We start from the raw sequence: 71,050 nt of genomic DNA on the forward strand, positions 1-71,050 counted from the left end.
TGCCAACTTTTGAACCTTTAAAGTCCCATTAGTTGTCACACACACAGGTGTGTGTGCGAAATTTGTTCTCCGCATTTGACCCATCCCCTGGGGGAGCGGTGAGCTGCAGACCCAGCCGCGCTTGGGAACTATTTGGTGGTTTAACCCCCCAATCCAACCCCTTAATGCTGAGTGTCAAGCAGGGAGGCATTGGGTCCCATTTTTTCAAAGTCTTTGGTATGACCCGACCAGGAATCAAACCCCTGATCTCCCAGTCTCAGGGCGGACACTCTACCACTAGGCCACTGAGAAAGGTCAATTTCCATGCATTGGAGTGTGTGGAGAAGGTCAGATGCATGTGTTTCATGCTCAAAGCAGGAGAGTTGGCAGCCCTTGGTGTGAGAGGTTCTCCGCTCTATAATATTAGAGAAGGAGAAACAGCCAGCTGCCACCAACTTTAGGACAAACTGCCAGAGTACCAAAAAAAAAAAACCCCATTTTAAAGTCATGGACAACAAAACATTTAAACATAGAAAACAGCAACTGGTGTATCAGGTGGGCGTGGTCTCGTAGGGATGATAGCCGTCAGGAGGGGTGGGAGTTCCGTGACTGTGTTTGTGTTTAAAAGCGAGCTTGTTTTGCAGATCTACCATTGCAGCTTTAATGTTGGACCAAAACTTTTAATCCGACCCTCAATTACTTCATTAATCAATGTTCTATAAACATTATCAGATTTAGTGGTGATTTTGCCAACTATGCCCTGTAATAGGGCTTGGGATCACACTTGATAATAATGCGTTGCATTCTGGGATGTGACATGTTGGTAGCGTGACAAGTACAAATTAGGGCTAGGCAAAGGCATGATTTGGTTATTTTTACAAGACGTTATTTGTTTATTTTTTTGTTTGTCCGTAAGTATGTGTGTTAGTGACTCATGCAGGTGCGCAGATATTTTACAAGATATGCACAGAGAATAGCGTAAAGGTAAAAATGAAGATGAGATTAACATCAGTGCATCTGATCATTAGGATGTAGAATATACAGGGATATGTTAAAAAGCAAGTCACCCCCTACCAGACTCTTACTCCACTCCCACCTCCTTTTAGAAAAATGCAACAAATGCTGTTGCGTGGCAGACATGATAGGGAGCCTAAGTCACTTCCGGACCATGAGTCCCCGGAAGAACAAAAAAATGAAGGCAAGTCAATGAGGCTAAAAAGGCCATTTTCTAATTCTGCTTGTTTTGTACCATGGATTTCACATATGATGTCCGTGAATTTTTAAAGACAAATTTTAATACCAAGAAAGTGATTTATTTCTAATGGGGGGAACGATATTTTAGGTTTTGTATGAAAATAAGTCCAGGACTACAAATGCGCTTCACAAAAGTGACGTCATCGAACCAGACATGAAGAAAACTGAGGGAAAAGGGCTGTAAGTTCTGCTAACTTCCCACAGGAGGAAACAACCACCATAAATTTGGTCATTTGGTAAGTAGCAGCTACGCTAGGGGAGAGGAGATTGTGTGGTGATGTCACATATGCGTCATGCTAATTACAAACTTTTACAAGCTAAAAAATCTCAAACTTACATGACTAGCATGGTCGAAACACCTATCATTACTTTTCATTTAAATTGCAGTACAACATATGTGCGATCCAGTGCGTAAGGCAAAGCGGATTAGAAAATAGCGTTTTTAGCACTGTTGACTTGCATTCATTTTATTGTTCTTCCGGGGACCCATGATGCGGAAGTGACTTAGGCTTTCTATACACACAGGCTCACAATGACATTGTGACATCATAATCTACCAACTAACATCATGGTGTACCTCTTGGCCAATAGAAATGGCAGATTTTTATTCAAATGAAGTGCAGAGTTTTTACCTGAAGGGGGCGCAACACTGACAATTTTAGGCAGAATATTAAAATTTTAAGTAAGATGCACTAAAGTGGCAAATTATTGACTACAGGTGTCTTCAGCATGATTAGACACTCATTTATATAATTTATCAGCAATAAAAAAAAAGTTGATTTGGGGTTGACTTGCTTTTTAATTAAGGAAGCCAGTGACCAGTATATAAACAAAATTAGCATTATAAATGGTTCTGATCCATAGGAAAGACCGGAGCCCCAACGAAAACTTGATGCTGCCACAGCTTTGCATAACGGACATTTTAGGCTATGTTGTTTGTGGTGTGAGGGGATGTAAACCTCTGGATGAGGTAGACGTTTCATTTACTTTTTGTTTTCCTAGTAAAACAACCAAAATTGTCACCCCATAGAAATGTTGCAAGAGAAGTTGTGTTGTGTGTCAGTGCGCTCGCATTAGCCTACCTGTGTGTGTGTGTGTGTGTGTGTGTGTGTGTGTGTGTGTGTGTGTGTGTGTGTGTGTGTGTGTGTGTGTGTGTGTGTGTGTGTGTGTGTGTGTGTGTGTGTGTGTGTGTGTGTGAACTAAAGAAACAATGTATAAAAGACGTAATATATATCATCTCTAACTTACCAGAATTAACTAGCAAGGATTGCACTCTCATCAAGACCAGGATGCACTGGAGAGTGATGTTTGGCCGCCTTACAGCTGCGATCCAAACGAGCTGACGAGACTTCATTGTGTCTCCCTGGTTATACCTCCAAGCAAGAAAACGGTGAAAAATGTACCCGTTTTTTTTTATTTCACCTGCTTTTTCCATGTGATAATGTTGCACTGTTGCACCCCACAACACAGCAACAATTTATCATGGTTGAGTAATGATTAATCAAATGAATAATAAATTAAATTAAGCTGCAAAACTGGGCGTGATGTTGTCTGAAGTAACAAGAAGCAAGTAACGAGGCTACCAACGTGGCGGCCGTGCCGGTGATGACGACACCATCACAAGCCCTATTAATGGATTTTCCATTTCGCTAGCCAACTAAGCTACTTTTTCCTCCATTAAAACATAATACAAACATAATTTCTTTATTTAAAAAGCTGACAGAGGTTTAGACATTAATTTTTCTACTTCTATAAGTGAGGACGCAGCTATGCTCAGAGGTTTTGTTGTTTATCTTTTATCTCTACGCTCTGGGGTTGAGTTCTTGTGTTTTCACAGCAAACACTTGACTCAGGTCTCAGTGCTCCAGATTTTCCCTGATTATAATCGGTGTTTGTGTGGTCCGCACCCCTTCATTTCTTCCTTCCCTCCTTGTAATCAGGTTGACGACAGCTGATCAGCACACAGAACGTCTCGCTGTCCGGTATCCCGTCACCATTGCACATAGAAGTAAACATTTATCCCACATCTATGGACCTAAACACCGACCAGTTTCTCCTGGAGGTGCCGAGAACAAAGAGAAATCTCAGGGGTGATAGAGCTTTCTCAGTAGCAGCTCCAAGTTTGTGGAATGCACTCCCAATTCAGATTAGGATGGTTTCGTCACTGTCGGGTTTTAAATCACTTTTAAAGACTCATCTGTTCTCAGTTGCTTTTAATTCAGTTAGAGAATGCATCTGTTTTTAGTAACTTTTATGTCAGTTTGATATGTTTGTTTTTATCATGTTTTTACTTTGTGATAAACTTTTTATCTTATTTTTAGGGAACTTCTGTTCTTTTTGGCTTGTTAAGCACTTTGGTCAGCTTTTATGCTGTTGTAAAGTGCTTTATAAATAAAGTTGACTTGACTAAACGATCTTTTCCCTGAGCTATTTTGAGGTAATTCTCAAAATAAAGTGCTTTTTTTCTCCATCTTTTTTATTACAATGACTCTTGTCCAGCTTCCCTGAGGATCTGCTTGGCTGTAATTGCCCTTGAGTAACAGCCAATTTCTTGCCTATTGAATGGTGTGAGCTGCAATGAGTACATTTCAGCCAAAAGTTATTAACCCCCCCCACCCCCCAATACTCAAACTCGTGTTTCAAATCAATGCCAGGTAATGAGAGCAACTGGCGGCGTTAGTTTTCTTTCTCACGTCAGTGAATCACACCTCCAGGTCCATACAGGTGGACGTGGAAACCTCAATGAAAGGACCATATTTCAGCCTGAAACCATCTAGGGATTCAGCTTATTTATAAACTTTTAGGAGGTATATATATATTTTAAATCCTGATACATTTTTGGTAACTGAAATAAGGTCAGGTAGTTTGCAGCCAGCAGCAATTAACTTCATTTCTTTGTGCATTTATTACAGGTACATTCATTTTAAATATCTATTATTATGCTGTGTTATACATCAATCAAAAGTTGAGCTAAGAAATAATTACATAAACTAAAAGCTGGTATTTCCCCCAATATTCTGAGGTATAGAGTGCAATTTGTGCCAAATAGATTAATTCAGTCCTCGTGCACTTTTGCCATAGAAAATATGATAAAGTATTTGTAAAAAATTACCTTCAACTGGCAGGTCAACCACAGTGTAGAAACATAGTAGTTTATATATCCATCCATCCATTCTCTTCCATTTATCCGGAGTCGGGTCGCGGGGGCAACAGCCTAAGTCGAGAAACCCAGACTTCCCTCTTCCCCAGCCACTTGGGCTAGCTCTTCTGAGGGTAACCCAAAGGAGGCCAGGTCAGAGACATAGTCGCTCCAAAATGTCCTGGGTCTCCCTTTACGGCTCCTTCCGGTTGGACGTGCTCGGAAAACCTCACTAGTGAGACCTAATCAAATGCCCGAGCCACCTCAACTGGCTACTCTTGATGTGGAAGAGCAGCGGGTCTACTCCGACCCCCTCCCAGATGACTGAGCTTCTCATCCTATCTCTAAGGGAGAGCCCAGACACCCTGCGGAAAAAACTAATTTCGGCCATTTGTGTCCACGATCTCACCATGCCTTCACCTAGAAATCCTGTCCACAAAGGTTATGAACAGAATCGGTGACAAAGTGCAGCCTTGGCAGAGTCCAACTCTCACTGGGAACGAGCCCGACTTACTGCTGGCAGTGCAGACCGAGCTCTGACATCGGTCATATAGGGACGTAACAGTCTATATCAGAGGGTCTGGTACCCCATAATACCAGAGTACCCCCCACAGATTGAACATCTTCTCCAAACCCACAAAACACGTGTAGATTGGTTGGACGAACTCCCACGCACCCTCCAGGATCCCCCAAAGCCTAATTTATACTTCTCTGTCTGCGTCAGGATGGACGCACGCAGCGCCATTCTGCATCGATGCAAGAGGCCTTGACAGGCTTGCAAAGGAAGACGGTGACATGCCCCAAATTTGAACTATTCATCGAAAAAGGCTGAGACAATAGCTTGTGATTGGTCAGGACGCTGCTTCCTGTTTTCATTTGTCAACAGCACCGTCTTTGTCGCTTCAAAAAATAAAGAGATATTTAGTGTCAAACACGGAACAGATTGAAGAACGCATCACAGAAAAAGTCTGTAAATAGGAATGTTTATTCACCCGTGACTGAAGGAGTACAAAGATATGCAGCAAGCGTTTTATTCATGGACGGAAAAGACGAGAAACATGGTGTTTAGAGGTGCCGATCGCATGAAGAGGTGGAGGGGAATGTCAAAAAGTCTCTAAAATACATTGACCCTCTCGGGCTCAAAATAAATATTTAAAAAAGGACAAACAACTAAGTCCTTCAGGGGTACTTATGAGTTTAAAAAAAATGTTTACTTCCACAAGTGTCCACTTAAAGTCTTCCTAAAAAAGTCCTACGTCTACAATCCGACGCTACTGAAAATCTTCAAAATTTCCTTCAGATGCATCTTAATCTCACCATAATCTTCATTAGCATCGTCGCGTTAGCTTCAACTTTTTGATCGACGTCTCACTGGTCCAGCGGGTGAAGCAGTTACCCCCTTGAATGTTTGATAAAAGTACCTTCCCCTACTCTCACGTGTGTGGCTAAAACTAAGCGTGGTGCAGTGTAATATTAACCCTCTCAGGCTCAAAATAAGTTCTGATAAAAGGACGAACAACTAAGTCCTTCAGGGGTACTTCTGAGTTAAAAACGCTCATGAGATACATGTGTGGAGTAACCAGGTAGGTAGGTTTTAACATTGCAAATCTGCAACGCCTGCATCCAGAGGGCTAAAACAATGTAAACACAATAGTAAATTCACTATCGTGGACCGGATACTTGAGTGTTATGGTGGCATGATACCTCAGAATAGCGCTATGCCCTCTGTTGTCCTGGCGGGGAATTGTTTTGCAACACTCCCCAGCTGACGGAGAAGCCTGAAAGCAAAACGTCTCTGTCAATGCGTGTGTCTCTCCCTTGCGGAGCTGACGGAGAAGTATAAATCAGGCTTAAGGGTATAGAGCTGGTCCGGTGTTCTGCGGCTTGGACGAAAACCACATTGCTTCTTTCGAATCCGAGGTTGTACAATCCAAGGGACCCTCCTTTCCAGAACCCCTGAACAGACTTTACCAGGGAGGCTCGGGAGTGTGATCCACCTGTAGCTGGAACACACCCTGCAGTCCCCCTTTTTAAACAGGGGGACCACCACCCCGGTCTGCCAGTCCAGTGGAAATGCTCCCGATGTCCACGCGATATTGCAGAGCCTTGTCTGCCAACGCAGCCCTACAACATCCAGAGCCTTAAGGAACTCTGGGCGGATCTCATCCACCCCCAGGGCCTTGCCACTGAGGAGCTTTTTAACAACCTCAGTGACCTCAGTCCCAGAGATTGGAGAGTCCAACCCAAACGACAATGATTCCTCACTGGAAGACGTGCCTTTGATTATATATCTTATTGCATAATAAACAAACAACATGCTAGCATAATTTTACAATATTTTTGATCTTGTACCTCTAATTGCTTCAAATGATAGACACAGGCAAAAAAAACTAAATTTTGCATTGCCTTTTTTTCTTGTCGCTTCTCCTCCAAAATTCTATGATTTCCTAGCCATAAATGGATAGTTTACTTAAAACTTGTAAAAACTTGTAAAAACTTTGGACATTTAATTACGGTTTCACAGTTAAAAATGTTAATTTGTAGTAACATTAATTTATCAAACCCGGAGTTATGGGTAGTATCCCAAATATTTTTTCTTCACCATACTCCCATTATAGATAGATTATTCTTGTTTTGACTATCTAGTTAGTAGAGAGTGACCAAAATTGGTATTTCTATTGCTGATACCGATGCCGATATGTAGTGGCTAAAGGCCAATATGAGCTAATGATTTATTTGGGTCGATGTGCTTTATCTGAATGCTAAATTGTCCCAAATAACAACACTGAATGCACAACATTTAATCTATTTTTGAACGCTGACTTCAACCAACTGTTAAATCTTAATTGCAAACATTTAATCAAAGCTAACCAAAAAGGTAAATGAACTGGCCAAGTATTAAATACACAACACAAGTAAATAAAAAGAAATGTCAGAAGACAAAAGTGTTTTTAATTATTTATTAAGCTGATATTTTTCAGGAATGGAAATTTGCATTTCAACTAGGGATGCACAATATATCAGCATCAATATCGATATCGGCAGATAGTCATTTTTTGACATATCGGTATCAGTCCAATAAATAAATCTGGGCCGATATAAACAACTGATATTATTTCCATCTTGTTTCCACTTGTTTACCTGTTTGAGAGTGTGAGGGGGTAGTGTGTATCTGCTTAGTCATGCGACAGTGATTGTAATCATAGAAGCGTAAATGTGTGGTGTGTGTACATAATAACGTAAATTCAACTTGAATAATTTTCAGTCTATACAAAATCTGCTGATTTTAGAAGCATTAATGTCAGTATATGGGTATCAGCAAATATCGGTTATCAGCCATGACAGTGATCTTAATATCTGATATCTGTATCGGCCCAAAAATCATTAATGATATATATATATATATATATATATATATATATATATATATATATATATATATATATATATATATATATATATATATATATATATAGAGGAACTCACCCCTAAATCAACCAGTTTTGGTTGATAAACTGTATAAATGAGTCTAATAGACATGTGTAGTCATTATTTGGACTTTTTGCTGTCAGTCACTGCCTTGGTGTCACTCCCTCGTTTTCCAGGCTACACCTCCTTTAGGTGCAGTTTTCAAACAGGAAGTGAAGGTGGAGTAAGACTCTGGTAGGGGGGTGACTTGTTCTTTAAAACAATACATTTGTATTTCTACCTTTACTTTGCGTCAAAGCTACAATGGCAAGTCAGCACAACAAGCTAGCTTAAAACATTTCTTCATGCCTCTTTACGTTCTAACATACAGCTATAAATATATTATGGAGATTTTAATAAAACAAAAAAAAGGAAGTGGTTCTTTCACATTTGTCTAAAACCCTCAGCCAATGGCATCGCTCAGACTGAAAAAAAATAAATGAACAATGAAGTTTTAGACAGTGAGAGTTGTTATAGGAATTTACTGCTAAAGTGTTACTGATCAGGATAGCCATAATTATCCTCAAATAAAGCAAGAACGTCTCTATATCGCTTGAAAAAAGAACATTTATGTTTTTTATATTATGCAATAAATTTTTACATTATTATTTTTTTATAATAAAAAGTGCATGTGTACTCAAAGGGGTGGGCTGTAGACACCATCAACATATACATATTAACACGTTTTTGAGGGGAAATGGGAGGTGGCCACCACCGCCATTTTGACCGTGTCACAGGTTCCGTCAAGCCCAGACAATTCCACAAAAAGGAAGAGAGGTGGAGCTGAGGGTGGGGCAGCTGTAAGGCTGGGATCAACTGATGACACCCGGTCGAACTAGCTACAAGCTAACCTGATGCTAACCCAAACCTAACGCGGAGGTGGGAGCTAAGCTAACGAAGGTAGCAACCTAGCTACAACCGGAGTTAACTGTGCACAACAACAGAGCTTCTGAGTCAGAGATACGCCGGGCTGACCGCTGGGTAAAACCGGGTGGAACACAGAGGTCTCCCAAGAGCTCCACAAGCCGGCAGTTGCACAGCAGACAAGCGCTGCTGCGATCTGAGATGCGCAGAGCTGCCGCTGGGGAGAACCGGGTGGAAAGGTTTCCATCCCAGAGCCCCACAAGCCGGCAGCCCGCGCAGCAGACAGAAGCCGCGATCAGACAGAGATGCGCCGAGCTGTGGGGAGGGGAGAAACGGGTGGAAAACATTGGTCTCCCGAGAGCTCCACAAGCCGATAGTCGGAACCCAGCTCCACCAACATGTTATATTTCAACCCATTTTCTAAAGTGCAGCATTATGTTAAATGCACTAGGTTTTACCCTATTACATTTAAATTTCATGGTTAAACAGTACATGTTAAAATCTAAGCTCAGCTCGGCAGTGACCTAAAATGCATAAATATAATTTTATTTACCGAAAAAAATGAAGTGGAGACTCCTTGGACGCTCTATTAGTGCAATTAATGCCACAGCAAGTCATTTTGTCCAACAATTGCACAAAAAATATCCAAAAAAGAATACACAAACACAGAGACTCAAAATCCCGGAACAGTTTCCAAGCCAGACTGAGGCTCTACTGAGGCCTTTCCACAGAGCTAGCTCTGTGGTCACGTGGGTCTGATGCTCATTAATTATACAGAATTTTAGGCTTTTAGTACACTTAAACAGAAGAGTGAGAAAAAAAATTCACCCCCCTCAGAGTTGTCATGAGTGTAAACTAGATCATTTAAACCAAAAACATGTTTTGGTACCAGGCTGTAAACATGTTTATTTCTGCTGTGAAATTGGTATTTTTAACATGGGAGTCAATGAGGATTTGCTCGCTTCTGACACCAGCCCCCAGTGGATGAGGGTGGAACTGCAATTTATTTTATTTCCGCATTGGCCTCAATTTCCGTCCCGCATTGTGGGGGCTTGGTAGCCGCTCATCTGCTGCTTCCTGATCCCAGATGTGACCGTAGGTTACTGGCTGTGCTGGTTTCCAGTCGATGCAAGCTGAATGACATAAAAAAGCAGTGATGGAGTTCTTGTGGTAGCTAAGACACCTCGTGTCAGCCTCAGAGACAAAAATAGAAGACATGGGTGAAGATGAGGACACATACGAGTGAATTACAGGAAAATATTCAGATATCGATTCCTCGTAGCTGAACTATACGCGCTGGAGTTCATGAATGATTCATGCAGGGACTTTAAACACAGAACAAGAGCGGGAGGGAGCTGCAGAAGATTTGCAATGAGGGATTTCTCTTAAATGTGTGGTGCAGCTGGCAGCCATCTGCGAACTGTGCCTCCACACATCCTTGGACACAGAACAAAAAACGAGTTTTTCCTGTTGGTATTTTCTCACCTCACAGTTTTGCTGCACTGCTGTTCTCATTGACCCGGGTTCATTGGGCCAATAACTTTATAAGAGCATAACTGCTTAAAGTACTTGTGTCTTCTTTAAATGCATGCAGAGAAAACGTTGTAGGCGTTAATGCATCAACTAGACTGGCAATCACCCTCTGTGAATTAATCCCAGCCTATGTTTCACGTTAAATCCTTCCGCTCCAGGAAACACTGAGTGGGTCCTCACCAGCAGGACAAGTCGCTGAAATGATTCCCAAATTGATGAGTGGAACATAAAAGTTTTAGAAAGAAGGGCTGTTTGTCTTCTCCAGCGCTCAGAATTCACTTTTTAAAAAATGTGATGAACAAGGATGAAAAGAAATGGAACAGAAATACCAGCCGCCAGCTGTCAGTGGGTGGGATCAGTGGCAGCAGAAATCAGGAGGTAAAGGCTGAGCCTGCAATCACGCGGCTATACTGGCCGTTCCCTAAAGATGACACCACAGCCTTTGAAACCCAGAAGATGCCAGAGGATGCTGCACGGACAACATATATAAAAGCTATTAACCTCTGAGTGAGAGGGGAGGAGCCAAAGGTCATTGGACAAAGCCAGAAACCCCAAAAGCAGGGGTCTGCAACCTGTGGCTCTTAAAAACTTTGGCTAGTAAGAATAATAATAAAAAAACTAATTATAGATATAACTTTTAAAAGTGCAGGTTGAGGTAGCTTTTCAGTTTTGTCATGGAATAATTGCATTTAATTTCTGGAATAGGATACTAGCAGTACCGGTAATACCTTTAGCTCTATTTTTTACATCATTTTACAGAAATACCAATATCCTATAGAAAAAAAATCTGTCCAACTATTTTTGCATTAGTTTCTTTTTTTTCCTAATCTTAAAGGTGCATTATGTAAGAATGAAGTAATGACATCATGTGGTCAAATTTGGTTACTGCAGTCCGTTTTTCTAAACAAAAAGTGACTCTCTCACCCCTGTTCTGTGAGTTTCATGGCTTTTGCCAGTTACAGATCAGCTCCAGAAGAGTCCAGATGATGAGCAAAGATGAATCATACACAGCACTCATGGGTATTTTTAGGTAGGGAGCACTTACTACACTTATTACTGTAGAATATGTCTAGCATTAGACGAAGTGTGGTTGGGTTAATTTAAAAGTAATTTAAAAGTTATGAACGAGTCATTAAAGGAAGTGAAACACCACGACTGACTCGTCATTCACTTCACTCATACATTTCACTGTTGGTGACTGAAAAAGTAGCTTGAGATTATTTTAGAGTAGACTATTTGCTTCTATTTCAGCATTAGCATTGTTAGCTCAGCATTAGCTCAACGTTAGCCTCTAGCTTGCGTCACCCGACATTAGAGTAAAAGAAAAAGATGCCGTGGCTTCTTAATGGGTAAAGAAATCACTTCTCGATTGCTCTTGTTTACTGGCTTAAGTTCTTTAAACAACTCTGGCGCTTTTTGCCTGCTGGTGTCGAATTACAAATACTGTCGTTGTAGTTGGCTCGATGCAGACTTGGCAACCCCCAGGGCCGTGTCCAGGGAGTGGCCTGGGGTAGCACATGCCACCCTTGGAATCTGATTGGCCACCCCAGGTGTCATCACACTGAATTCCCTTTAAATAGGCTTTTCATTGTCCACAAAAGGCTTGAGGTAAAACAAAAAAGCATAACCACTGGTGCCACATACGCTCAAAGTAGTGCCTCACCTGGGTCACCCCATTTTAAAATATCTGGATACGCCACTGGCAACCCCACAAACTCACACTGTGTTCCTGTTTGGTTTATTTGGAAGAAGAAAAACTGACAACCCCCAACCGGCTGAGAATGAAATCTGTTTGAATGTAACCTTCCTTCCGACATGATTGAGACACTCGACTCGTACATGTTGCTTCTTTAAAACTTAAAATAAAACTGTGGCTTTTCAAAAATAACAAATCTCTTATAGTTGCAATTTACAGACTCTGTAATACAGAGGAAGGGAATAATAATTGTTTATTATCGAAGTTATTTAAATATTTATTATATTGTATATTTATGATATATTTATGTAAGAAATTGAAAAAGGACAAAGTCACAGTCCTGATTTTTTGTCCCTCAAAATTCTTACGTTATGTTCAGAGAGCAAAAAAAAGATTTGTTAGTGGCTGAAAGCCATTTCTGTAGATATTTCTCAAAACTGATCAATCGTCTTTTTTCAGTTGGTCCAGGAGCAGTTTGTCTAAAGTTTTATCCTGATGGACTGAGGGGGAAATAGCTCTTTGGATTTTAAAGGCTGCAGAATCCTGATCTAGATGATGCATAAATGGTTTTCAGGCTGAACTGACAGTAAACATGGATAAAAGTGTGTTTCCTAAACAATTGCCCCTCAGGGATGATTAAAGTTTTTTTGAATTTGAATTTGATAATAATAATAATAACTCGACTTTTGCAGCACATACAGCAGCAGCTATTTCCACTCCCCTGCAGAAGTATCAGGACATAACAAAAAATACCATTTTTACAAATGTGCAGCAAAACTCACGACAGCATTAAAAATTTATACAAGTCCACAAGATGTAATGTCTGTTTTTACAGCCAAGATTGAACACGTAGCGACTCCAAGGACTTGTTTGACAAAGTGAACAGAGGTGACAGATGGGTAGTGACAAGGGTGTCCAGAGGGCTCGGTGTAAAGCCGCGGCGTCGCCACACTTCAGCAGCCTTGTGTTAACGTGTGTGTGTGTGTGTGTGTGTGTGTGTTTACTTTGTTTCTACGTTATACGCTCAAAATGAGAAAAGGTGGTCATGTAAACACATTATTCTCATTTCTTCTGGTGTCAAACTGTTGAACTTCTCAAAGGAGCATTGCTGGGGGAGCTGAAAAACAAGAGCTGGAAAAGAGATTATTAGGGGAGGATTCTTTGTTGGTGGGTGAAGAGAAGCTGCGGGACAAGAAAAAAAACACAAACCTATCAGTGTAAACCAACTGAAACGAAGACGGTGGCACAAAATGTGCAAATTTTTACTGTCTGCAACAAGCGTCCATTAATCACCCTCCCACATTGTTAATGGGGTCAGATGGGCACCAGGTGCTTATTTATATACATAATTAAATATATATATACATATATATATATATATATATATATATATATATATATTTTTATTTTTTTTTTTTTGAGTGCGCCACTTCACCCTTACCAAGGGATAAACTATTTACCATGTTTAACCACGCCCTGTCCTGGAGGGATCACCTGATAGGACATTGAAAGCTTTAAAGGAGTTACTCGTCTTCAATATATCTGCATTAGGTCTCAAGTATGAATGTATGCCTTGTGAGGCATTTTGCATGGCAGAAAAGCTCTGGCGCTCCTATTTCTGGGGATTAGTTTGTCAAAGAAGTGGGAGGTGGAAAAACTGCAGGATTTGGAATCTTGCTCATTAATATTCATGATATACAAACGTCTCGCCTCTAACTGGCTGCTAGCAACACGACTCTTCCGCTGCCTTTGTTCGCTCTTTTTTCATAAGCTTGTGTTCATACAAAGCACAAGCTTAAATGTGTTGGAGAGTTGCCATTGCTAATTTGTAGCTTCTATTAGCGCGTTAGCTACTAAAGACACAGGGTGTTTCTCAATGCCAAGGAACCTCGCCTTGATGTCTTGGCCTCTCCCCGGTTGCCTAGGAGATACATCATCAGGAACCGCCAAGACGTGATCCAATGTTCATGTTCTACCGAGGCGTGTGTTCTCCGTTTGTTTGCCGTTTTGCTAGCTGAGCAAGGATACACGGGACGTGTCTTGTGGCCTAGCCTTGGTCAGTTTAATTTAATAAATATATACACAATTTAAAAAGTAAAAGGCTCGTTAAAATTAGAAACTTATACGTATAAAATATCACGTTATCTCTCGTGTCACGTGACGTTACGTGACCACCGTGGAAGCTGCGGTCACGTGATGCAAATCTGTTCCATTTAACCGTTTTCTTTGACCAAGAAAGGACAGCGGCCTCATAAGCGAGGCGCCTGGCCTCGCAAGATATCGCCTCCCAAGGCCAGGCGCTTTGACACTGAGAAACACCCACACTCTGCTCAAGTCTGGTGGAGTTCTGCCATGTTGTGGAGTTGCTAATGCTAACGGTTAGCTAGTAGAATTATGGGCCATTCCTATCTGTACCGGGTCGGCCCGGGCCGGGTAGCGTAGGTTGTTTACATATCTGGGTGGCCTGGTATTTTTCCGGGCCAACCAAGGCTCATTCTCAGCCCTCTTCTCGAGGGGGTCTGCTTCAGGCCGACCAGGGCCAACACACCCACTGCTGACAGCAAATTCACACCTTCCATTAGAGCAAGCCTCTGATTGGTGGGTGGAATCAGCCCACATGGGCTTAAGACAAGGATGTGTGGAATCAACCGGGCCAGGCTGGGGCCGACTGGGGCTACCCGGCCCGGGCCGACCCGGTACAGATGGGAATGGCCCATTAGTCAAGACACTGCGCTCTCCTGGCCACAAAATCAATAAAGCTTTCTGCGGTTGTAAGTCAAGTTAAGGAAGTGCGGAGTTATTAATTTTCCCTGTGATGAAAAGCTGATTTTTCCTGACCCAATAAATTGCACGTCTATTTTCTTTCTGAGGCTAATGCAGGTGATGGCGGTTTAGGATTATTTTCACAATCAAATTTATGAAATGAAATAAATGAAAAATTATCAAATGCTGATCGCATTCCAAAAAGTAAAATTATCTTTTACGTCTCCGACGTGTTGGTAAAATGTGAAGGATGGGGATAACATAAGAACTGGACATATTAAAATGGTTTTATTGTTGAAAAAGGTTCTAAAAACGAGCAAACAGATCTCTCTAAAAGGTTAACATCACAACGACAAATTATCAACTATAAAAACACCTGGTTAAAACTTTGTTAAAAGCTTAAAGGTGCTCTAAAAGCACAACAAAGTTGATAAAAGTCTAAAACAATCTACTAACTAAAACACCTGGTAAAAACTTATATTAAAAGCTTTACCGCAACGAAGGTGTTTAAAACCGAAGTCAGTAAAATTGCACAAAACCAAGTTAACCTTAAAAATAACCTGCACACAAAAGATCCTTATGGATCATCCAAGAGTTTAAACTTTTAAGTAAAAACTCGAACGAACGAACGAACGAACGAACGAACGAACGAACGAACGAACGAACGAACGAACGAACGAACGAACGAACGAACGAACGAACGAACGAACGAACGAACGAACGAACGAACGAACGAACGAACGAACGAACGAACGAACGAACGAACGAACGAACGAACGAAAGAACGAACGAAAGAAAGAAAGAAAGAAAGAAAGAAAGAAAGAAAGAAAAGGGGTTAACCCAAACGAAACCTGGAGGACAGCAGAACCCCTGCACTGCTGCCTCCCAGACTGCTGAAGGTACAGCCTTTTTATACAGGTGTTTGTAATTAGCAGGATTCAGCTCAGCTGTGCTCCTCAGCAGCCTGGGAGAGAGGAGAAGGAGGGGCGGTGACAGGCTGATCACCAGGGCTGGATGATCCTGGCTCCTGCTCTTCACTGGCCAAACTGGCAACCGTAACAGTCTCACACAAGTTCTCAGTGAATGAGACCTTTAAATCATAAGAATAAAAATGTAAACATGCACTTTATTAAACTACAGATGCTGAACTTCACCTCAATGTGGCACGAAGTTACATGAATGCTAACATCTTTGTCAAATAAATCAGATATTTTTCCAGCCGAATGAGTATTTTTATGTGCCGCGGCTACACTTCCAGAACACATCGACCTCAGCGGATCAGATCGAGTCAGACAGGAAGTCAAACACAAAAGCAGTGTAAAATATTGGCAAACTTTCAAAATAAAAAGCCACATGCAGATTTTCTGTTCCTTAAATAGTAAAAAAAAAAAAGTTCGTAATTTCCTGTGAAACCTCCATAGGTAAACAGAACAGTAAACACTCTATAGACCTTTTTGGACGCATGATGTTATCTATTTGCTTGCTTGTTATCGTGAAATGTCTAAACTGCATGGTCCTGGAATTTTATGGTAATTTTGTGACTTTGCAGGACGAGCTGTGTGGAACACTTTTGCTGCCACTTTACATCTGAAACACTTTTGGCTGGAAAAGAGCTCGCAGGTAAAACGCATCTATTACCTGATGCACTGCTTCCATATCCAGAGGAAAGGCTGACACGTCCCTTTGCTGGGGCGCTTCCAAACATCATGCTTCACGCGCACCCATCCACTACAGCAGCTAATTGCCAGAGGTGTGGCCAAGTCACTTGTATGCAAGTCACAAGTCTTTCCAGTCAAGTCTCGAGTCAAGTCCAAGTCAAGTCCAAAATCAATGATCTGGAAGTCCAAGTCCTTAACTTTGAATTTTCTAGTCATAATCAAGTCATCTGTCCAACTTCAATTTAATGACGATGATAATAAAATAAATTCCAGAAATAAAGCTTCTCAAAGCTTCGTTTATTTGCTCAAACAAGCAGAAAGTGCAACTGAAACTGATTCTAAACAAAGCGCTGCTGCACTTAGCCGTACAAGATCAAACCCAGACATCATCAAGTCAACAGATGCAAGTCGATTCAAGTCGCAAGTCATTGGCATTCAAGTCCGAGTCAAGTCGTAAGTCTTTAGATTTTATCAAGTCAAATCAGAAGTCATTAAAATAATGGCTCGAGTCTGACTCGAGTCCAAGTCACGTGACTCGAGCCCACGCCTCTGCTTATCGCTAATTCATGCGTCTACACACGCAAAACGTATATTTCTGGAATATCATTTAAAGGTTTACTGTTTTTTAATAGATCACACACACACACACACACACACACACACACACACACACACACACACACACTGATGCATTTCTACAGCTCTTGCGTAACGAGTCTGTTTCTAAAGAATGCTTCTCTGTTTCCAACAGCTGTACGGAGGTCTCGCTGGCTGGGCCAAAAGGTCCCATGAGAAGGGAAAATGTCAGGTTAGTTGATCTGTGGTTCAGAGGGAAAAACTAAAAAAGTGAGTGGGAGTTGTGCGAGTGCTGCGGTGGGAGTCAGTCTACGTGAAATGGCAAAGAAACAAGCGAGGATATCAGAGCCAGACTGCTGCTAGAATCGATACGGAGAGCTGAAGGCAGAGAAGATTAACTGAGTTTTTGTTTTTGATTAGTTTATTTTGGTCTCACATACATTTTTATTTCTAGTCCTCACCTATGTGATGTACTCAGATGCACCTCATTCGTTATGTGGACAAATACTGCCCCCTTTGCCTTTTTATATGTAATGCTGCCATTTTAAATCGTTTATTCTGTTTATTTTAGTTCGTCTTTCACTTCTACCTTTTTAGTGTGTCGTTTTGGATTTGATGATTAGGTCACAGATTTATACATCCAAAATGATTCCCATTCACAAAGAAATCACGAGAAAATCATCTAAATTTACACTTTCATGGCCAATGAGGCCAAATTCATACTTTGATTTGAAAAATTCAATAGTTTTGTTAAACTTTGGCATGCTCTTATTTCGATGTGCCTTCCAACAAATTGAAGGCTAAACTGTTGCATGTTGTGTTTTGACTGTAGAAATAATAGACAAACCCTCTACGCCGTCACCTGTAGGTTTCTGAAGAGCTGAACTGAAGCCCAGTGGGAGGTTCCCACCACCGCCATCTTGGCCGCATCACACGTCTCGTCATTCCTGGAAAATACAAAAATGGAGCTGACAGCGGGACTAAGGGTGGGGACAGATGACGGACATCTAACAAACTCTGAGACGATGTAGCTATGAGCTAACTGAGCTAACCAAAGCTACCCCAGCTACCCTCTGCCTTCTAGGCTCTAAAGCTGGGCGGACACTGTGCGACTTTTTCACTTGTAGCACTCAGCTTCAGCTCAAACTGTACGACTTCCTCGCAGGGCAGATCTCATGAGTCATGCGCTCACACTGTATGACCCAGTTCTCGGATGTGACCTGACTGCTCACACTGTACGTCTAATAGCAACACGTCGGCCCTAAAAATATGCTAAAAATAGCAGTTTTTACACAACATGTCAGACTTTTTTGTCTTGCCTGCCGCCTCGTTCCTACGACCGAATCACACCAGTGCTGATATTCAGCAACAACACACTCCCTCTTGTGTGATATTGCTTTTATACAACCGTTCTAGCTGCTCATTTTATTTTTATAACAACAATAAGCAACAACAGATTATGATTTGTTCATTCATTTAAAGAGCAACTCACTCCAAATCAACATTTTAATGCTGTTAAACTATATAAATGAGTGTCTGATCGTGCTGCAGACACGTGTAGTCAATAATTCGGCAATTTAGTGCATCTTAGTTAAAATTAAAATATTCTGCCTAAAACTGTCAGGCAAAAACTCAGCACTGCATTCGAATTAAAATCTGCCATCGCTATTGGCTAAGAGGTATGCTATGATGTTAGATGGTACATTATGATGTCACAATGGGTGTGTCCGAATCCAGAGGAAGGATGCTTGTAAGAGCGCATTTTGAGGTTGATGACGTCACAGCGCAGCGACGAGTACTGTCCGAATTCCAAGAATCCTCATTCTCGCGTCCTCAAACGCGTCCTCGCTCCGCCCACATTTCGAGGATGGGTCTGGTGGATCCTCACAGGAGCAAGGGTATCCCAGCATGCTTTGCGCGCCGCCCGCTGGACTCGACACTCACAACAATGGCGGACGGAGCGGGAGAGCAGTACAGCTTAAAATGTAAGTTTAAAAAAAATAGCGGTCAAAAAAATAAAATACGTGTTTGGGCATTTTTGGTTTGTTTTTTTATATAAGATCTAATACCGCAAATTGTTTTTTTCATGTAATTTAAGGCTAAAACATGCCCCACCGAAAACTAGCTTGATCCCAGCATGCTTTGTTAAAAAACAACAGCGGTAGAAAACTAAACTGAAAGCGGTTCTGTTTATAGACATTTTTCGTTTGTATATTTGTTTTTGATTTTTTATTACATTTTAGGCAGAAATCAGCCAAAACGAGTTTGTTTCACGGGTCCCAGTAATTCCCGTTGGGGTGTGTGTGTGTGTGTGTGTGTGTGTGTGTGTGTGTGTGTGTGGCGAATTCAACTTGTCATTTGTTTTAAGGACAACGGAGCAAGGAAGCGTTTTTATTAAGCTTAGAGGTGAAGAGTGAAGCTGTTTACACAAACACAAACACAGAAGTTCTTCTGTGAAAAGTAGTTTTACATTCAGGGATTTACACAGCTGACACGTTATAATGAAGTAAAAAGTTTGTGTGAAGAATATAATTTTTATCTTCTCATGTGGATAAATGTAAAAATGTGTTTATTGCCTTTTTGTCACCTGTGGTCACTGATTTTCTCTGTAGGACTGCAGGTGTCCAGGGTCAGGAGAGGCTTTACCTGTTGGTCATCCTGGGAGAGAGGCCTTCTACTGTCATCATGTTAATGTTATTTAGCTGTTTGATATTTGAACACATTTATTAAAACAAATACTAACTGATAACTCTTTCTGGTCATTGATTTTATCACCAGTTTTATTATTACAGATGTTTTTGAACATGTTACATGAACAGAAAATGAAAAGATGGTAAGGAGACAAGATTATTTACAATAGGTTAAACTTATTTACAGATCAAAACCAGTATGGACCAGTTATGTACGGTTAAAGCAGGATTAACCTGAGTGACTCTTCCTGGATCATTTATTTAAACTGCGTGAGCAGGAAGTCTTTAACAGTGCAGCTGGATCTGCTGCAGGAGGATCCAGACGTGGATGGAGGGCTGGAGCAGACCCGTGGCTGGACGTTTCTGGCCAGAGGAACATCATACAGGACCAGGGCTGTTGCTAGCTATTTTGGTGCCCTAAGCACAAAGGCTTCGTGGTGCCCCCCCCCCCCCCCCCACACACACACACACACACACATACAGAAAAAACAACACAACGACACAGTATGTGCGAGCGCTTCGCCTTCAATTCTCTTAAATTCTCTTGTATGCACAAACTGCTTATTATTTTCCAAAAAGTAGGATTGATATTTAGTGTGCGTGTGTGTGTGTGTGTGGGGGGGGGGGGGTCATTTTGCCTTGGCCCCCAAAATGTCTTGAAACGGCCCTGGGTGTGTGACTGAGTTTTGAAGGTGATCTGAATTGTATCAGATGTATAAATATTGCATGTGTGTAACTAATTGTTTTACAGGTAAAAACGTGTAGTGGAGATAAATCTACCTACATTTTACTTTTCAACACTTTGTTTTGTTTTCTTGTTTTTATTTAACTGTTTTCCTGTCCTCTCTGTCTCTCATCTTCCTGCATCTCCTCTTAATTCTCCAGAAAATCTGCTGCCTGGATTCTTACTTTTTCACCTCATCAGTTACTTTTGAGCAGATCAAAGGGATCTCCTGACCGCAAAGCGGAGTGCGCGTTTCGATGCTGCGTCAGTGAGGTGAAATCACCGCAGCACAGGTGATGAGCTCCGCAGTAGTAGAGCGCTTCAGGCACAAATAAGACAGAAAGTAGAGAACATGAGCGGACATGAACGATCGTGTGTTAATTTTGGTTGTGCCACTTTGAGAATGGACCGTGCGCTGGAAGCAGCTGCCTGGATCGCTGCGCAACAACGCAGCTCTATGTCGCTGTCTGTGCTCTCTGCTCCAAAGAGTCCATAAATGATGTCATATAGTTAGAAAACTTTTTTCCAGCTCCCCTGGATGTGTAGGATATCCAGCTCCCCCATAATTCGATCCCTGCTCCTGGATGAAAAGCCAGACATTTTCATCAATACAAGAACCGGTCCGGACAGAGTGAAAAGTGGACACGGTCCATCTCCTTCCCTTTTTGTATTGTTTTCTCTCTGTAAACATGCTGTTAACTTGCTCTGCACATCTTCTAATTGAAATCTGTCTTTATCATACATATATTATTTTTTTCATAAGCTTGCGTTTGGTGCCCCTTCCCTGGCGTGGTGCCCTACACGCTGTGCGTGGTGTGCGTGTGCGGAGCGCCGGCGCTGTACAGGACGGTCTGCAGAGAGAGCTTTGGGACGCTTCCTCTCACTGTCCACTCCATCGTCCATCTACAGGGACTGCTGGGCTGGCTCAGATGACGGCTGTTACATCTCTGTGAATGACTTGCCTGTTAACAGTAGTGGTGGTCTGCTGGTACCTCCTCCAGGACAGAGCACCACTGACCTCCTCCACACACATCTTCCTCACGCTCATCCTCCAGACCCACAACTTCACCAGCACAGAGGCAGATGTGCAGCACAGTGCATGCTGACCTGTAATAGATTAAAAAAGAGTTTTTTTATTGAAAAATGTAAAACAAAACACAACCTGCAGTACACTGGTTCTGTTCAGTTTAAAGAACAGCAGCAGGGAAAACTACACAGAATTTACATTTTTAAGACAGATCTAATCATTATTAGGCTTAAGTTGAATAAATAAAAGCACATTGAAAACACTTTAATGCTATTTTATTAAAAAGCCTGTTTTTTAAAGCATTTTACCCCCATTTGATGCAAAATAAGTTCTAAGGTCCAATTTACATTAGAAAACATCCTACTGCATTCAACATTTATAATGCATTTGGTTTATATTAATTACCTACATGATAATACTCTGTAGTAATGTGTTGTGTACAGTTAACAAGTTCATTCTGTAGCTTAAAACATACATGAAACCATCTAAAGTTAACATGTAAGTCCTGAAAGCTTCTAGAATAAACAAAGTTACTTTACCTGAAAACGGTTGTGAGCAAACGCTGCTGATGGACGTGAAGCTGCTGCAGCTCCTTAATATTCCTCCTCGATTTTCGCTAGCTTTAGCATTTTTCACTCGGTCGGATCTAACTGTTGTATAATACCCAGTATAAAATGAGCTTCCCCCCCCCCCCCCCCATTCTTAAAATTATGTAATTTTTCTTCAGAACACAAACATGATCTCAGTGCCGATAACTGGGATGTTTGAGAACTTGTGAAAACGTTTGCTGGTGAGGAAAAAGTCACCTGTTTCTAATGCAACCGGGGACCACAAAAAAGAAATCCACAGATGGGTCCAGGGCCGCTCTTCGGTGTACATTCATCTACAAACCCAAGAAGCCTGAGTCACCGGTGGCCATAAATGGTCACATTTTCCTTCTTCACGGTCACGTTGATGATATTTGTGATTCGACCCTTGACCTCACCTTAAAGAGCAAGTCACCCCCTACAAGAAACTTACTTCACTCCCTCTTCATGTTTAAAAAATGCAACAAATGATGTTGCGTAGCAGACCGAGAGGGCGGAGCCACTAACAAATACACACACACAGGCTCACAACGACATTGTGACATCATAATGTACAAGTTTACATCATAGCATACCTGTTAGCCAATAGCGGTGGCAGATTTAAATTTAAATACAGTGCAGAGTTTTTACCTGACAACGGCACAACACTGCCAGTTTTAGGCAGAAAATTTAAATTTTAACTAAAGTGCAAAACTATTGACTACACGTGTCTGCAGCACGATTAGACACGCATCTATGTAGTTTATCAGGAAAAAAAGCTGATTTGGGGGTGACTTGCTCTTTAATGTCTGGGTGTAATTGGTCAAATCATAAAAAATACAGCCTAAGCATTTAAATGCTCACATGTTGAAGACGTTTTACGTATATTTTCAGTTTCAGAAGAGTTTAAATGAATTTGTTTTAGTTGTTTTTTACGCTGATGTCAGCTGGCGTGTTGGTAGGGTGACTCAAGTAACATAAGCATGTTGGTTCCTCCCATGTAAAGATGGAATATTACAATAGCTGGTCAATCACACCTTTACTGGTATTCAGCAGTTTCCCTCCAACACCCGTTTTCCCAGCTCAACCTGCCCGGTGGCTCTGGCCCCACCCACTTCCTTTTTAGGCTTCTCTCACCTGAGACACATCATTTTCCTGCTGTGAATCTCGGCAACACACTGCTCCCCTTCACCTCTGCCTTGCTGTTTGTCATCGAGCTTCTAGACGTTTCTTGAAATCTCCTCCAGCTCTCCTGGATCTCCCTTTCTGCTTCCTGTGTTTGACGACTTCATCATGAGCACGAAGCTGTGGACGGAGGAGCAGTTCAACTGCCCCGTGTGTCTTGACCTACCGAACGATCCGGTCACCATCCCCTGCGGCCACAGCTACTGCATGGACTGCATCAGGGACTTCTGGAGCAAGGATGACCCCAAAGGGATCTACAGCTGCCCCCAGTGCCGGCAGACCTTCTGCCCCAAGCCCTCTCTATCCAGGAACACCATGCTAGCAGAGGCTGTGGAGCAGCTCCGCAAAGGGGCTCTCAAATCCGAGGTACGGGATTCTATTCGGAGCGTCCGTGGGGGGGCCTCGAGATCCAGACCTAGGCTTTCCACTGCTGCGGTGCTGTGTGACATGTGTAAAGGACAGCAGTGTGCTGCCGTGAAGAGCTGTCTGGTGTGTATGAGCTCCTTCTGTGAGGTCCACCTGAAGCCCCACCAGACCAAGAAGTCCCTTAAGGCTCACGAGCTCATCCCACCCATAAGCAATCTGCCTGAGAAGATCTGCACCCAGCACAAGTACCTGCAGGAGTTCTTCTGCCGCCAGTGCAAGATGTTTGTCTGCTGGCTGTGCACCAGCAACCAACATAAAGAGCACGAGTGCGTGTCCACCAAGGCCGAACGACTGGAGAGACAGGTACACGAGTCATCATGGGGACTGTTTGGTGTCAGCGATAAACTGCTTTTGCCAACTGACGCGTCTCTCTTCGTCTGAGGTGCCCATTGTGTCTAACAACTTTCCATTTCTGGTGTGGTTCTCCCCTCCTTTTGTGTGGCGGAGACACTAAATCCAGGCTGAAGACATTCCTAACTACATTCCCGTCCGTGCTTGCAGCTCCGCTGCGTCACGCAGTCGCTTGCCTCTTTCATCTCATGTGTCGCCATGTCTGTCTGCAGAAGCTGCTGTCAGAAATCCAGGCAGAGAACCACCAAAAGCTGAAGGTCAGAGAGCAGGAGCTGAAAGACATGAAGAGGGTGATGGAGGGAGTGAAGGTAGGTCCCAGGGAGGGTTTCATGAACATGCCTGACAGATAACAGTAACCCAAACTAAAGGTTGTGTCGGTCTTGATCCTCTGGTGTGTTTCCCATGCCATTACAGCGGTCTGCAGAGAAGGTTCACGACGACACAGAAAACATGCTCTCCGAGCTGCAGCGCTCCATGGAACGACTGCAGGAGCTCATAGAGGAGGTGATGGATCAGGCCAGCCTGGAGAAGATGAACCAGGCCCAGGAGGTCGCTGAGAACCTGGAGGCTGAGATCAAGGAGCGACAGAAGAGGGACACGGAAATGAAGGACCTGGCAAGCTGCGAAGACAACATCTACTACCTGCAGGTATGGCTGGTTCGTTAAGGACATCTGAGAGCGCCGTGCAGCAGCTGCTCTCATGGCCCGCCTGGACCTGTCTTGACTATACGTTTGTGTGCAGATACCTCTTGGTCAGGTTGTGCTGTGATGTCAAACTTCCTTGTTCCAGGACTTTGGTTCAGTGACAATAAAGCTGAATCTGAGTCTAAAGCTTGCAGCTTTTGGTAGCTGCCGAGTTGCAGAACTGGTCTTCTACCAAAGCTATCTCCTATCTGAATGTTAATTTCCACACTGTCCTGCAGACGTGTGACACCATGACAAGTCCTCTCGAGGTTGGGGACCTGCCAGCTGTTCATGTCAAGCAGGATGCTTCTTTTGAGCCCATTCGAGATGTGATCCTTGCCCTCGGAGAGCGAATCGAGGATCTGTGTAACCAAGAACTCGGCAAGATCACCAAACAAGGTCCGTCCCGACACTCTAAACTCAGGGTATCTGCGGGTCCTTAAAAAGTCTTAAATTAGCTTTTCCAAATTTAAGGCCTTAAAAATCCTTAAAAATGACAAATACGGATTCCAGAGATCTTAAATGACCAAAGACCCAATAAACAAGATTATTTTATTTCTATGACATTTTCGTGAATTTCTAGTTAGTGTTCAGCTTTTTTTGTGTATGATATTGACATAAGCGGAACCGTACACGTTCAGTTGGTTGTGTAAGGGGGCTATTTTTAGATGAGCACGTTAGCTGGTTAAGCTAGTGGGAGCTTGCGCCATGGGGAAGTGGAAGTTTAATGGTAACTGGATGATTAATCCCATGATCGCGGCGTGGTTAGCACCGGTTCCAGGCAAAAGCTGGAAATTATAGCCTAAATTTAATTTTTAAAAATGATAAATGACCCGCACTTGTATAGCGCCTGTCAGAGTAAGGATTCCAAAGCGCTTTACACTACAGTGTATCATTGATCCATTCACACACGCATTCACACACTGATGATGATGAGCTACGATGTAGCCGCAGCTGCCCTGGGGCGCACTGACGGAGGCGAGGCTGCCGAGCACAGGTCCCACCGGTCCCCCCGACCACCACCAGCAGGCAAGGTGGGTTAAGTGTCTTGCCCAAGGACCGGGGCTGGGATCGAACCTGCAACCTTCCGATTACCGGACTACCCGCTCAACCTGTTGAGCTACTGCTGCCCTGCTTAAATAGCTTAAATTTGGTCAAAGTGGCCTTAAAAAAGGTCTAAAAAAAGTCTTAAATTTGGCTCTCTTAAACCTGCAGATGCCCTGGTTTTACCTCGTTACTCTATTTCATTCAAAGGAAAATGTTGATTTCATAATCTCGTTATCTTTCAGTCAACGACACCACGCTGTTCACTTTGGGAAATTGTAAGTTAAGTCCTGGCAAGTGAATCAGGTCATGTTTTAAAATACTAATGTTTGTTTATTTCGTCCAGCTAAAGGGGCTGGACCAAAGGGGAACATTCTGAAACGTGAGCTTCCTTCTGAACTGTGAATAAAACATAAGATGATATTTTTCACCCATCTGACCAAAGTATTTCCTTTTCCTTCCAGTGTTTGCTGGTAAAAGTTCCCGGAACACCAACACACGTTCCTCAGGTACCTCTTGTCTACATTTTTTTTCATCGTGACACCTCATTAGTGTGTTTCCATTTCACGACTACCTTCGTTCCTCGCAGCTCCAAGCGTTTCCGTGGGGGGCCGGAGTACAGACAGACAAGGTAGTGCATGCTCAGATTTGTTTTTGCCAAAGGCGGCAACCTAACTCAACTGTAACACTTTTCTTGTCCAGGTCTTAAAAGTAATGATGTAAGGAGCAGAAACGCACCCCGAGGTGAGATTGCCGCCGCTGCTGTGTTCTTGGACACGTTTAGCAGAAGCAGCAAAGTGAGTTTTATAAGATGAATTTGCATGTTGCAGATAGAAGGAACACAAGCCCGCCCAGACTGGGGAATAGACCGAGAAGAGAGGAGAGAGAGACCAGTAAGTAGGCTGGACCACTTCCTTTTAACAATGCTGCCGTCATGGCCGTAATTTTTTTTTTGGGGGGGGGGACATGTGCCCCCCATTTTTTCCAAAGTCAATTTTTGTCCCCTGCACTTTTTACCATCCTAAAACAATATCAATCAAAATATCACGCTATATTAACTCATTCGATGCCAGCGTTTCTCACCGTTTTTACTGTTTTTTTTTTAAGAGTGACAGAACGTTGCTGCACGCTAGGATTATGTCAACGCCAAAACAACCAGACAAAGAGGAGACTCGCCTCTTACATCAGGAAGAATCCGCGCGTTTCGAGCGTTGTGATCGGCAGACACTTTTCTGGTTCGCGCCTCACTTTTTTTTACAGCAGCGGCCCAAAATGATCTCCTAACACATGGATTTTCTGCTTCCTGATCGTGTGACGTGTGACGTACGTGGATGAAGATCGGCTTTAGAGCTGAGATGTTTGTTCTCATGGTGCGGGGGCTCGTTCCAACGCCCACGCAGTAACAAAAATGCAGTGAATGAGTTAAGTTGACTGGTTGAGCACTAGGACCAAGAGTTAGGCTAGAATCGGATGTAAATGAACTCTATTGATCAGATATTCAAAAAATATGTGTAAAATGGCGACAATGAGTAGGAACGAAAATGTGAAAAACAAAGTTGAATTGAAAGTATGTTTTTTTTTACTGCCACCTGTGTACTTTACAGTTCTGCATTCCTGACATTAATGAAAGAGCCTCTAGGCTGTAATTTTATGCATAATTATGTATACTTACTGTAAAGACCCCCCCCCTTCTAAAGTCAAAACTACGTCCATGGCTGTCGCTACTTCCTACAAATAATTTTGCAACTTCTTCAAAACAGCGAGAGAGTCAAGGCCCAGTCCCAGGCCCAGTCCCAGGCCCAGCCCCACACCTAGTCCGACTCCAAGCCGCAGAGAGTCCCAGTCTCTCTGGACCAGGTCTAGTCAGAGACCAGCTGCCTCTGTGGCAACTCCTACTCCAGTTCCAGCCAACCCAGCTCCAGCAGCAACGGGAGGTATGTTCACGTTAGCTTTTGCTGCCGCCCAACAGCCCAGCCAGCGTCCGACTTTACACGATTTCTTCTTCTGGTGTGCTCAGCTTTCAGCCGGATGGCATCGATCAGCAGCCTGTTTCGCTCCCGCCGCGGCACCCAGCAAGCCACGCCGATTGACAGCACAGCACCTGCAGGAGGAAGTCCATGTAAGGCTTGATTTAAATGGGACAAAAACTTCACGAAAGACTAGTTTCAGTGAAAACAAGTGTTTTATTAAAGATCAGGTTCACTGAGAAACCATTTTTCACCTACTAAATTATCTGTCGGGAGTTTAACGAGCAGGCAGACAAATGCTCAGTTCAGAAAAGTCTGACAGATCTACATCACACTTAACACTCATGGTCTCAGCCATCTTGACTCGCAACGAGGAAGGCTGTCGTTTGTTTAGCCTCCAGGAAACGTTGGTTACCATTGTAACCTCAGATTCTATGAGTATGGCAGAGCCCTTTAAGCCTCGCCCATTGGGAGTTAGTCTCCGACAACGACCAATGACTGAAGAGCTTTAATGTACGCCCGCCTAACAGGTGGGCCCTGGTCCTATAAATAGGTATGAGGACCAAGGATCGTCTCCAAAAGTTCAAAGAACCCCAGAACCAGTGGGCCGGATGCTTAAAGGGCTCCACCATACTCATAGAATCTGGGGGTACAAAGGTAACCAATGTTCTATTTCGTATGGCTCCGCCCTTCAAGCCTCGCCCATTGGGTTAAAGGCGGAGCATGATGTAGTAAATGCCCACTGGTTAACAAGTAACAAAAAAAAGCCCCCAACACCCTAAAGCTTGGTTTATGCTTGTCGCGTCCGCGAGGTCCGCACAGCTCCGCGCGGCAAAATTGCGTCATATTAACAACCACGCCCCTCCACCGCGCCTCCACACGGCCCAAACTTTCCGCACCGCGCACCTAGGAAATTTTCTAACCACGCGGACGGTCAGACGCGGAAAAAGTATGGCAGAGGTTCGTAAATACAGACATTTGTATGATTCGGCTCTCAAAGATCACCGTGATCAACATGTTGTTAATAATTCTTGGAGAGAAATAGCTTGCACTGTCGGAAAAGACGAGGACGCTGTTAAAAATGCTGGAATGCCATGTTGTCAACAACAGTAATTTCTACTTCTACTATGGTGTAGTGTTGGATGCATGCCGTAGAGCTCCATGCTGCCCCCTACAGTTTGGGAGAATATTGGCTCACCGCAGAGACAAGCCGAATGAACCATAAACGCTGCAAGTTGTGAAACGCGTTCCATCCGCGAGCCGCATCACCAAGCGGAAAGTAAGTGCGTCAAGCATAAACCAAGCTCAACACAGCTGCGGCGGGCATAAGATAAACTGAGCAGCTGTGAGGAAAGACTGCGTGGGGGAGGGTGGGGTTATCCCGAGGTCAGTTGCAGTCAGGTCTAGTTGAAGAATTAAAAGGAGACGACCCTTGGTCCTCATACCTATATAGGACCAGGGCCCACCTGTTAGGCGGGCGTACATTAAAGCTCTTCAGTCATTGGTTGTTGTCAGAGACTAACTCCCAATGGGCGAGGCTTAAAGGGTGGAGCCATACCAAATAGAACAGCAGAGTGCATCTTGGCTAGTAGAAGCTAACTGTTAGCTTTAGCAACACCACCACATGGCAGAACTCCTTCAGCCTTGTGTTATTTGTGGCGATAAAACATCAACATTGCAAAGCAAACAGTCAGTGGTACAGTCACATTGCTATTAGCCTATCAGAGGCAAGACGTCCAAATATGAGGAAATAAGACTCTAAATCATGTCATCTGAAGCTACTTTCTCCTCTAGCTAACTTCAGCTGGAGCATCTGAGCTTTTGTTGTCCCAGAATACGACTTACAAGGCATTCATTCCTACCAGAGAGCACTGCACATGTATTAAAATATGGTCTATAAAGTAACATATCTCTTCTGTGAATACGACAGGGGGCATGTCTGCTGTGACTGAAACACAAACTGAGAGTAAGAGTGCATCATGTTACATCTGTGTTTGTTGGTAAAAATCCATCATTTGTCCATTTGGTGTCTAACAACGGTTTGTCATTGATCAGTTAACCCCACTCTGTTTCTGGACACGCCCACACCAAACGCCATGATTCAATCTCCTGCTTTCCCTGCATGTGAGTCGACGTGGTTTCGTCTTCAGCCCTCTGTAGAAGAAAGAAAAGTTCTATTAAATGACACAAGGAAACAAAAATGCTTCGATCTCCTTGTGCACTCACTTCCTGTTTTGATTTCCCAGTGAGAGAAATCAGCATCGACAGCATTCAGGCACCAGAACCAAGGTCCAGAGAGGAGTTCCTGCAGTGTGAGTCTCAGTCTGTTGAGGCCAAATTATTCCATTTTTACAAGTATTTAAACGTCACTGTTCATTAAATCATTTCTAGATTCGACGAGTTTGACCCTGGACCCCAACTCCGCCCACAAACGCCTGGTTCTCTCTGAAGGTGACACCAAAGCCACTCTGCAGGTGGCGGCACAGCCTTACCCGGACACCCCTCAACGCTTTGATGGCTGGACCCAGGTGATGTGCCAGAGCCCGCTGTGTGCCCAGCGCTCCTATTGGGAGGTGGAGTGGAGAGGGCGTGGCTCCTCTATGGGCGTGGCCTATGGGGCACTGTCCAGAAAGGGGGCAGATGCCAGGTCAGGTCTTGGCTACAACGCCCAGTCGTGGACCCTGGAGTTGTCAGACACCTGCTGCTCAGCCATGCACGACAACGAGAAGCGGGACATCCCCGTCACCTACTCCCCTCGTGTGGGAATCTACGTGGACCTGTCCGCGGGGACGCTGGCGTTCTACAGCGTGGCGGACAACATGATGCACCTTCACACCTTCAGGGCCAACTTCACCCAGCCACTTTACGCCACCTTTGGGGTGGGGAGTGGTGTTGGGGTTGGTCTAGACTTCGCCCTAGGACAGTTCTCATCAAGCATGGACAGCATCAAGCTCTGTCCTCTGTGAGTGCATCGACGACTGGATTCACCTTAAGTACTGCTGCCGATTACAAACTCAGGAAGTCTGACTTCTTCAAACCGTCCTGACCACAGAAATAACTGGAAGACATTAAAGAGCAAGTCACCCCCTACAAGAAACTTACTTCACTCCCTCTTCATGTTTGAAAAATGCAACAAATGCTGTTGCCTAGCAGACCTAGAGGGCGGAGCCACTAACAAACACACACACACAGGCTCACAACGGCATTGTGACATCATAATAGACCAGTTTACATCATATCATACCTCTTAGCCAATAGCGGTGGCAAATTTAAATTCAAATGCAGTGCAGAGTTTTTACCTGACAACAGCGCAACACTGACAGTTTTAGGCAGAATATTTAAATTTTAACTAAGATGCACTGAAGTATCAAATTATTGACGACACGTGTCTGCAGCACAATTAGTTACACATTTATATAGTTTATCAGCAAGAAAAAGTTGATTTGGGGGTGACTTGCTCTTTAAGTAAATGCATTTGTAGGACCATAAAAAAATTCCAGACTTGTTCACTTTTTCTGAGTCACAATAAACCATTCGGTTTTTTCTTACTGTCACTTTATTTATAAAAAAGAAAGCGAGGCAGCCAAACAAGAGCAACAACTGGATCCGTTTAGGAGTATTAGCTTTCAAACACAGAAAACACAAAGTTGAACATCCAGCCTCTTGAGGAAGACCGGATCGGACAACTAGAGCACATCTAAACCATGAAATCACTGCTTCCCTAGCTCAAATCACACAAATATTTAGCTTTTCCCTTTAAAATTAGTTTAAAATAAGTGCAAAACAGAAGTCTTTTGAAAATGAAAGTTTTCCTTTAACAAGGATTCCCTTCATGGCTCAAACGTTAGCTTACATTGTTAGAGACACAAAAATAACGATGTTATGGATTAAATAGTAGTCATGGAAAATAAGGTTAAACATGGAGGATGTGAGGTTTGGTAGGAGATGATAAGTGTTATATTTGAAGCTTATGTTTTTGTTTCTGATGCAGGTAGGTCGATATTACAACACTTCCACCTAGTGGCCAGTAATTGTCCTGCACACATCTCTGGGTTTAACCCACTTCCCCGTCACACCAAAAGCCAAGCAGAAATGAGATTTACCATTTAAATTATTTATAGTTATTGTCCCTTTTTCTCAAACCAAACCTGAAGTTTAACAAAACTTATCTTGAACTTTTAGGCAGTCGTCCCACCGAGTGCAACAAAACGACACGGCTTAGCAGAAACTCAAACCTGAACAGTGCTCGCTTCTATTTAAGGCCTCATACTATTTAAAACACACAAACGGTCCTGAACGAGAAGAAAGTCCCTTTGTTTTTGTCCGGTTTGGTTCTGACCCAACCTTCAACCCGGTCCCACTTGACGCCCAACAGATGCATGCTTGGAACACGTAGGAAAGTTTGAGCTTCATGCAGACGGTTGGACGGTAACCACACACTCGTGCACGATGGACGAATGCTAACAATAATACTGGCGTGTTCATAGGCTTGGTCTAAGTGCATGGTTAGACTGGCAGTCCTAGAACGTTCCTTCTTCCACGCTGAAGGCTTGTTGGAGCAGAACGGCTGGTATAACTGTACGACTACAGACTAAAGCTTTTACAGAACAAGCCCTTAGAACATCAAGACCCCGGGAGCTTCCCGCCACCTTCTTTTACCCTCCAACAGAATCAAACCCATTCTCACTTTCATTCACAAACTTTCCTGACCCTTTTATCGTCGACTTCCACAAACCTTCCAACACTTGCATGCTGTCATTTCTACCCTTGAGCACCTGGGGCCTCACAAGAGAACTACTCAGCCGAGGTCTAGCTAAGGTGCTAGCATCGTGGCAGGCATGTACACACAGAGACACCTTAAATGGTTAAATTGTGCTTCAAAAGGGGGGGGTGGGGGTTTGTTCCGTCCACCGATTCCCTGCAAAGGCATTAGGGAAGAGAAGGACTGTCTGATTGTCCGGTCCAACGGATTCCTTAGTGTTTCGCTGAACTTCTCGGTGGATGAGAGGTGGAGGCAAGGTGCCGCCGTCGCTCTTTAAGGTTCCCCCATGCTGGTGGAGGTATAGCCAGGGTGGTGGGATGAGGAGGCGGGGCCAACTTACTACCTGCTCGAGCACCAATCATAGCTGGGAGGCTCTGATTGCGCCTCAAGCCGTCCATCAGGCTTCCCCCGCCTGCAGACACCAGGGTGGCAGAATTCTGGCGTGGCACAGAAGCATCCGATTCTGAACTGTGCAGCACCTTCGCGAAACCCAACCGCCGAACCCTTTCTACCAAACCAACACTAACCGGGGCAGGCTTGGATCGATTGGATTTGGAGGACGGGACAAAGGCTGTGGTTTCCTGGGAAGGGCTTGGTAGGTCGGGGTGTGAGGCGCGACCCAGATTCAACCCATAGACGTCTTGGAGGAAAAGCTCTGCGGGCCGCGAGGCTAGGAAATTATCCGCTGGGTGTTGGCGAGACTCCGTCGGTGCTGGAGACGGGACAGGTGTGTGGGAGGGGGAGTTAGCAGGCGTGTTCGGCAAGAGACGCAACAGGGGCCGTCGTGGGGCGGGCATCGCCGAAGCATACGGGGTATCGACGGACACTTGTGCAGAAATACCCCGCTCCAGAACTAGCTTAGCCAAACCACTGGAAGGTGCAGGAGGTCGTCGAGGAGGGAAGGAGTCGCCCAGACTCAGCCTGCAGGGAGTCACAGGGGTACTGGGACCAGTCCTCATGGAACTGGGTGTATTGGCCAGAACAGATGATGGTGCACTGAAAAAGACAGACAACAGTTGAAGAGTTGGTAGTAAAGATAAACAGGACCTAAGGGGTGGAGCTAACAGTTATCTACACGTATACGAGCGTCTGAAGTGCTACGTTTGACCTTTTCCCCTTCAAAAGGATCTACCTGGAAGTGACCTGCGTGACGTCGGTCGGGTGTAAAATCCGACATGTTGTGAAGGTGTAGGTTGAGAAGGTGGAGCTCTGACTCTTGCCTGGATTTGGGACTGGACACAGAACAAGGACTATGAGAAACGATCACTCTGGTTATGAAAATAACACGTTTAACATCTAGGTCAAGTCATACGGTACCACAAGAGGATGCTGTTGCTGTTAAAAGGATGGTCTGACTTTGTGATTGGACGGCTGCTTCGGGCGTTCCTGGAATGGGGTGAGGAGATGGACCGGACGTCTCGGTGACAGGACGAGACACCAAACAGACGTCCGAGCAGACCAGGGAGGAAGTGGAAAGTGTCTCTGATGATGTCAGAGGTGTGGGGGAACCAGGTGGTGCCAAGTGGCGTCTGTCCGTTCTGCTTTCTGGTGTAGACGAGCAGCACACATTGAAGGTAATCCCGCCTTCCTCCTCCTCATCATCACCCTCTTCCTTACACCTCTCTGCCGCTCCTTTCTCGAGGACTCCACTGTGCTCTTCGGCCTCCTCATCCTCCTCCATGTCAGACAGGTGGTACACCGCCTCCTGAGCCAGTGGCCGGAACCCCTTCGTTACAATGCCGGGATGCGGGTCCAGGATGGTGGCGAGGTGAGGTTTGGCGAGCTGCTGCCAGTGGTGGAGCGTCAGCGAGCCTAACCAAAAAAATATAAAAAATTGAATTTGAAGCCAGCTTAAGTACTTTCATCTGAGATTTTTAGTAAAGAAAAAAAAAAAAGAACAGGCCATTTATTTTCTTATAAACTATTGAACAAAAACAACAAAGCTAATATTAGCTTGCTAATCCGTGAAGGCAGGGTGAATTCATTAGGGTGAGTTATAAAAAGGAAGCCTTCTCAGAACCCACAAGTCTAAATCATTCAAAGTTGACGCCAGAGCCTTTTCTGATGAGTGCCGTTCTGGAGCCGACAGCATCTTTGTAGTTTTTCTCCATTGCAGCTCTGGTGGTTAGCCCGCCCACCATTTCTCTACACCTGTGGAGCACTGTGATTGGCTGGTCCTAAAGGTCGTCGTCATTGTCTTCCTCCGCTTAACCGGGTCCGGGTCGCGGGGGCAGCATCCCAACTAGGGAGCTCCAGACCATCCTCTCCCCGGCCACCTCCACCAGCTCCTCCGGCAGGACCCCAAGGCGTTCCCGGACCAGATTGGAGATGTAACCTCTCCAACGTGTCCTGGGTCGACCCGGGGGCCTCCTGCCGGCAGGACATGCCCGAAACACCTCCCCAGGGAGGCGTCCAGGAGGCATCCTGACCAGATGCCCAAACCACCCAATCACCCGTCGCATTTAGTAAAGTGAAGCCAAACTTTAGAGCGCGTTCATGTTCTCCTAGTCGGAAATTTGGAGTTCCGAGGAGAAAGCGAACGCACCATTAGCAAAACGGAAGCTAACATATCAAGCTAACGTTATCTTAAACATTTTATTTACCTACCGGAGCAGATTAAGATGAGGATGTCTCACTTAGATCGTTGTCGCTGGTTTCATCATCATCCAGTTACCCATCACATTTAGTGAAGTGGACCCAAGCTTTAGCGTGCGTTCTTTCTACCATGCTGCTCTGTTTACAGCTCGCTCGCAGCTAGCGACGACATAACGCTCTTGCGCATGCGCAGCTGTCTAGGCTAGTTCTCGTTATGAACGGGTACCGAAACGAGGCACCATTTGAAACGACGTGAATCGGTGCTCAGTCGGTACTATGGAATTCGGTCGGTACCTTAAAAAGTACCGAATTTGGTACCCATCGCTAGTGATACCTTTAGCCTTTTATTCTGATTTATCAATCTGGAAACATTTTTGACTATATAGGGAACCTTCTATGTAATCACACCTAATTAGTCATTCCAACCTGAGAAGAGCTGAACATCAACAGGCTAACAGCTCCTCTTGAATTAATCATTAAAGTTCAAATCCTTTCTCAGATCAAGTCTTTTTAAATCCACTCGTCTTTCTTAAGCCGTTTACGCTACACAGAGTCTGACACGTTTCAGATGCTACTAGCTAAACATTACCTTCCATCGGTTTGACAATCTGGAGTTTCTCAGGCAGGAACGTTTTAAAAACGGTGGAAGTGACCGACAGATCCGACAGGTTGGAGAAAGAGGAAAGCGTGCTGCCCATGGGCGAGCTGCAGCCGCTGCCCTTTCCGTCTGCCCGCAGCTTCTTCTCACGCTCTGCCTGGAAGAACTGATGCTCCGACAGGAAGTTCTGCCTCCGAAGCGACAGGCGGTGGAGTGCTTTGGTGAGGTCGTTACCTCCTGGTGATCCGGGCCGGCAAATGCGCACCTCCTCACTGCAAACGCAAACTTCATGAACTCCACGTCAGGCTAAAAGCAAGACAACACCAGCTATCTTTTTACCCTTGAGTGGACTGGAAGGGCTGGGCCGTCATGACCGGAGAGCTCTGTCCAGAACCAGGGATGGGAGCGCCAGCCAGAGGAGAGCGAGACGCCGAGGAGTTGACGGAATGAACAGTCTGGAAAATTCGCTTCTGGGAAATTCTGGAAAATAAAAACTCGACATGAAACATCAGAAACCAAATCAGAAAAGCTTCTGTTGTAAGAAAAACGTAAGGAAGAAGAATCAAGCGATAAGAACAATTGTCTGGATTTCCAACCTTTGGTCCTGGAAGGCCGTCTCCTCCTCCACACTCAGCTCTCTCCTCATGGTGCCCTCGATCTCCGCTGCCAAGGAGTCCTGCAAGCATAATCATAGCGGCACCCTCACCTTTTCGTGTTATTGATGATTAATAACGAGTCGTTTATCACGTCGTAAACCTCTCTCACCATGGGGTAAAGACCGTAGGAGAAGTGGCGTCTCGTCCCAGCAGAAGGAGCGCCTTTACCCCGGAGCTCTCTGATCTCCTCCTGCGACTCGTGGAGCATTTCTGCACACTCGGCGTTCCTCTCTGTCAGCTCATTCAGCTGCAGCAAACACACACACACACACGAACACTAAAACGAGCAGCCATTACTACTTTGATGCATCCTGGCTGACCCGTGGGTTCGGACCTCTGCTGTGAGCTGCCTCTGAGAATCCTTGGAGGCCTGGAGGTGGATCCTCAGCTCTTCTTTCTCCAGAGCCAGCTGCAGATAAAACAACACAACATGAAGCTTCTGTTTGGGACGTAACAACTAGAGAGAGGTCTTCTCACCTCCTTGACTCTGTGCTGAAGCTCTACTATCTGGGAGAGCAGCTGGGCGATCTCTTCCTGGTGTCTGAGCAGCTCCACGTTCTTCTGGGACAGCTCGTCTGTCAGAGACACCATCTGGCTGTTGGACTCGCCTGAGACAAATCATCTCAAGTTAAAAGTATTCTTCTCCTGTGATTGGTTCCATGTTGTGTGCGTGATTGGAGACGGGACATACGGAGCTCTTTGACGCAGTCGCTCACAAGCTGCTGCTCCTTCTCCTCATACGTCACCGTGTCCCTCTTTAGCTGACAGGCCTGGAGGGAGTCAGGACAGCAGAGAGGTTTGTGTTCAGCTGCAGAGCAAATTTGAGGATGACCTGGTGTGAAGGGTGACCAGAAGACTTGTACCTCCGTTCTTAGAGCTTGGTTCTCCTCCTCCAGCTCCTGCAGCTTGTTCTGCAGAGACTCCAGCTGGCTGAGGGCGGCAGTGGCGGTCCCTCCCAGTGGCTGAGGGTGCAGTGGCGGGGTGGACACGCTGGAGTCATTCTCGCTCTCCTCCGAGGCGCTGGCCACAATCCGCAGAAGCTCATCCTTTTTACAGAGCTCGTGCTGGAGCTGGTTCACCTGTACGAGAGAGGGAATCGTGGAGAAACAGCTGCTGTAGTTCCAGTTTCTCTACTTTCTGTCATTGAAATGTATTCATTTAATTACCTGGTGAACGTTTACATGTAACCATTAAAACCAGTAACCATTTCATCCCTTTGGGGGACAAACGGTGAGGAATAATTAAATATCCAGATAACCTGAACCACAGTTTGAGTTATGCTGCCCTCCTGGCGTCTGGTAAACCAGTTAGCGTTTGACATGAGCTACATTCTTCCGGGTCAGACCAGCAGCACCACACCAGCATAACGTCTTCTGGGTCGGAGGGGCTGGTGGTGCCGACTGTCTCACTACGGTCAGTGTGCCCCAGGACAGCTGTGGCTACGATGTAGCTCATCACCACCAGTGTGTAAACGATAGTGCTGTGAAGGGCGATGGAGTCCATAACTTAAATAAGCAATTAAGAAATATCTCGGAAATTATAAATAATGACGATCTCACCTCAGTGACAGAAAAGAGCCACTTTGAACTAGCGATGGGTACCGAATTCGGTACTTTTTAAGGTACCGACCGAATTCCATAGTACCGACTGAGCACCGATTCACGTCATTTGAAACGGTGCCTCGTTTCAGTACACGTCCTTCATAACGAGAACTTGCCTAGACAGCTGCGCATGCGCAAGAGCGTTATGTCGTTGGTCCCTGCGAGCCAGTTGTAAACAGAGCAGCATGGTAGAAAGAACGCACGCTAAAGCTTGGGTCCACTTCACTAAATGTGATGGGTAACTGGGTGATGATGAAACCAGCGACAACGATCTAAGTGAGACATCCTCATCTTAATCTGCTCCGGTAGGTAAATAAAATGTTTAAGATAACGTTAGCTTGATTTGTTAGCTTCCGTTTCACTAATGGTGCGTTCGCTTTCTCCTCGGAACTCCCGAATTTCCGACTAGAAGAACATGAACGCGCTCTAAAGTTTGGCTTCACTTTACTAAATGCGACGGGTGAAGATGAAACCAGCGACAACGATCTAAGTGTGAGGCATCATCATTTTAATCTGCTCCAGTAGCTAAATAAACTGTTTAAGATAACGTTAGCTTGATAAATTAGCTTCCATTGCCACCATTGTTATCAACTAATGGTGCGTTCGCTTTCTCCTCGGAAATTCTAACTTCCCAGTAGGAAAAATCAAATGAAAAAGGACGGCAAAAGGAATGAAGATACACAGTAAATTTAGTTCACAGTAAAGATCTTTGCTTCAGTTTAATTATCAGCTTATAAAACTACAAGGACGATGTTAAAATACAAACAGTTGTATGTTATTTATTGTGATATTTATCAAATATGTTTACATATTGAGAAAAATATATATTTAATTATAAAAGAGAATTAAAATATGAAACACTCAAAAGTATCTAAAATTGGTACCGTTAAGTACCGGTATCGATTCCTAGGTACCGGGAATTAGTACCGAATCGATTCAGATGTCAAAGGTACCCATCCCTACCTCGAACAAAGATTGGCATTAAAAGGTTAAAGTCCCATTCGTCATCCAACACTGGTGAAATTTGTTCTCCGTATTCGACCCATTTCTTGGGAGAGGTGAGCTGCAGACATGGCCGCGCTTGGGAACCATTTGGTGGTTTGGCCCACCAATCCAACCCCTTAATGTTGAGTGTCAAGCGGAGAAGCATTGGGTCCCATCTTTAGAGTCTGGTATGACCCAACCGTGGACTTGGGCAGCAGTAGCTCAACAGGTAGAGCGGGTGGTCCAGTTCAGTCCCAGCTCCGGACAGAGAATTCTGCTGTTGTGTCCTTGGGCAAGACACTTAACCCACCTTGCCTGCTGCTGGTGGTCGGAGGGACCGGTGGCGCCTGTGCTCGGCAGCCTTGCCTCTGTCAGTGCGCCCCAGGACAGCTGTGGCTACATCGTAGCTCATCACCATCAGTGTGTGAATGTGTGTGTGAATGGATGAATGATACACTGTAGTGTAAAGCGCTTTGGAGTCCTTAAGCCTGATTCATGCTTCTGCGTATGCGTCAGTGCGGAGACATGCAACGCCATTATCCGTCCTTGCAGGCCTGCTGGAGAGCCCCGCAAGGACGTACGGAGTCGAGCTCTCTTTTCTAAACATCCGTCCGTCGAGACGGAGAATGCAAGCTTGTGATTGGTCAGGGCACCGCTGTCCTCTACACCGCCGCCATTGCGCCATCAAAAACATAAAGAGAGCCGAGGATAACTAGCGGCAGACACGGAGAAGCTTGAAGAATACCTCGCGAAAAAACTCTAAAAATATGAACGTTTAATTCCCGTGACTGGAGGAGTGAAAAGATGTGCAGCAAGAGTTTTATTTGTGGACGGAAATGACAGGAAACGTGGGTTTAGAGGTGGCGAGCGCATGAAGAGGTGGAGGAGAATGAGAGACAAATTTGTCCGTGTTAAAAAGTCTCTTATATACAAAAAAACACAATATAAACACTATCTTGGACCGGATACATGACAGGATATCACAGAACAGCGCTACACCCTCTGTTGTCCTGGCGGGGAATTGCTTTGCAACACTCCCCAGGAGACGGAGAAGTATGAGAGCAAAATGTCTCCGTCCATGCGTGCGTGTCTCTCCCTGTTGGAGCTGACGGAGAAGCATGAATCAGGCATTACTCTGAAAGGCGCTATACAAGTGCGGATCATTTATCATTTATTATTTGAACCCACGATCTCTCAGGGCGGACACTCATACCACAATCGAACGTAATGACGCTGAAAACCTTCAAATGTGTCTTTTTTTACAAAGTTCTCATTATAACCTCCGTTAGCTTGCTCGTATTAGCTTCAGACTTTTGATCGACCCAACAGGTGATTGGTCACTCCAATGCTGGGGCAAAAACCTCAACCATTAGTACCGCCCCCCATTCTGGCGTGTGTAACTCGAGCCAATTGCAGCGCAGTGTGTTGTTGACTGACGCATCAATGAAATTAAGTAAACGTCAAAATCTCACATAACCAACCCCTTCGTCGTCAGCTTCTGCAAACTGAGTAACACCTGTGATTGGTGGGTGGCTGAGCGTCAGGTATCCTCAACAACATCGTAGCGGGACATGCTGGTGGCACACAGACGTTGTGATGTCGAGGCTCACACGTAACACCATATGACTCTAGAACATAAACGTGGACAACAGTCCACCGTTCTCCCATGTTGTTCGTTTATAAATGTTTGGGAATGAACTACCTGGTCCACAGCCTGGGCCAGCTGCTCCTCCAAGGCCTCGTTGCGTTCTTGAAGCAGGTGGTTTCTCTGCAGCAGCGACTGACCGATCCGAGCCGCCAGCTCCAAGTCTTTGTCCCGCTGTCCAGCAGTTACACAAGACACCCAGAATCACGTCAGATAAAAAAGTCAGGCAAACAGCTGGACAAAACGACTACATTTCTACCGCCTACCTCAGCCAAAAGATGCGTGACCACTTCGATGTCATTGTAGGTTTTGGTCATCTGCTCCATGCGATCAGCACTGAGGACTGACCAGAAGGAAACAGGTTACGTTGCAGCAGCAAACATCCTGACAAGTAGAAAGTATCCACACAAACTACAGCAAGTGAAAAGATCACCACCTTCTTTACACCAATCAGAAATCATGTACACTCAGCATGCAGGATTTACTTCTACAAGCATTTACTCAGATTCCACCTACTGACCTCCTGAAACCCAGAGTCCTCCCAAGGCGCTACCTCCGCTCTGATCAAACTACGATTTTTTGTTAATCTCAGAAACATGGCTACAATTTAGAATCAGCAAAAACAACCACCAAAACTTTGTTTTTCTGTTTAATCCCAAAAGATATACAGAAAACTAAAAGTTTAGGTCTTGGGAGGTTTAAACCTAGTCACATGACCTTGCTGTAAGGTCCAGCCAATCAGGGATTTTCGGGTATATTGGTACAACAGGAAGTCAGTTGTAAGTCCAACAGCATGCTAGTGTAGGTTTTAATGGACTAACGCTAAGAACCAGGCTAGCTCTAAATAGTCTCAGATAAAGGCTAGACAGACGGATAAACTTTACTACAGAATTATTTTATTTGCCATCATCTACATGCAAAAAGAAAAGAAAGCCCCAAAGTTTAGATTCAGCTGTCAGGTGTAAACAGAAAACCAAAGCCCATATTAGATCAGGAAGACGGGAGAAGAAAAAGATACCTTTAGAGAGGCTCTGAGAGCCAGGACGGGGATAGGAAGAGGGCTCCAAAGCAAGATACGCTAGTGAGAGAACGGAGAAGAAGAAGAAGAAGAAAGGGACAGTTGACAAGTAGAAACAACCAGCTGTTTACGGGAAGAACAAAAACGGAAAGAGAAGCCTGACCAGGTGCAGAGACAAAACATTCATTAAAGCTTCAGCTTCAATAAATCAAGCTTCAAACAAAACCACTAGTTTGTCGACTAACCGAGGGTCTGCTCATTAATCTGGTTGGTTTATAGCACCTGAGTGGGCGTGGCCAACGCTGCTCGGCTTCCACCTGTTTAAAGAGAAGTGGCGACTCCAGTCAGTCACCCACTCAGCCATTTGTTTGGACTGAGAAGCCTTAACACCAAACTAGACCACACATCTACTAGTATCTAGTAATCAGAGTACAGATGTTAAGCGTGATTTAATCACAGATAAAAAACAAGATACATCAGTGCTTTTTTTTAATCAAATGTTACTAAATGTCAGAACTCCTTTCCTTTGCTAGTGTAACCAAACAATCTGGATGTTAGCAGGGATTAAACAACAAGGCAGATGCTGGAAACAGATGAGAGCACTCATCCAGTAATCTGAAACCCGTGGTGACCTCTGGATGTTCCGTCTCCTCTGGTAAAAATAACCTCGGCTTCTTTTGTATATGGTTCCAGTTTACCTCCTGCCTGAAGCGAGTAACTGTGATGTATATCCATGGACTGGTTTGGTCCTTGAGTGTTCACTTAAAGCTCAACTCTGGCATAAATAAAATGACTCTACATGTGACAAAAGGAGTCGCGTCATGTTGACATGAACTCATGATCGATGAGTGACTTACAATGAAACACTGGGCTTCTATGGTACGACTGGTTGGATATTTGGCACCAACAAACGACAGAGAAGGTGAGTAGCTGATGGAGTGATGCGTAATTAAATTATACTGGTGTTTAGGGATGGGTACCTTTGACATTTGAATCGATTAGGTACTAAATCCCGGTACCTAGGAATCGATACCGGTACTTAACGGTACCAATTTTCGATACTTTTGAGTGTTTAATATTTTAATTCTCTTTTATAATTAAATATATATTTTCTCAATATATAACCATATTTGATAAATATCATGATAAATAACATTCAACTATTTGTATTTTAACATCGTCCTTGTAGTTTTATAAGCTGATAATTAAACTGAAGCAAACATCTTTACTGTGAACTAAATTTACTGTGTATCTTCATTCCTTTTGCTGCCTTTTTCATTTGATTTTTCCTACTGGGAAGTTAGAATTTCCGAGGAGAAAGCGAACGCACCATTAGCTGATAACAATGGTAGCAATGAAAGCTAACATACCAAGCTAACGTTATCTTAAACAGTTTATTTAGCTGCTGGAGCAGATTAAAACGATGATGCCTCACACTTAGATCGTTGTCACTGGTTTCGTCTTCATCCAATCACCCGTCGCATTTAGTAAAGTGAAGCCAAACTTTAAGAGCGCGTTCATGTTCTTCTAGTCGGAAATTCGGAGTTCCGAGGAGAAAGCGAACGCACCATTAGCGAAACAGAAGCTAACATATCAAGCTAACATTATCTTAAACATTTTATTTACCTACCGGAGCAGATTAAGATGAGGATGTCTCACTTAGATTGTTGTCGCTGGTTTCATCATCACCCAGTTACCCATCACATTTAGTGAAGTGGACCCAAGCTTTAGCGTGCGTTCTTTCTACCATGCTGCTCTGTTTACAACTGCCTCGCAGCGACCGACAACATAACGCTCTTGCGCATGCGCAGCTGTCTTGGCAAGTTCTCGTTATGAAGGATGGGTACCGAAACGAGGCACCGTTTCAAATGACGTGAATCGGTGCTCAGTCAGTACTATGGAATTCGGTCGGTACCTTAAAAAGTACCGAATTCGGTACCCATCGCTACTGGTGTTGAGGATGTTGTGAGACGTGCAAACTTTCACCATTGTTGTGTTTCCCGGTGTTTATACAAAACACATCCCCAGCACTGAGATGTTTGTCATTTGTTTGGGTTTAAAATGTTTAGTAAAGTTAAACCAGTATTCAAATGAAACTACAGTTCCCTCTAGTGGTGGCTGGAGGATACAACAACTTAACTCAACTGTAATGTTCTACAAAAAGTAGCAAATAACATCGCATTTTTGTTTACCACTACCAACATATCTTTTGGAAGGTGAGAAAAATATGGTGTAGTGGTCATTTCCTACACACTCTTGAAAACTACATATGATGTAGCATATTTGCTAATAAGGACTAAATCTTACTTTTAGCAAAGTGCCTCGTGAAGAACTCAACAGGTTTTAACGAAACTTTCAGAAAGCAATCATCTACAACGAATTCACTCTTCAAGTCCATCCAATTCAAGATGGCCGCCACAAGGGAGAGGCATTAGCAAACGTGACGGTAGCCAAGTCTGTTTTAACTGACAATGATATGGGTGTAGCTGAGTCAAAATGTGGGCATAAAAGGGGGTGGGCAATATTTTTTCAAGGATTGCTCGTAGAGATGCTAACAGAAATAATGTTAGCGTTAGCTCACTAGCACTTCTTTTTTTTTTTTTTTTTACAAGCTAATGTTAGCATTTCAGCACAGCTAGCAGCGACAAGTAGCTGTTTAAATGTCCCACTGGCTAAAAGAAACAATCTGTGATGTTTTAGCCCAGTGGTTCCAAACTTGGGGTCCCCTCAAGATTGCTGGGGGTCCCCACAAATTTGCCTGTGCTGAGGTTGTGAGGTTACCAAGACAAATTTAGTAAAAATTACATTTATAAAATCCCAATAACACACCCAGTATAATCAAAGCTTAGTATGTCTGTATAAAGTGGGGTTAGGAATCGAAAACCGGTTCTTGTTGAGAACCGGTTCCCATTGGTTCTATTCCAAGGAATCATTCGCCACTTTGCAAAAGATTCCCCTTATCAATTCTGGTCGGCGTGAATGACGTCACCGCGCACGTTGCGTAGCTTACAGGGGCAGGAAACATGGTGTCTAAGTGGCACACACACTCGAATGTTTGGTTATATTTTACAAGAAAGCATGACAACAGGGTAACTTGCAATAACTGCAAATTATTTCATCAAGAGAGGAAGAATTCCGAATCTACAAAAGCCTTTGGACACAAAATACGCAAAAACTAAGTTATTGACGTGTTTTGACCCGCTCCAGACTAGTGAATATCTACGTAGCGGCAGCGGTGACGTTTGCATGTCCTCTCCTACTAATACTGCAGGTAACTAACTAACTAACTAACTAACTAACTAACTAACTAACTAACACTCCCTATAATGTTAGCGTCATTTACCTTCTATATACACCTCCACACTAGCAGACAAAGGTCTGATCTGTGGTGAGATTTTCCCCACTCTGCAAAAGCAGCAGCAACATTACATTGAACAAGTAGATGCCTCTGCCTTCACAATTTGGAAAGATATTCCCAACCGATACAGGTACAACTGATTATTTATCATAAAGAAACTTGAGCCGAATGAAGTTAGTTTTTTGCCGCCAGTTTAACAACTCTGGAATTGGATCGCTAGTCAGAATCGACAATGCCATCGATATTGATTAAAACTCATCAATTACCATTCCTAGTATAAAGTTTTTATTAATCGTTTAATGTGTGGATGAAGTTATGGATGGGGGTAGGGATGCAACGATACCACATTTTCCAAACCGATGCGATACCGATACTTGGATCTGAGTACTCGCCGATACCGATTACCGATACCTATACTTCTACCACACAAAAAAATGCAATGATTTGGAAAACAGATCTTATTTTCTTCTCTGCTTTCAACAGGAAAAGACTGTGAGGTAGATAAAAAGTTAAATATATGAATAGAAATAATCACAAAACTAAAATATTAGGTGAACAGAAATGACAAGTTACAGTGAAGCCACTTTCAAGCAACTGCAATGCTATTGGTTCCTGGTATTGGTTAACTTTTACCAGTATCGGTATGTCCCTAGATGGGGGTCCTGTTTTATCTTGGATACAGGCAAGGGGGTCCCCAAGAAAAGAAGGTTGAGAACCACTGTTTTGGCTCATGATATCAAACCATTCCTCAACATCCTCCACAAACATACCCATTTAAACTGATAAATTAGCTCCTCACCACGTTCTCAAGCTCCAAAGAAGCCTGTTTCTCAGCCACACCAGGAGCAGAGAAACACTTAAAACATGTAGGGCAGTGGCCCTCCAAGACCAAGGCTGGACCCCAGTGGTTGTATAACGAAACACAGCCTCTTGATTTGTTAGTTAGCACACGCTAGTGCTATTAATAGGCTACGTTTGGTTTTTCTCTGCACAAGTAGAGCAAACGGTAATATGAGACTGAATTACCAAGCAGCACAAAAACTTCCCTTTAGTCTTCATTACTAAAATGACGTATTTCAGGATTTCAAGCATGTTTTAGTGGGAAAGTGTCGCAGCAGAGCAATGAAGATTGACATAAAGAAAGTGAAACTGTTGCACGTGAGAGAAAAACAGGACGTTATCTTTTTGAAACACAACAACAACATGTTTGCACCCTTTCTTTGCTTTAAACACATGAAGAAAAGCCTTTCCGCCTGAATCTAAATCTGACAAAAGCATTGTTCTCACCTTCCACTGCAAAGTTCTCGTACTCCTCCTCATTGTGGATGTTAAAAACCGGCATGCTCCGTCTTCTCTTCTCTCTACTGACCCATATTCATCCTCAGTTGGTTCTAGCCCCCCTGATTCCACCCTGCCGTCAGTCTCGTGACTCTGGCCCTGACTTTGAACTCAGCAGCACTAACTCTGAGATCACTGGGCTCCTGTGTCACTCTCACACACAGCATCAGATAAACCCTGCGCTAATAATATCCACGGCAAACCCCTCCGATTTGAATTCAACAGGAAGTTAGCTGCATTCAGGAATCCCTCACGTGACTCGCCATCTGCTGAGCAGAGGCATCCCGCTCTTAACCGATCCAATAAAAGATGCTTTCTATTCTATCCCGCAGCAGAGTGATGTCAAAAGGTAAACCTACTCATGTAGAGGAGGGTCTCTTCGGCCACCATGGGGGAGATGGTGTTGATCGGGCCCGGGCCTTCGTCTGGAGAGCAGCTCGGAGAAACCACCCAGTCCTGACTGTCGGACAGGTACAGGGAGCCGACGGAACCAGATCCCAGAGATCCGGAGCCGTAATGCTTCCCGCTGCTGCCCAGCCCCTCATCTAGAAGGTAGACGGGATACATAGCCAAAGCAAACATCATTCAGATGTACACTCTTGATTTATAAATCAAAATCTGTATTTAAACGCTCTCAAATCAATAAAATAGGCTCTTGGTTAAAGACAGGGAATTAATCCCACCATTTTTTTTATTGTGCTTCTATTTGAGATGGTTTCATTTTGAAAACGGAACCAATTCTCTAAAACCAACAAGATGTTTTTAAACATTTTAACTCGCATGAAGAGGAAACTACTGTAACCATGATGGTTGCTGTTGTAGAAAAAGAGAAGTGCTTTTGTTTTGCTGCTGTGTCGTTTCATGACAAAACAGAGCCAGTGTGTGTTAGCAAAACCTTTAAAAGTGTGTGTGTGTGCTCTCTTGACTCCGGCACCAACCAATGTCCTTCCACTTGAGTAAATATGTGGTTTACTGGGACAGACGGGGCTAACAATAGCATCAGGCCCTAGCACTCAGCATACTGTACCTAAGGGGAACCAGGCACTGACAGAGAGGAGTCTAGAAACACACAAGCTGAAATAAACACGTAGCGGCCGGTCTAGTGTACAGTACAAATGTGTTAAATCACTTCTTTCTTTATATGCTTCCAAAGATCCAGACTTCCCTATAACCCTTTCCTTTTCTCTACGTGTTGGTGCTGCTGTAGTAAGTGAATTTCCCCACTGTGGGATTAATGAAGTCTATTCTGGCCGTGGAACTGTGGACCAGCTCTATACCCATGCAAGGGTGATGGAGGGGGCATGGGAGTTTGCCCAACCAATCCACATGTGTTTTGTGGATTTGGAGAAGGCTTATGACCGTGTCCTCAGAGGCACCCTGTGGGGGACGCTCCAGGAGTATGGGGTGGGTGGCTTTCTGTTAAGGGCCATTCAGTCCCTTTACCAGAGGAGCGTGAGTTTGGTCCGCATAGCCGGTAGTAAGTCGGACCTGTTCCCAGTGAGGGTTGGACTCCGCCAGGGCTGCCCTTTGTCACCGGTTCTGTTCATCACTTTTATGGACAGAATTTCTAGACGCAGCCGTGGTGTGGAGTGTGTCGAGTTTGGTGGCAGGAGAATCTCGTCTCTGCTTTTTGCGGATGATGTGGTCCTCCTAGCTTCATCCAGCTCTGACCTTCAGCTCTTGCTGGGTAGGTTCGCGGCCGAGTGTGAAGCGGCTGGGATGAGGATCAGCACCTCCAAATCTGAGACCATGGTTCTCGACCGGGAAAGGGAGGCTTGCCAACTCCGGGTCGGGAGAGAGGTCCTACCTCAAGTGGAGGAGTTTAAGTATTTCAGGGTCTTGTTCACGAGTGAGGGTGGGAGGGATCGGGAGATCAACAGGCGGATTGGTTCGGCGTCTGCAGTGATGCGGATGCTGAGCCGATCTGTCGTGGTGAAGAGGGAGCTGAGCCAGAAAGCCAGGCTCTCGATTTACCGGTCGATCTACGTCCCAATCCTCACCTATGGTCACGAGCTTTGGGTAATGACCGAAAGAACGAGATCTCGGATACAAGCAGCCCAAATGAGTTTCCTCCGTAGGGTGGCCGGGCTCAGCCTTAGAGATAGGGTGAGGAGCTCGGACATTCGGGAGGGAATCGGGAGTAGAACCGCTGCTCCTCCGGATCGAAAGGAGCCAGTTGAGGTGGTTTGGGCATCTGGTCAGGATGCCTCCTGGACGCCTCCCTGGGGAGGTGTTTCGGTCATGTCCTGCCGGCAGAAGGCCCCCGGGTCGACCCAGGACACGTTGGAGAGGTTACATCTCCAATCTGGTCCGGGAACGCCTTGGGGTCCTGCGGGAGGAGCTGGTGGAGGTGGCTGGGGAGAGGACGGTCTGGAGCTCCCTAGTTGGGATGCTGCCCCCGCGACTCGGACCCGGATAAGCGGAGGAGGACGACGATGACTATTCTATTCAAACGTCATCTTAGAAAATGTGCTTGTGATCCTCAAACAGCCTTCGAGTAGCCAAACTACACGACGTCTGACTCTAGCAGGACGTGCTACTGTCATGAGCATTTTCGCTGAAAAGTCGACGGATACCCAGGGCAACAACAGTGAAAGGATAAAAAAAACACCACCATTAACACTTCTGTTATTGGACAAAACTCCAAAAAGGAGTCGTCCACAAGTTCCTGTGTTTAGCTTCCACTGTTGCTAATGCTACTCTCATCATTTGCTTTTGTCACACTCTCTGGGTGTATTTTCATTGGTTGATTGTAGATGGGAGTCATAGGTTCCACAAAAATCTTCAAAAGACCTTCAGAAAGTCTAGAAAACCAACACTTAACCCTCCCTCTGTCTTTATGGGTGACCCCCGTGAGGAAAGTTGACTACTGAGCAGGATTGATGGGTTATCCCTTGAGGTCCACGTGGCAGGGGTGAGGTGGTGCTCACTCCTCCCCCCTGCCACATGGACCCAAGGGATAAACCATCAACCCTGCTCAATGGTCAACTTTCCTCACGGGGGTCACACCCATTAGGACAGTGGGAGGGTTAAAGTCATTTCCATCAAGCGGTGACCTGCCCGAGTCCACACACTCACCCGTCTCCGTGCTCGACTCCTTCTTCGCCACCTCCCGAGGTTTCACTTCAAACATGTCCTGTCTTTAGTGTGGGGGCAGTGGCTTCCCACTCACAGAAACAAGAGTTGGACAAGAAGGCTGTTACCGTGGCAACCTCACATCCTGTTTCTGTTTGATGACGGGAGGTGCCCACACATCCTCACCTGCAGCAGAGGAAGAGGTTTGTGCTTATGTGATCATTCAGAACAGGGAAACCGCCAGCTGATGTCACACTGGTGGATTCTATTTTCATTCTCAAGTTTTTATGTTGTCCTAAGGATGAGACAGGGCCATCCCACTTCCTGTTTCCTAATCTCTGGGGAAACATTCCCAGGCCTTAAAGGGATGATTACAGAAATATTAAAAAAATAAACCACTGAAACATGACATTCTGAATGTAAACTAATGCATTAACAACTCATTCGAACATACAGAGGTAGCCATTATATTCCATGTTGGATTCATAGACACTAGTGTTCTGTCTGGCTCATCTGAGTGGATTTATGCCAGGAACACATGCCAGAGGAAAGTCAAGTCCTTGGGCGACCTCTGCTTACACAACAGAGACGCAGACACTGACCAATGAAGGAGATTAAAGCAGATGCCACGCGTGCGAGCCCGAAAAATGATGTTTACCACTAGAAACGAGTCATAAATACGCATATGGTACTGGTACTGACTAGTGGGGTTATTCCAGGTAAGCTTCAGGACAACCTCTCACATTTAATAACCAATGAATTAATCATTAGTATATAGATTCAGCAGCATCCATCGTCTTTGTAATAACTGCATCTGTTGAAAAGTCTTCTTCGTCCCTGATTTGAAATTCCAGAGCTGGTCTGATCCAGACGCCTGTGAGTCATCTCACGAGTCAGACCGTCACAATCTAACAGAGAGGCCCACATCAGTTTCCACGACACAATTCACAGAAGAGAAGGGAGAATTTATGCTGGTTTGACTACAAACACACATAAACAAACCCTGTTAGAGCCCAGTACTGGTTAGAGGGGAAATAAAGGCGTAAAACCACATCAGCATGGAGGGATGCCTCTTCTGTCCGAGGATTTTACAGAGACACAATCAGAAGAGACCTGGCAAACCGGAAGTTTGTTTAGATCAAGCAGGATAGTTAAGACAGCTAGTGACAGACTTGAACAGCAGTAGTTTCTGGAATCATGTGATGCCAGGGGTAAAAAAAATCTATTCAAAATGCACCATACACCTAAATAAGGCAGATATTATTGTCTTAACAGGAAATGATGCTAAATGTGGTCATTTGTAGTTAGCAGATGCCAATTTTGAACTAAACTTCCTACAGGAGCCTACAAGGGACAATAGCGGAATTTAGAAAGGGCCTAAATCATAATGAATATGGTACTCAGTCGGTGATAAACAGATAAACAGTCGGTTGGCTTAAAAGTGTTGACAATGTTCGACAAATATGGGGTAAAACAATGTTAAAACATTACACATAATCGCTTAATTATTAATAATTGATATCGGTAATACCGATATCGTTGCAAAAATAAAAAACAGATGAGCTAAGTGAGCGTTTGTGGCGTGTCTCGTTCGTGCACCCGGGTGATGACAGCTACAACTCACTGCGTGTGCTAGCTAATTTTCCTTTGCGAGCTCAAACTAGCAACCTCCCACGTGCAGGAGGTGAGGGGCACAAGCTAAGCTAACAAATAATTAACACGTCTGCTTATTTTAAAACTTACCCTGCATCGATGTTATTCCACACCATGGGAAATTCCAACGGCCAAGGGTAGCGCGTGCCAATCCCTTCAGCAAAGCCTCAGACAATGGAGGAGGAGAAGGGAGGGGGGGGGGGGGGGTTGTGCCGCGTAGACCAAAAAGATGTAGACGTCGTGAGCTTGGTGCGTCAATGATACGCCATATTGGAGAGGGCTGGTATGGTTCTGCAACTACAGCTAACAAACAGAAATCCGAATCAGATGTGTTGCCAAGTCATTTGTTACAGTGGCAAGGAATTTTATTTTTGTTGTTTGATTCAAGAGACAATTAACATCTGCTCATCAGCTCTGGCATCCCATATTCTACGAAACAAGATTTTTAAAACTTCACTGTCGTTACGATGGCTGTTGGGAATGAACTGGGATCCACTCATTCATCCATCCATTTTTCTTTGCTAATCCATAGTCGGGTTGCTGCCTAAGCAAAGCGGCTCAGATTTCCCACTCTACTTGGCAGACTGGCTACTTCAACTGGATCCTCTCGATGTGAAGGAGCAGCAGATCTACTCCGAGCCCCTCCCAGATAACCAAGCGTCTCACCATATTTCTAAGGTAGAGCCCTGTCACACTGTGGAGAAAATTCATTTCGGCTGCTTGTATCCGCAGTCTCATTTTCTTGGTCAGTACTCAAAGCTTGTGAGGATGTAGATTAACAAACCAGTACAACACCCACATCACTGTCTACGCAGCACCAATCCGCCCAATTGACCTCCTGCTCCATTTTCCCCCCAGAGATACTTAAAACGCCTCCACTTGAGGCAGGGCCTTGTCCCTGACCCAGAGACAGCACTGTACCCTTTTCCAACTCAAGACCATGGTCTTGGATTTCAGAGAAGCTGATTCTCATCTCAGCTGAGCTGGGATCACTGCTGGGAAACACCATTGATCAATGTCTCCTTATCTGAAAATTTTCCCCTTAAGAGTGGTGTCTAGTTAAAACAATTATAAAATTTGACAAAACGCAAGGATATAATTTAGGTCTGTGTCATTTGAGATGGGCACCTTTCTTAATGTCCTACTGTGAGGTGGCTGAAAAGAAGTTAATACATATCCATAGGAGGAGCTGAGGAGTCGCCTGCTCTGCAACTCAACTATCGATCAAACGATAATTTTTTTTTGGTGGAACTGAAAATAAATATTTCCCTTTAACAGCCTTCAGGTCCGTTTTCATCTCCTAATATGGCGGAGATGTTACACGCATCTCTGGCTAACTGTCTGTCTATGGCATGTCTAGATGCTAGCAGTCGTCATCAACCTGCGACGGTTATCAGTGTCAAATTAAAAGTCCTCTCAAACGGAGATTTTATTCTCTTTTTGCAAAAATACGAAGTCTCTCGGTTGTTAATGTCACTTAACTAAATAGCACGAATCAAAAGTAGCAGGATATAAACGCGTAAAGATACGTCGCGTAGAATGTGTGACGTTCCTTTGTGTTTTTAACTTGTTTACGTCGTCGACGCGCTGTCGGGGGGAGAAGGTAAGCAGCCGAATCGTTTTAAAGAGAATACTTCAAATAAATAAAGACACTTTTACATGTGAAACGGCATCAACTGGAGGCTTGGATTTGTTATATTAACGTGGGTGAAGGTGGTGTAAGTGCTGGCGTGTGAATATCTTTATTGAAAAATGGGCCAGTGCATTATTGTGGTCTTGCTTTTTTTTTCTTTTTTTTTTTTAGGAATCCCCCCACTGATGTCAACGCCTCCCGTTCGCCTAAACTGGGACCTCCGGTGGGGACAGGTCGTCTCGGAGGTCTAGATGACCTGATGCAGACAGGTAAGCCTCCAGAAGGCTGGACGCTGGTCTCAAACTTGTCTGGTGTGCCTCACTGCTGAGCTTCATCCCGCTGTCTCCTTCATCATAACCCCGCAGCCCATGAGCGGTTGAATGCTAAAGTCTGCGATTTCACCCCCACCATAAGGACCCATGTCTTTCTTGGTAAGGACGTCACGCCGCATTGATTTTATTTTTCCTCTTTCCACTTTAATTGTCAGGAATTGTGACGTAGCGGTTGGGAGGGCATAGATCAGCCCAACCTGATGGTGGAATTTGGTATTTTTAATTTAGATAAATGTAAACTTCCTTCCATTACAGATTAAGAGTTTCAGAGATGGCAATTGCCACTTCTAAAGTCTGACCTTGGGGTGAACTTGCACATGCATGACCCAGTTAATTACGTTCTAGTTCAGATTGATGGTTAACGCGCCCTTGTATGCTTCGGACAAGTAGCCTCTGCCTTTATAAAACTGTTCTCATTTTTTAATCCTTCATTTGTTGGAACAGATTTTTGTAAATTACATAATTTTCTGTGTGTTTGAGGTAATATTTGCTTAATTACTTCAAAAAAAAATCAGAAAACTAATTTCAAGTAGGAAATAATTAGCCTACATATGATAAACGACAAGCACTTGTAACACCTTTCTGAGTCTGAGGACTCCAATGGGCTTTACAATGAATCATTCATCCATTCACAAACACATTCACACTCTGGTGGTGATTAGCTATAATCAAGGGCGTCAGTTTGTTTTCAGAATTGCTGGGGACAATAACCATACACTTGAGTGGGGTTTAAAAATTGCTGGGGACAATAAAGTAGGCTAGCACAGGGGTCGGCACCCCGCGGCTCTGGAGCTGCATGCGGCTCTTCCATCCATCTGATGCGGCTCTCTGCTTGTAAAATAATGAATGGATATTTAAATAAAATGCTTTATATTTTACTGCATTAATTTTACATCTGTATGCCAATTCTAAATGTAAAGATTGTCTGCGTAAACCTGAACAGGTCCAACCCGGTCTTACTGTGAGACCGGGTTGGCGCGTCACGCTTGTGCGTAATCATATAGGCGCATTCTGAGCTGAAGAGGATGTGAGATTCTGGGATTCTCCTCAGACAGCTCCTAGATGTGTCGCCACATTGGAGACAGGAACAAGCGCTATTCAGCCAAAGTTTCATCATCAGGGAACATTTTCTAAGTGACAAGTCTCTCTGAGAGACCGGGTATGGAAAACACTCGCTTCAGTGGGAGGAACCTTCCGCATGCGCTCTGGTTCTCTGGGTGGCTCTGGGGTTAATCAAGTTTAATTGTTTCTCGTTGCAACAATCTTCACAGGAAGGCAAAACAGTTAAACGGCAGGTTACAGATATTTCCATTTGACTGTTTATTTTGACAGATGAACTCAAGGATGTTGCTTGGTTTGAAAGAATTACCCCGACGCACACTGATGCGCATGGATGAGCTGACATTTTAATCGTTAATGCACATCGCAGAGGTAAAATATTCCCATCAGAACATCAGAGCTTTATACTGGTTCAGCGTGGCTCGGAGCGCCCACGGTGGACAGTGAGCTGAAGATCTGGGGTTCGCAGCGCAGAACCACGGCGCATGCGATAAGATTTCCTCCCACTGAAACAGTCTGGAAACCCGGTCTCTCTGAGGGATGTGTCACTTGGAAAAATGTTCTTTTATGAAATTATGAAACTTTGGCTGAACAGCGCTTGTTCCCGTCTCTAATATGGAGACGCATGACGCGTAGAGACATTTGATCACGCACAAAGTTTATGTGGAGCAGAAGCGGTCGGGCCACTGCAGGTGAAACGTTCCTAGCCTACATGAAGTGTAACTGTTTAATTGTAACATTAATATGTTACTGGACACGCTGGTCTGGTTGGTTAGACCAGTGTTTGAAGTGGAAAACACACACACACCAATTAAAATAATGCTGATAGCATGGACTAGAAGACAGGTGATGGTTTACGTATTTAAATGATGATCAGGCTGATGTAAAATGTAATCTCCATCCACATCCAGACACAATTATCCTCTATTCTTTCTCTATTTGCTCTGCTCTTGTCTGGGCCGATCAGCTGATGGTGCGCGCGACGCGCCTAACTAGCTAGCGGCTGATGCACATTTTACGCATTTGGAGAGGTGGGCCGGATGCTGTGCGTTTACTGGAAGATGGTCCACTTAACGCACGGGTGTAGACTACATATTAATGACAAATGAATATAAATTAAATTGTGAATTTTTACTTCATATTTTATAAATAAAAATGACGGGGGAACACATTTATGACGTCTTTTTAAACGAAATTTTCTAGCGCGACCTGCCTGCTTCGTCCGTCCAGAATTACCGTGGGAAACGGGTAATAATGGCTCTTTGATGGGAACAGGTTGCCGACCCCTGGTATAAGATCGGAGCTGGTAAAACAAAAATCCTCATCAGCAGGCGTTTTTGAAAGTGGGGGGGACACAGCTGCTAATCACAAATTTTGCCGGGGACATGTCCCCAGCGTCCCCGGTTAAAATGACGCCTATGGCTATAATGTAGCCACAGCTGCCATGGGGTGCAGAAGCGAGGCTGGCCTCTGACCACCACCAGCAGGCAAGGAGGGTGAAGTGTCACGTCCAAGGGAACAATGTCGGACTCAACTGACGGTTCGAATCAGCAACCCATCGATTACAGGGCTAACTCTTAACCCCTGGAAAAACCATCGCCTAGTCTTATCCTATCACAGCACACTAAATTGAAACACTCCTTATTGCAGGGTAATTCAGTTCTGGTCCTGGAGGTTCAGTATCCAGCACGTTTTAGTGGTTTCTCTGCTCCAGCACACTTGATTCAGTGGTTGAATCACCTGTGCAGCAGCTCATCAGGCTCTGCAGAAGCATGTTGATCACCTGCTGAATTAAATCAGGTGTGTTGAAACAGGGTAAAAACTAAAACATGCTGGATGCTAGTCCTCCAGACCTGGAACTGAACATTCCGCATCACACTAGCCTAGGAATCTGGATGGTCTAGCCACGCTCCATTGCAACGTCTGCAGCCTCAGCTATCTTGTGTCGGGCCAGTCGCAGCACTCTATCGGTTTGGTTTGCGGTTTCTTTGAAATGAGACATGCAGTTATTTGTAGCAGCAAACTAATTAGCCAGAAAACATATATTTTTAACAAGACAAATGTACTGTACGACTCAGGAGCTGTCCTCCCTGCTTGCCTAATCGACATTGTTTCTCACACGCATGGACGTAGTTTTGGGAGGGGACGGGGGGACATGCCCCCCCCCCCCCCCAACACTTTTTCCAAAGTCAAATTTTGACACCAGCACTTTTTACTGTCAAAAAGCAATATGACACTATATTAAGTATACACTGGTTGAACACTAGGACGAAGCGGAATACATACGTTTGTGTTGAAGCCTGTTTCCCATTAGAACGTATTGTATAGATCCCCCCTCGGTCCTCATTCCGGTTGTGTGTCGCCCTACTTCAAAAGTCAAAACTACGTCCATGCTCACACCTGTCCTTGATGTCTGTGTATTTAAGCCCTTCTGTGTCTCATGTCAGTGTCGGCTCTTAAATTGTGTTTAAGCTGGTTTTTGTCATGTCCAGTTAGAGCTAACCGTTAGCTCAAATACACAAAGTCCCCATTCGATCAACTCTCCTCTTCCACAGTTAGCCTTTATCTTTTGTTTTACAGACTGACATAAATTAGGTGCTATGTTAGCATTCAAGCTATCAACATATTAGCCAGCGCAGCAAAATCTGCAGTATCGTTTCTTTCATTTACATAAAAAAATTATCGTTTACAGTTCTCTAAAATACAATCAACAGTGTTGGGAGTAACGCGGTACAAAAGTAATTAATTACTGTAATGTATTGCTTTTTGCTGTGATGTGGTAATGTAAGGCATTACAGGGAAAGAAAATGGTAATATTTACTCGGTACGATTGTCAGTAACGCGGTAATTACGATGCATTTTTAAACCCAGAATCAAGATGTGGGTTTCCTAAAAATTCAAATTGCGGGAAGCCTGAAAAAAGATCCAGTATCCACATATATGACGTCATTTATAGACTCAGCTTTGCGGGCATTCTATGAGCAGAGAGGACGCAGTGGTAACGGCTCAAATACTCCAGCTGCGTCCTGCGCGCGGCCGCTGTTATATTCACAAAATCGCTCCACCAAAACAAAGTCATTCGTTTGCAATCGTGTATATCAGCCCATATTCTCTGGTGCTTCATGTACTTTTCAGCTGAGTTCATAATCTGTGCCCCGGTGATTTCAACTCATTGCTGCTGGAGCGCAGCGCATATTAAGCTTTTTTTATTTTTGTGTGTTCGGTAGATCCCATTGGCTGATTAGTTAGAAAGTAGGAAATCTAGGAAACAAAGGGCAGCCTTGGTGGAGTCCAACTCTCACTGGGAATGAGCTTGACTTACTGCTGGCAATGCGGACCAAGCTCTGACACCGGTTATACAGGGACCTAAGAGCCCGTATCAGAGGGTCTGGTACCCTTTTCTGGAAGACGGAGAAAACATGCAGCAAGCAGGAAGGTTAGAGAGAGAAAGGGCCAGAAATTATTCACATAAAATCAAGAAAACAAAACAAAGTGCTTGAAAAGAAAAAAGTAGGTAGATTTATCCCCAATACACATTTTTACCAGTGAAAAGCAATAATATATAAGCATTTAATATTTATACATGTGATAGAATCAGATCACCCCAGAAGTCATTCCCACATCCAGGGCCGTATCGAGGCATTTGGGGACCAAGGCAAATATAGGCTTGGAGCCCCCACCACCTCACTCCCTGCTCAGTTAATATAAGATGGCAGCGTGCTGAGAGTACAGATTGTTGTTGCTTTTATTTAATAAACAATCATTTTAAAGCACTGTTATTATATCTGACTGTTTTAACAGCAATCCTAGCTCAGACTCCACATCACCTTCCACATATATGTCATGAGCTCACTGAGCGTCACATGACCAGATTCATGTTGAAGTTGTTTTCGTGAAAGTAACTTAAAGTAATGCAAAAGTAGTGTAATGCCTTACATTTTAAAATCAGTAATATTGTAATGTAATGAATTGCTTTAAAATTAGGGTAACAAGTAATAAATAATTACAGTTTTGAAGTAACTTGCCCAACACAATTATTTAGCATTTATCTGTAGAAAAGCTGCTTGGCCAGCTCTTCATCAGTTTGGAGGCCTCGTAGATCACAAAGCTCCCTTCATCTTTTAAAAGCATCTCCAGTATAAGTCCCACTCCACTGTCTAGAAGTGTTTCTCAGCCCTGGTCCTCAGTGCCCCCCGTCCTGCGTGTTTTCCATGTCTCTGCTACAGCACACCTGGTTCACGTGTGTGTTGCCTCCTTAGGATGACATCAAGTGCTGCAGAAGCCTGTTGATCACTCATTTGTTTAAGTCAGGTGTGTGGCAGCAGAGACACAACGCTGTGGTCTAGAACGTCTCATGGCAAATTTTTAAAAAGCACTTTCAAAATTTGTGTCAGACGAGGAAGCTGTACCAGCGCTTTTGCTCCGTTGTGTCGAGCCAACTGAGATGCGTGCCACCATTGTGCACACTGGTGACTGAGGCTCGTTCTCGTCGACTGACAGCTCCCTCTTGTGGAAACACTGCGCTATTGGTCAACGCAGTAGACTCGTTCACCCGTAGAGGCCAAGTGAGGGACTTAGGAGAAAATAAAATCTGAACGATTACTTACATTTCCTCATAGACAAGGATCAGATGGTGTTGAAAGTTATTTAATAAACATACGTACCACACCTTTAATGATTCTGGGTATGCCTGAAATCTAATGGGCTCATCTAATTCCACACGCATGCATTTCCTGCTTTGCTTAAGCACATCAACATTCAGCTTCCCCTCTGTTTCCTGCCATTACTTTAAAACTCTTTCCAGTCTTTGCTTATAAAACATCCTACAGGTGCCTACATGTGCCATATCTTCTGATGCTTGCTCCCCTGCCTCATCTCTGGTCCTCCCAACCGTCTACAGTCCACCAATTCCATATTTACTCTCCCTTCCTTTTAGTCCTGTTTGGGCATGTCTCACCTGTGCTTCCCCCCCCCCCCCCCCCCCCCCCCCCCCCAGGACTGTTCCTGCATATCCCACGCTCAGGTCCGGCCCATGGACATAGAGGAATGCTATGAGGACCCCAGTCAACACTTTCTGGTCAGTAACTGGGATCACATGACACCCCCTCACCTGATTTTCTGACCGTTGTTTCTTTATTGAAAAGCTCCCTCATAAGCGAGGGCAAAATTACGTTTGACGCTCAATGGAAATGATTTGATGATCTGTATGCAAAAGAGTAGGGGTTGACCATTGGTGGGTGTAATAAGCTCTGGAGAGAGCAAACTTCAACTCAGCTGATCGGAAAAGGTGTTGATCAAAAAAAAATAAATGAAGACATCCTGCACCACCAATTCAACACAATGGTCTTCTTATTAAAACACCTAAAGAAGTCATGAGACTCCTATCAAAATGGCCCAGCCATGGGGCGCCAACCGTTAAGGGGGCCTTGCAGGAATTCATTGTCATAATCAGTGCTCATTATTAACTTGTAACACATGAATAATAATAATAATCATTATTTATGTGCTGATTTGTTCATTTTCCCCTGCTAATGTAGAAAAAACCTGAGGTAGAAAAATTAGAGCACAAAGAATAAAACATTGAAACACATTCTGCTAATGGCATGAGCACCCCATCCCAACCCTCCTACACACACACACACACACACACACACACACATACACACACCTCACTTATACAGACACACAGCAAGCATCTTCCTCCTTCTTTACAGCGCCACCAGCTGGCAGCCTCACAAAGGCTTAATATGACCCGAATGACATAGACTGCATGAAAAACCTGCCTAAAAGTATCTTTAAAGAAACTTGAAGCCTTGAAGATCGAATAACTAGTACAAGTCTCTTTCTGGAGTATTTCCCTTATCCAATGGCGCCATCTAGTGGCTGACAAACATATCACACACATAGTCGGTTGATCTGTTTTATTAAGATGGCGATTTCTCGTTTCTAGTTTATAAAAGTGCTTCTGTAGCCGACAAACGAAGCTAAAACACGTTGTTTTACAAGTACTATTCCCAGGATGTCATGTTGTGTTCTCATATATTTATCTTTTAGTGACGTACTTGTCCGTGAAAAGTTCATCAACGCTGCATAAGCCGAGGTACGTCCTTAAATTTGAAGCACGTAAGCGGTAGCCTAACGCCATAGGGAGCCTAAGTCGCTTTCGCACCACGGGTCCCCGGAAGAACGAAAAAAATGAATGCAAGTCAACGGGGCTAAAAACGCTATTTTCTAATTCCGCTTGTTTTGTGCCGTAGATTTCACATATGATGTCCGTGAATTTTAAAGACACATTTTGATACCAAGAACGCGCTTACTGTCGAACAAAGGAAAATGCTATTTTAGGTTTTGCGTGAAAATAAGTCCAGAACTACAAACGCGCTTCACGAAAGTGACGTCATCGAACCAGACACGGAGAAAACTGAGGGAAAATGGCTGAAAGTTCAGCAAACTTCCCACAGAAGGAAAGAACCACCATGAATCTGGTCGTTTGGTAAGTAGCAGCTACGCTAGGGGAGGGGAGATTATGTGATGACGTCATATATGCGACGTGCCGATTTCTAGTTTGTATTCATGCTAATTACGAACTTTTACAAGCTAATAAATCTCAAAGTACGTGACTGGCGTGGTCGAAACACCCATCATTAGTTTTCATTTATATTGCAGTACAACATATGTGCGATCCAGGGCGTAAGGCAAAACGGATTAGAAAATGGCGTTTTTAGCCCCGTTGACTTGCATTCATTTATTTCGTTCCTCCGGGGACCCGTGATGTGAAAGTGACTTAGGCTCCCTATTGGTTTATTCTGGTCGGTGCTCAATTTCCCATTGCGCAGAGCTCCGCGGGGCAGGGGGCGTGCTTATCAAAAATAAAAGACGTATTGTTTACAATATATCACAGTACATGATAAGATAATCACTTTTACGGGTTTCTGAAAAATCATACATCATTTCTGAAAGGGAAAGACTCCAGAAAGCTATTTTAATGTGTAGTTGAAAAGATAATAGTTGATTTTCCCGCACAGTTTAAAAACAATGATAATTTATCAGAAAGTAGACTTTTTTGGTGCTACCCACTTTGAGCGATGTTAGACTCGGCTACTTTTTCTATCCTGTTAGATCAAAAACCAACCCTACAAACAGCCAAAACAGGGTCAAAGCGCATCTTCAGTCCAATATGGCCGAGTTCCTGTTTGTGGAATATGCTCACAAGGAACTTCTGTGTGTGTCTTGGGAAGTTCTACACGTGTACCAAACTTCATTACTCGGCAAGAAAGTTACTTCAGTGAGGAGGCTGTTTTGACGTATTCTAGGGGGCGCTGTTCCTCTAATATTTTGACTTTTAGCCACGCAGTTTGTCTTTACCATTAGCATTATTTGGTCATAATTAGAAGATTTATTACACACATTCAGGTGTAAATGTGCTCAAAGGACCAAATCATCTTTACTATTATGCTGATCAGCTTGTATTTCTTGCGTCGGTACCATTTTTATGTAATTTTGCAGAGCTGTGACGATTCTGAGTACACGCTGCAAGGACCAGCCGGTGGAGATGACGTCACAGGGCTGTCGACTGAGCCCTCCCACTACCAGCTACTGTCTGAGCTGGGTGAGACTGAAATGACCGTCGGAAAATCAGAATCTTTCAAAATTACCTCATCTAAAATGTTTGACAGGGAGGGGCTTCAATAACCTGAGCCGAGTGAACATGGCCCGCCACATTCCCACCGGTCAGCTGGTGGCGGTCAAACGAACCAACCTGGACGAGTGTACAGAAGACGAGCTGCTGCAACTCATGGTGAGCTGCTGTCCACGTGGACATTTAAAGAAGATGTAATATATATATTATATATGATGATATATATTTATATAGATGTAATGTTTGTTGCTGAAAATACTGCACCAGCGCCTTATTTTTAAGCTTGTGTAAAGAGCTATTTTCATGCAGCTGATTTCATAGTCAAGCTAACAGTTGAACTTAGATTAGCTCTTTGGAAACCAAGTGCTAGTCAAGTGCCAGAAACCAGGGGTCTCATTTATCAAACATTGCGTAGAATCCTTACTAAAACCGTACTTAAGCTCAGCAAAAAAAGAAAAAGTACTTACGCCAAGCAGGTTTGTGATCTATCAAACATGGAGAACGCATAGCTGCACGCAATCTCCGCTTCATAAATCAGAAACTATCTAGAAAGGTTCTCAGCTGCATTTTAGTCGCATCCCGCCCTCACCACGCCCACTTCCTGCCATAAATAGTCAATGCAAAGTGCCTCGTGGATCTCATGCATATACATAAGCCGTCTGTTGCAGCGCTCCGCCAATGACGATGGCGACCGTAGATCAAGGCAGATCAAGGAAGCGCAATTTCACAGAAGCAGAAATTGAGGTACTTGTGGGTGAGGTGGAGAAATGAAAGGAAGTGCTTTTGCTAAACAAATAAGAGAAAATCCACGGAGTGGCACAGCGTTGCTGAAGCCGTCAATGTTGTGAATTCTTCAGAGAGATCTGTGGCGGATATAAAAAAAAATTGATCCGATCAGGATTCGATCCCCAGACTCTCGGGTAAGAGTCACGTGCACTAACCAGTCATCCAAACAGAGATCTCCCTTGTCCAAGTAGCCAGGGCGCATGATCAATCGGGTCACAGTGACAGGACACACACTGTCACAGACGCGTGGCATTCTGTCTCAATCTGTCCCCCTGCTGATATTCTGCATTCTGTATTCTGCGCTTCAGGCTGTTTGTGTGTGTGTGTGTGTGTGTGTGTGGGGGGGGGGGGGGGTCTTGTTCTGTGTGAAAACAAAGCAGTACAAGTGATAATGCTGCAGGATTTCATAATTGTATCTTCTCAGCAGCAGCACTGCAGGTGCTCTCCATGTCCAACATGTACGTAAGCCAGGTCCTTAGTCAACTTAAAGTTGCGCACATTTTTCTGCTAAGTTTTCTTTCATAAATCCTAAATTTTGTGTGGAAAGTTGCTTACGCAGTTTTCCGACCCCGTTTTGTGCGTAAGCAAGCTTGATAAACGAGGCCCCTGAGCTCTAGTCTGAGCTCAGCGCTGCACATCTAATACTGAATAATGTAACATTATCTGGGCTGTTTTAGAACATTAGTCGTCCCTGATTTCTTCTTCCTCCATCACAAACTAGTTGTCATATAAATCTTGGGTGTCACTGAGTCCATTCTTTATTGTTTTCCTGAAGTTAATTACAGCTAATGCTGAGATAGTCTGTCTTAATGTGACTAATTTAAACTTTAGTCTCTCGTATGTACGGTAACAACTACGGAAGAAAAAGTAGAGCTAAAAATGTTTGTGTCATCTAAGTAACTGAAGCACTTTCATGTCTTATTATTTATATAAATAAGTAAAGTTAATTTATTTCTCAACCCCCAGAACGAGGTTCTGCTCTCCCGACTCTTCCGACACTCGAACTTGCTAACATCTCGCCTGGTCTTCAGCTGCTGCTGTCAGCTCTGGGTCCTCTCACCACTCATGACCTACGGTGAGCCACAGCTACCTCCGCCTACCTTTGATCCGTCCGTACTTTGGAAGTTGGTCAACTTTTTTCTAGGATTTTAAAAGATCAGACATCAAAATTAGCCCGTCCTGTTTCCCGTTTTCCTTCAGGCTCTGCAGACGCTTTACTGAGAACATATTTCCCGGATGGGATGAGGGAATCCCTGATAGCGTATCTGCTGTACGGTGCTCTGAAAGCGTTGGAATACCTTCATCAGATGGGCTACGTTCACCGGTTAGTCTGGGGCCCAACACTACATTATTTTGGGGTAATGCTTTAATCTAAATGGTTTTTCTTCCTGTCAGAGGGGTAAAGGCCAGTCACATTCTGCTGTCAGGCGAGGGTCGAGTCTACCTTTCTGGGCTCCACAGTGTTTATAGTATGATGCGCGATGGGAAGAGATTAAGGGCGGTGTTTGACATGCCCCACCACAGCCCGACACTACTGCCGTGGCTCAGTCCCGAGCTACTGCGACAGGTCAGGATTCACTAGTTTAAACGCCGTTCTGTTCAAATAAAGTTTTAATTGGTATTGGACGGGGGTGTTGCTCTCAGTAGGACCTGCATGGTTACGGCCTGAAGTCAGACATCTACAGCCTGGGTATTGTTGCGTGTGAGCTGGTCAGTGGCAGGGTGCCCTTCCAGGACATGCCGCCCACCCAGGTATGGATGTAAAATGCTACATGAGATGGTTTACCTGTGGACTTTTGGTTCAACGTTTTATAAATCGCCTTGCTCAGATGCTGCTTCAGAAGCTACGTGGCTCCCACTGCTGCCTCCTGGATGTGGCTCCCTTCCCATTGGGAGAGCTGGGTGGTCTGAAGGTGTCGCGATCTGGAGTGGACTCCGGCATCGGGGAGAGCGTGGCCACAGGGAGTCTGACGCACAGCACCACAGCTCCCCCTGCTGACCGACCGCAGAGCCCCGCGCCCAAAAACCACTCGGCGACCCTGCACAACCTGGTGCAGCTGTGTTTGCAGCAGCAACCTGAGCGCAGGTCAGCAGGACGTCTGAAATATCTGTTTGATTTGAAATTGCATTCGTAGTTTCATTGAACAAACATATCAAATTAAATGTTGGTTCTATTTTTGCTCTGTTTAGACCATCCGCCTCTGAACTGTTGAGTCACGCCTTCTTCAAACAGGTAGGCTTCAGAGTAAAGAGGGAAGACTTTGTTAATTAGAGAGCCTCGTGGCGCTGCAAGGTCGTCATGGGGCGCCGAGCAAGAAGAACGTCTGTGCGGTGCAGACTCGGAAGTGTGTTGCCACATCAGGGATTGTGAGACGTCCAGTGCTGTCAAGTGACTCCTATAATAGGAGTCGCTGTGAATAGGAGTCCTATTCACAGTGTCGCCATTATTTTGGTTCTGACTTCTAAGCTTGTTGACCCTCTCGGGGCGCCTTAAAGAGCAAGTCACCCCCAAATCAACTTTTTTTTGCTGATAAACTATATAAATGTGTGTCTAATCATTCTGTAGACGCGTGGGGTCAATAATTTTGCACTTTAGTGCGTCTTTGTTAAAATTTAAATATTATTCTGTGTTGCACCCTCTTCTGGTAAAAACTCTGCACTGCATTTGAATTTAAATCTGCCATCGCTATTAGCTAAGAGGTACACTATGACGTTAGCTGATACTTTATGATGTCACAATTTTGTTGTGAGCCTGTGTGTGTGTGTGTGTGTGTGTGTGTGTGTGTGTGTGTGTGTGTGTGTGTGTGTGTGTGTGTGTGTGTGTGTGTTAGCGGCTCCGCCCTCTCGGTTTGCTAGGCAACAGCATTTGTTGCATTTTTCAAACTGGAAGTGGAGTAAGACTTTGGTAGATTCTTACTCAACTCCCACTTCCTGCTCTCAATGACACCGTGACATCATATGGTACCATCTAACATTCTAGGCCAATAGCGATGGCAGATTGAAAATCAAATGCAGTGCAGAGTTTTTACCTGAAGAGGGTGCAACACTGACAGTTTTAGGAATAATATTTAAATTTTAACAAAGATGCACTCAAGTGCAAAATTATTGACCCCACGTGTCTACCGAACGATTAGACACACATTTATATAGTTTATTAGCAAAAAAAAGGTTGATTTGGGGGTGAATTGCTCTTTAAGGTATAAGGGTGTAAAGTAATTGCCTGTTTGCCTCTTGGAATGCGGCGTCTCTAGAGGCAGTCAAATGCCTGGCGGTCACATGGGCCCCCAGAGGGCCAACAAACTTAGAAGTCAGACCTACATCAGAAGTGAAACAGTGAAACGCTGTCAATAGCGCCTTTTACAATGTAATGTTACAATGCATTCTGGGAGGTAGCTTTAGACGAAGAAGCGTACGTTTTGTATGGGTGCCTATAGGTCTGAGTCGCTCTAACCATCCAACCAACTAGGGATGTCCTAATCCAGTCACTTGATCAGAAATCTGTCCCGGTCACATGGTTTCACACTCGGATCGGGCGTTACCAATCTGGACTCAGATGCAGGGTTCCAGTTAGACAAGAGCTAAGGGGAACCTGGTTCTCCTGACAGGCTGTCAGGCTCCCCTGAAGCCCTCAACTTACACACCCAGAGGGACCCCAAAAGAAGATCCAGTTCCTACCTGTATTATATTACTTATATGGACTCTCAGAGAGTGTCACCGCTGATTGTTCATCCAGGCAGCTGCGTTCTGCACTCGGCCACAGTAACATTTTCCGTTCATATTCTCTCTAGTAATTTCTGTCTGTTATTCGAGCCTGATGCGTATAGACGCACGCGCTCTGCCGCTGCGACGCTCATGGCCCGTGGTCCGGTGACTCCACGTCACTGGCACGGCCGGGCAGCGCACACTCCGCTTTTGCTGTGGTCAGTAGATCCGTTTGATCTGCTTAGTTAAAAAGCAACTCGTGATGTGAAAAAGGAGGAAGCAGGCAGCAGTTTTTCTGGAGGAGATGCAGGAAGATCAGAGACAGACGGGACAGGAAAAAAGGAAAATAAAACCCCAAGAAAACAAAAGAAAGTTCTTGAAAAATAAAATGTAAGTAGATTTATCCCACCGTATGTTTTTACATTCATAAAGCCATAATTTATCCGCTTGTAATATTTATTAATTGGATACAGTTCAGATCACCTTGAAAACTCAGTCCTAGACCCAGGGCCGTATCAAGGCATTTTGGGGGGCCAAAGCAAAATAGACCCCTGCCAGGTATTTTAAGCTGAGGTGCTATTTTTATTTTTCATATTATACTTTTTTATATTTGCAATTAAGTCTAAAAGTGAAGAATTATTTTTATTTATTACTTGATTGTCTCACAGAAGTGATCTGTTTTTTAACAATTCAATTCAACTTTATTTATATAGCGCCAAATCACGACAAGAGTCATCTCAAGGCACTTCACACAGTAAACATTCCAATACAGGTCAGTTCATTAAGCCAATCAGTAAAAAGTTTACTATATAAGGAACCCAGCAGGTTGCATCGAGTCACTAGTGAGTGACAAGTGTCAGAGTCTTTACAGCAATCCTCTTACTAGGCAAGCATGCAGCGACAGTGGAGAGGAAAACTCCCTTTTAATAGGAAGAAACCTCCAGAGGATCCTGACCCAGTATAAGCAGCCATCCTCCATGACTCACTGGGGATCGAGAAGACAGAGCAGACACACACACACACACACACACACAACATATATACTCTATGGTTATATTGTGATTTCTTAGTAAATATTCTATTTGGTTGGAGATAAACTTTATTGTATTTATCCTAGTGGATCTATAATTAAACGGGTAAACTAGTAGTAGCACCGAGTTGTTAAATGTTAAAATAAAGTTAATTAAATAAAAAATAAGGAACATTCTGGATCTGTTTCTTAGCTTTCTTTATTCTTTTTTTTATGTATCGAAAGTATTGGATCGGGACTCGGTATCAACAGGTTCTCAAAATCAAATGACTCGGACTCGAGGGCAAATAAACTGGATCGGGACATCCCTAGAAGAAACCAAGCACTGCTGTTGGGGGTTGTGAAAGTCGGACTTTAGATACCCAGATCGGATATCGGAGGGGACACTTTCTACCCCTTCTCCAAAGACCGCTAAGGCCCGTGACAGTATTGCGCAGCAATATTTGTTCCGTATATTTGGGCGGAGGGAAAGGTCCGAGATTGATGAGTGGATACTAGCAACACTCTGGGATGTGGAGTTACCCAGGAGACGTGGTGTAAACAAAGCTAAACGTCTCACCCAAACAGCGTATCCATCCAAACGTGGACGAAAAAGGCTTTTGGCCAGAGGTGGGTGGTGTCTAAGAAGTAGTGACTCCACCTAAGTAAGAGTAAAGAAAGTATTTTGTGAAAAGATTACTTTATCACTGTGTATTGAGTGTTAATTACATTTAATTAAGGACCATAAGACATTAAAATTTCTTATCTAGTATGAAATCCATCTTGCGGACCACCGGTTTATTTAATCAGAAGATTGGATCTTTTTATTGCAGGGATTTAGATAACACTTTGTATTAACTGAGAGACAAGAGAAGAGAGAGAGACCTTCAAACGTTTAAGATGGTTTATTACTAAATAATTTTAAACAAATTGAACAATACTAACTTTCTAATGATGGATGCTCTGTTTGAATGAGGTGTGAGACGGTTGGTGTGTGGTGAATGAGTGTCATTCAGAACCCTCGCATCAGGAGAAACAAAGTCTGAGTGGGAGATGATGTTTTGCTCCTAACTTATCAGAGTAGCTTCATAAACACATGAGACGCCATTTATGTCACATCCACATACCCTCAGTGAGATCTCCGTACAGATCCGGACGCCAGGTCCAAGACCCTCCTCTGGTACTGGAGCCGATGGAACAGTGTTGACAGTACGACAAACCAGTCTTTGGATTGTGTCCAGGTAAAAAGCGACAGGTGTTCACAGCGTCAAAAGGGAACCCTCCTTGGGTCAGCGAGTTCAGCTTTTATTCTGAAAGGCACCGTTGCTTGGTTGGTAAAAACGACAGATTTTTCCAGCTTGATTGTTCTCAGCTTAAAAAGAGAAGTACAGATGGCCGGTCCAATACTTCACTTAACATGCGGTGAACTTCATGGGATCTTGAGAACTGAACTTAAGATGGCGTTGCAACTGTTTTATCAATCTGGATGTTTTTGATTCTGGACGAATCAAAGCTGACAGATTTATAAACACCACAGAGACTCTGCCACGCTTCAGACTAGGAAGGTTCTGATTGGATCAGCAACAGCAATGTGTCATGTGATTGTTTTCCTTAGTGTGTCAGTGTGTCTAGTGAACTAGATTAAGTCATATTACTTATTAAAACATATTAATCATAATATTGGGATTTCACAGTATTATTGACTGACAGTTGTTTTGATTAGCTTTAATGAAAATAGAGTTCTTTGATTTAATGAAAGAAAAGAGTCTCTTCATCTTCTGTCTTCATTGCTGGAAAGTAAACAGTTTAGAAGCGAATGCATGACCTTGAGGCTGTTTCATGCACTCTGGCGCTGTGTCAAAGGGAACTGTGGAAAAGATTAAATAACCTTGGAGGAATAGCTCCTTCATCACGTTACAACTGTGAGTAATAAGTAACTATTAGTGCATAAAAGTTAGAATTCTGTTTCTGTCCATTTGTTTTAGCGCTCTGTGGTTTTTCACCTGGCAAATGCAGTTTTAATGTCTAGCATTAGCACCCAGCAGCACTTAGATGGTGACCCTGACGGGGCGCACACACACACACACGCACACACACACACACACACACACACACACACACACACACACACACACACACGCGCGCGCGCGATCCCAGGAGGTTCTGAAAGATTATTTTCTGTTTTGTTTCAGGTGAAGAGGCACAACCGAGACTCCTTCCTCAGCCTCATGTACCCAGCAGCGCCCCTCACCAGCCCTGAGGAACCTCCAGTATCGAGCCCCCCTGGCCCCTCGTGTCACGCTCCTTTATCAAGCGCCGACACCACTGAGGCTGCGTGGGATTTCTCCGACTAGCTTCTTCAAACACAAAGACAATCACTGAAAAGCGAGGCCAAACTCTACTGTGCTTTTATTCTATTTTTATTATTATAAACCCAACTCTGAGCCTTTTTGTTTGTTTTTTAGTACTTTTTTGAAGGATTTTAATTGAGCCAACTGTGAAAGTGCTGGATCGATGAAGCTGCTCTGAAGACCGTTACCGAGCCACAGAACTAAACGTATTTGTCTGCTGACAAATAACCAAACACTGCTTAAAGGAAAAGTCCACTCAATCATTTATTTGCTGCACATATCAACGCATCTTCTGTTAATGGCGCTTGTTTTCACACAGATGTCCTATTTTTATAAATTTCAGGCATTTCCAAAAAATATTAACCCTCCCACTGTCTTTATGGGTGTTACCCCGCGAGTAAAGTTGACCACTGAGCAGGATTGATGGTTCATCCCTTGAGGTCCACGTGGCAGGGGTGAGGTGGTGCTCAGCGGAGATCAGCCGCGGAGTCCTCTTCCGGTCGGCATGATAGGAATCGAAACTAGGAATCGAAATAAAAAACTTTGAACGATTCCGGGAAAAATGAACAGCTGGAACCGGTTCCAATCGATGCTCGATGCCCGGGCCTAATTTGTGACATCATAATGTACTAGCTAACGTCATAGTGTACCTCTTAGCCAGTAGCGATGGCAGATTTAAATTCAAATGCAGTGCAGAGTTTTTACCTGACAACGGCACAACACTGACAGTTTCAGGCAGAAATTTTAAATTTTGACTAAAATGCACTAAAGTGCAAAACTATTGGCTACACGTGTCTGCAGCATGATTAGACACGCATTTGTATAGGTTATCAGGAAAAAAATGTTGATCTGGTGGTGAATTGCTCTTTAAATAAGAACTGCTTTATTCAGTGCCACAACCTCAACCTGAAGTTCGTAAAATAATTCAGCAATAACACATCCTGTGAAGGGCAACTTTTCACAATTAAAGCTTTCCTAGGATTCTCATGTAGGTGCATTTATGTTTTTTAGACTGTGAATTACAAACTCCAGGTACGTAACAATGGGATTTCCAACACACCTTTGTAAAAGTTGAAAGACTATGTGTAAAAACTTGTACTTTTCCTTGTGTTAGTAGCTTTAAAACTGTAATTTGAGAGGAAAGGAGCCACAGGCTGTAAAATGGTATGTTGTTACTGTAAAGTAGCAGTTAGTAAACACCACTCTCCCCTCTCTGATCACCTGTGATACATGAAGTGTTTCTGCTGTGCTCTCTGACCACTTATCCAAAAATGCCTTTATTTTTTATTCAAGCCTACATTTAGAATTGTAACTATTATTAGGTGTGCTGTGTAGAACTGTGACCTTACAGTGCATATCAAATATGGTAGCTGTATAAGCCTTATATAAACATAATGATGCCATATATCGACATAAATGCCTTTTTATTTCCAATCTTCCTTTCAGCCTCGAGTGTTAAAGAGGAATTGTGTTTTTTGTCAGTGGTAATTATATCCCTGTTAAACAGAAAACTCTTTGTCGTTGTCATCTCGTGATTTAATCGTTTTTTGGTTTGATTTTTTGACTTTGTGGTGAAATAAAATGTTTTTCAGTTACTGTAAATAACCAGCTGCCTTTGAAATGGAAGAAAATCATAAATGTATCCCAGAGTACCTATAAATA

At 44.1% G+C, this 71,050-nt stretch overlaps 3 protein-coding genes across 7 annotated transcripts; 2 read left to right on the top strand and 1 right to left on the bottom strand.

Annotated features, from left to right (window-relative positions):
- Positions 1–22,614: 22,614 nt before the first annotated feature.
- Positions 22,615–31,138, top strand: trim25l (tripartite motif containing 25, like). The gene is made up of 16 exons (XM_015952475.3): positions 22,615–23,851; positions 24,112–24,207; positions 24,314–24,547; positions 24,823–24,982; positions 25,873–25,905; positions 25,974–26,009; positions 26,092–26,136; positions 26,217–26,258; positions 26,330–26,371; positions 26,458–26,520; positions 27,388–27,561; positions 27,645–27,746; positions 29,525–29,560; positions 29,650–29,718; positions 29,841–29,906; positions 29,986–31,138. Exons 1-16 carry the CDS (start codon positions 23,231–23,233, stop codon positions 30,558–30,560), a joined length of 2,394 nt encoding a protein of 797 aa, XP_015807961.3. The 5' UTR covers positions 22,615–23,230; the 3' UTR covers positions 30,561–31,138.
- A 299-nt stretch (positions 31,139–31,437) lies between these two features.
- On the bottom strand, positions 31,438–51,077 carry trak2 (trafficking protein, kinesin binding 2). 2 transcript variants are annotated; one of them, XM_015952468.3, is made up of 17 exons: positions 50,968–51,077; positions 49,228–49,410; positions 46,509–46,694; positions 41,454–41,513; positions 40,702–40,778; positions 40,493–40,609; positions 37,069–37,284; positions 36,897–36,975; positions 36,683–36,813; positions 36,540–36,614; positions 36,315–36,452; positions 36,146–36,225; positions 35,889–36,029; positions 35,541–35,821; positions 33,674–34,168; positions 33,489–33,588; positions 31,438–33,352 (listed from the first exon to the last, which is right to left on the bottom strand). In XM_015952468.3, the coding sequence occupies exons 2-17, from the start codon at positions 49,280–49,282 to the stop codon at positions 32,569–32,571; spliced, it is 3,015 nt and encodes a 1,004-aa protein (XP_015807954.3). In that variant the 5' UTR covers positions 49,283–49,410; positions 50,968–51,077; the 3' UTR covers positions 31,438–32,568. The 2 variants fall into 2 exon arrangements, with proteins under 2 accessions (XP_015807954.3, XP_054599158.2); XM_054743183.2 differs by lacking the exon at positions 41,454–41,513.
- Positions 51,078–52,282: 1,205 nt separating this feature from the next.
- On the top strand, positions 52,283–69,575 carry stradb (STE20 related adaptor beta). 4 transcript variants are annotated; one of them, XM_015952465.3, is made up of 13 exons: positions 52,283–52,480; positions 52,682–52,779; positions 52,876–52,941; positions 58,898–58,978; positions 61,408–61,510; positions 61,578–61,699; positions 63,293–63,401; positions 63,527–63,650; positions 63,722–63,893; positions 63,974–64,078; positions 64,156–64,412; positions 64,517–64,559; positions 69,230–69,575. In XM_015952465.3, exons 3-13 carry the CDS (start codon positions 52,930–52,932, stop codon positions 69,389–69,391), a joined length of 1,290 nt encoding a protein of 429 aa, XP_015807951.1. In that variant the 5' UTR covers positions 52,283–52,480; positions 52,682–52,779; positions 52,876–52,929; the 3' UTR covers positions 69,392–69,575. The 4 variants fall into 4 exon arrangements, with proteins under 4 accessions (XP_015807951.1, XP_015807953.1, XP_015807952.1 ...); XM_015952467.3 differs by lacking the exon at positions 58,898–58,978; XM_015952466.3 differs by lacking the exon at positions 52,876–52,941.
- The last annotated feature ends 1,475 nt before the right edge of the window (positions 69,576–71,050 follow it).

This window comes from Nothobranchius furzeri, chromosome 14 (assembly GCF_043380555.1).
Source record: "Nothobranchius furzeri strain GRZ-AD chromosome 14, NfurGRZ-RIMD1, whole genome shotgun sequence".
Classification (NCBI taxonomy): domain Eukaryota; kingdom Metazoa; phylum Chordata; class Actinopteri; order Cyprinodontiformes; family Nothobranchiidae; genus Nothobranchius; species Nothobranchius furzeri.

Bases quoted from the DNA above. Each gene is read 5' to 3' on its own strand.
- trim25l (XM_015952475.3), top strand. From the start codon at position 23,231: ATGAGCACGAAGCTGTGGACGGAGGAGCAGTTCAACTGCCCCGTGTGT. The intron at 24,548-24,822 runs GTATGGCTGGTT...ACTGTCCTGCAG, and splicing joins ACAACATCTACTACCTGCAG to ACGTGTGACACCATGACAAG. The intron at 26,259-26,329 runs GTAGTGCATGCT...TTTCTTGTCCAG, and splicing joins CCGGAGTACAGACAGACAAG to GTCTTAAAAGTAATGATGTA.
- trak2 (XM_015952468.3), bottom strand. From the start codon at position 49,282: ATGTTTGAAGTGAAACCTCGGGAGGTGGCGAAGAAGGAGTCGAGCACG. The intron at 46,695-49,227 runs GTGAGTGTGTGG...TCTACCTTCTAG, and splicing joins GGAGTCGAGCACGGAGACGG to ATGAGGGGCTGGGCAGCAGC. The intron at 36,976-37,068 runs GTACAAGTCTTC...GACTCCCTCCAG, and splicing joins ACCAAGCTCTAAGAACGGAG to GCCTGTCAGCTAAAGAGGGA.
- stradb (XM_015952465.3), top strand. The intron at 58,979-61,407 runs GTCAGTAACTGG...GTAATTTTGCAG, and splicing joins ACCCCAGTCAACACTTTCTG to AGCTGTGACGATTCTGAGTA. The intron at 61,511-61,577 runs GTGAGACTGAAA...AATGTTTGACAG, and splicing joins CCAGCTACTGTCTGAGCTGG to GGAGGGGCTTCAATAACCTG.